The following is a 72089-nucleotide window of genomic DNA, read 5'->3' on the forward strand; positions in this document are numbered from 1 at the left end:
TCAAAGTCCCCAAAATGCGGGATTTACCATCAGTAGCACACTGACTGCCATCGGCTGGGGGTTGTGAGAAGCTTCTCACCGTGCCTGCCCTTCTGGGGAGGTTATTTGGGTTTGTGACTCCAGCTGGAGGCAGTCTGTGGGGAAGGCATGGGGCTGCCCTTGTGCCCACTCACGTGAACGGTGTGGGGCTGGAAGCTGCCTCTTTGTTTCTTCCCTTTTGATTTATTAGATTTGTCCTCACCTTGTCTCTTTCAGTGACTTAAATCCATTCCCTTGCTTAACTTTAGCCAAAATTTACCTTAAAATCAAACGTTACTGGGATGTAGCTCTCGCCATAGGAGGTTCAGGTCTTCAGAATACTAATGGTGGGATTCACCTGGTTTATAAAAGTTGCCTGTGGGTGTGGGTTATCCGGTTCACCTGAAGTGGTGGCCTTTATTGTGGATGGAGCAGTCAGGGTGAAGAACACAAGGTCCTGGGCTCTGTAATCATAGAATCATAGAATGGTTTGGGTTGGAAGGGACCTTAAAGATCATCCAGTTCCAACCCCCTGCCCTGGGCAGAGACACCTCCCACCAGACCAGGTTGCTCCAAGCCCCATCCAGCCTGGCCTTGAACCCCTCCAGGGATGGGGCAGCCACAGCTTCTCCGGGCAACCTGTTACTTCCCTGGGCAACCTGTTAATCTCACCAGGGTTTTCAGTTTGCTCATCTCCCCGATGCAGCAGAAATATAGATGTTGTCTAATAGATAAGGCATGGACTATCAGAAGCTGCATCTTCTCGACTGTCTCCAGTGGAAGCATTTTCTGATGGTGGAAGCTGGTGTTTGTTACCAGATGCTTTTCAAGACCCTACTTCACGCAGGAAAAAAACCACAACAAACAATACAAATAGTTCATTTTTTTCTAATTTTGTCTAGAAAAGAAATAATAATTGAGAAGCCTTGTCCCTTGAGATGGAAAGAACACATCTGGAGGCAAAATAAATGTATATTATTCCGCAGCTTTATGTATCCTTGCTCCAAGTGACGTGCGTTTGGCAATGGAGTATTTATACTCCCAGGGTGTGATTCAGGATGTCTTCTGAGTAAATAATATAACATTTTTTGCTCTGTTTGCCGAGAGCGTGATGCCGGCGTCCCTGAAATTCATTTTGCTCAAGGAAAAAAAAAAAAAAAAAAAAAAAACCAAGGGCTGTGGAAAATATATGCAGACATAAAGATGATGGAGAGAGTCCTACCAGACACAAAATGAAAGGCAGGCAAAGATGCCCAAAGTGTTTTTGTGGTCTGGAAGGCAGCCAAAGAGGCATTGATTTATTAAAGAGCAGTGAAAAAAAAAAAAAAAAAAAGAAGAGGAGGAGGGGGAGGGGAGAATCCTGCCATGTGACCTTCCTACCTGCGCATCCATCTTTCTGCGCCTCCCGCAGGGATGCTGTAGGCGGATTCCCTTTGGGAAGGGCCATCCCTGTGCCGGGGAAGAAGGGGTGTGTGGGGGGGTGTTATCCATCCCCCTCCCCTCCCCTCCTCGGGCATCTCCTCCTTTGAATCCCCAAGGGCAGGGCGGCCGCCGTTGCGCATCCGCGCATCCCTCCAACCCCGCCCGGCGCAGCGCGGCGTAGAGGGGCGGGGAGGGACGCGGGGATGGCGCCGCTGGTGCTGTACCACTGGACCCAGTCCTTCTCCTCCCAGAAGGTGAGGGGGGCGACCTCGGGGAGGGGAGGGAGGAGGCGGATTGCGGGCCCCCCATCCCCTCCTCCCGGGATGCCGAGCGGCGGCGGGGCCGGGAGATGGGTTGGCTCCACGGAGCCGGGGGGAGATGTCGATGGAGAGGTTCTCCTGGGATAACCCCACCGGTACCGTTGCAGGTGCGCTTGGCCATCGCCGAAAAAGCCCTGGAGTGCGAAGAGCACGATGTCAACCTGCCCCTGAGCGAGCACAACGAGCCCTGGTTCATGCGCTTGAATTCCTCCGGGGAGGTGCCCGTCCTCATCCACGGGGAGAACATCATCTGCGAGGCCACGCAGATCATCGACTACCTGGAAGCCACCTTTGTAGATGGTAAACCCCATTGGCGTTTCGGCGTGAAGTCCTTTCCCCGCCTACCCCCCGGCGGGAGGCAGTTTTGGGGCCAGCTCCTCCTCGCTGCGTGTGTTGGTTGGTTTTCAGGAGCAGAAAACATTTATAGTCTCAAAAATAAACGGGGTCTCCTAATAATGGGGTAAAAAAGTGCTCCTTTAAAACAAACCGAAGGCCTTCCAGCATCTTTATACCATCCACCATCCTCCTTCCCCCTTGGGGAGGGATGGAGGAGTCAGCGATGGCTGCGCTCACCCCGGGGAGACTGACACCAAAAACCCTGTGTTGAGCAGGGAAAAGCAGCACAACTTCTGCTGCTGCTGGGCAGCTCCTGCTCCGCGGGGAGAAGAAAGAAAGACACACGTTACTGCTTAATTCCAGAACAATCTCAGGGGCTGGGGGAAGGAAGTGGAATGGGGCAATTATTTTTGGAGCCAAAACGGGAATGAAGAGGTGAAAAAGTAGGAAAAAAAAGCTCGGAAGTGGTCACATGTAGGCTTTTGAAAAGCCTTGTGTCCATATTTTTCAGTGATGCCCAGGGACAGGACAAGAGGGAATGGGCACAAACTGGAACATGGGAAGTTCCATCTCAACATGAGGAGGAACTTCTTTCCTGTGAGGGTGGCAGAGCCCTGGCAGAGGCTGCCCAGAGAGGTGGTGGAGTCTCCTTCTCTGGAGACATTCAAACCCACCTGGACACGTTCCTGTGGGACCTGCTCTGGGTGGACCTGCTGTGGCAGGGAGTTGGACTGGGTGATCTCCAGAGGTCCCTTCCAACTCCTATCATTCTGTGATTCTGTGATTTTGCTGGGCTGTGCTAATACCACAGTGGAGAATCACGAGACTTTCTTAACTGTGCCTGTGTCGTCTGCAGCAGTTGGACACAAGTAACTCAGGAAATACTGCTCTTGGTCATTTACACAGTTCTTCTTTTGTTGACCCTGTTTTTTAACTTTGTGTTGCAGAGGAAGTCCCAAGACTCATGCCAGAAGAAGGGAGCATGTATTACCCGCGGGTGCAGCACTACAGAGAGCTTCTAGACTCCTTGCCTATGGATGCCTACACGCATGGCTGCATCCTGCACCCCGAGTTAACCGTGGACTCCATGATCCCAGCCTACGCCACCAGCAGGATCCGCAGTACGTACTGGGGTAGCCCTGAACCCCTGGCAGGTCATAGGGTGTTGCATTCTGCCCAGAGAAGCTGTGGCTGCCCCATCCCTGGAGGGGTTCAAGGCCAGGCTGGATGGGGCTTGGAGCAACCTGGTCTGGTGGGAGGTGTCCCTGCCCAGGGGGGAACTGGAATGGGGCAATTAATTTTGGAGCCAAAACGGGAGTGAAGAGGTGAAAAAGTAGGAAGAAAAAGCTTGGAAGTGGTCACATGTAGGCTTTTGAAAGGCCTTGTGTCCATATTTTTCAGTGGTGCCCAGGGACAGGACAAGAGGAAATGGGCACAAACCTGAACATAAGAAGTTCCATCTGAACATGAGGAGGAACTTCTTTCCTGTGAGGGTGGCAGAGCCCTGGCAGAGGCTGCCCAGAGAGGTGGTGGAGTCTCCTTCTCTGGAGACATTCAAACCCACCTGGACACGTTCCTGTGGGACCTGCTCTGGGTGGACCTGCTGTGGCAGGGAGTTGGACTGGGTGATCTCCAGAGGTCCCTTCCAACTCCTATCATTCTGTGATTCTGTGATTTTGCTGGGCTGTGCTAATACCACAGTGGAGAATCACGAGACTTTCTTAACTGTGCCTGTGTCGTCTGCAGCAGTTGGACACAAGTAACTCAGGAAATACTGCTCTTGGTCATTTACACAGTTCTTCTTTTGTTGACCCTGTTTTTTAACTTTGTGTTGCAGAGGAAGTCCCAAGACTCATGCCAGAAGAAGGGAGCATGTATTACCCGCGGGTGCAGCACTACAGAGAGCTTCTAGACTCCTTGCCTATGGATGCCTACACGCATGGCTGCATCCTGCACCCCGAGTTAACCGTGGACTCCATGATCCCAGCCTACGCCACCAGCAGGATCCGCAGTACGTACTGGGGTAGCCCTGAACCCCTGGCAGGTCATAGGGTGTTGCATTCTGCCCAGAGAAGCTGTGGCTGCCCCATCCCTGGAGGGGTTCAAGGCCAGGCTGGATGGGGCTTGGAGCAACCTGGTCTGGTGGGAGGTGTCCCTGCCCAGGGCAGGGGGTTGGAGCTCGATGATCTTTAAGGTTCCTTCCAACCCAAACCATTCTATGATTCTATGGTCCTATGATTACATTCGTCTTGTGTCTTCAGTGCCCCTTAAGCAGAATATATTGAGCACAGATTTCCAGTTTTAGGTGCAGCCCTTGACAATTTGCATGTAGACTTTTTATTGGTTTTGTAGTCTGTTAGGATTTGGAAACGGGAGAGAGGAAGTGTTGTTTCGGAGGTGCCTGTGGAATTAATTTTCCTAATGATTGAAAATGTGCATCTTGTGCATAACAGAAAATCGCAGCTGGGACAGCTGTGAATATTAAGTCCATGAGTGAACCCTTTTATGCTTATAAAGCAATTTCTAGGGAACAGCACTGTTACTGCTCACAGCAAACCACTAGACTGAAGACCCATTTTTTTTGCAATTGTAAACTTATTACAAGTTTACCTGTTAAAATAAAGCGGTTGTTTTCCTCTCAAAGTGGTGCAAATGCAAATTAGCCTCAATGAAACAGAGTCTGTTTATCCAATATATCACAAGAGAATCATTCAGCCCTTTTAGCCCAAGCAATGTACCGGAGTTGACTTGGTACCAAGGGCAGGGAAGAAAAAAAATAGAATAAATTGTGCAGATGTAAGTAGTTTGGGTTCATCTGAGCAATGGAAATCCTTAAAGCACAATTTAAACCAAAATCCTGGGTGCAAACAACGCAACACTATAAAATCAGGACAAAGGATTAGAATCAGTGGTAAAAAATACCTTCTGACTTCCTTGGGATGGATATTTTAGCTGATGGACTTGTATATACACTAAGGAATGTACCAGTGTTGACTTGGTACCAAGGGCAGGGAATTAAAAAAATAGAATAAAGTGTGCAGGTGTAACTAGTTTGGGTTCATCTGACCAATGGAAACCCTTAAAGTACAATTTAAACCGAAATCCTGGGTGCAAACAACGCAACAATATAAAATCAGGACAAAGGATTAGAATCAGTGGTAAAAAATACCTTCTGACTTCCTTGGGATGGATATTTTAGCTGATGGACTTGTATATACGTAGTGGTTTCCCGTGAAAAAATTCAGTAAGGGCAGAGGAAGTACCTGTAGGTTATCCCCATGATAACAGAGAACCTCCTGGAATGAATTCCTGTATCAAATTCAGTAGTTTGCAGAAAGACTTAGTTTAAGTGACATTTGGTGATATTCAGAAAAATCCTTGGTAAGTAATCTGTCAGTTCTCATACCTCTCTTTTCACCCCTTGCTGGGTTTCAATGCCAGAACTGGACAGCAGATTCTGTTCACTTTGCTATCAGATTGGGAGACAAATATTTATTTCTTTATTCTTGGTTTTTGGGTGTGTTTTTTTTACTGTGTGTATGTTGGAGGACTCCAGGACTCCTGCATTGCTTTCAGCAAGAAGCGCACGGGGAATCCTTGTTCAGCTGGTCATGGATCACGACCTCAGTCCAGCTTTTCAGATAAACTTCCAGTGCTCTCTCCAAGAAATGTCTTTCGTGGAATATATCTTTTGCTCCATTTTTTATTTTACATCAGACTGTGTTAAAACCTCAACTGGTTCCTTAGGCCCAGTTTATCAACCAGTCCGGGCCACTGGGTGTCAGTGCCATGTTTTTCCTTGAGTTAGGCTTCTAGTCTTTGTACCATGGCAAACTCTAGTAAATGCTTTTATGTTTCATTTTAAGTATTACAGAAGAACTAGATAGTTCTGGGACAAGGATCAAATCCCAAGAACGTGACTGGGTGATGATCCCTTGCTTACAGTTATGTTCTGAGATCTCGGAGTTTTTTGGTCAATGTCACTGCTTTGTATTGTGTTGATTTTTTGGTACATTTTAGGATGCTCCGTAGAACCAAGTCAAGTACTGCAGAGACATGAGATGTATTACAACTATAGAATTACCAAATTCATAATATCATAAAATATGATACTGTCTTAGTTTGAGAAGTTCTGTTTCCAAGAAATGGTGTCATCCTCCTCCTTAAAACTTTTGGCAAGTCAGTTCTCCTCTTAGCCACGCTGGGATGTTGTCAGAGTGAAGGCAGACAGTTAGTTTTCCTTGTAGCTGCACGAGTTACCCTTTGTAAAACGTCAGCACGTGATTCTTTTTCTTTCCATCTGCTGGAAACTACTTGAGCATTGCAAAGTATTTAGAAGTCAGCGTTGCTGGTCCAATGGTCAATGGTTGTTTAAAATAAATTCCTTATAAATAGGATCTGGAGAGATTTAGAATTTCAGTAAGAGTAATTACCTTTTTTTTTTAACTGAAGTAGCATTATCTTATATGCGTGTACAATCTGGGTTTTTTTTTTCACTAAATGTGAGTGATAACTGTTTATTGAATAATTGTACTTTTCTCATAGGCATTATTGATAGTTCTTCTGTTTTCACATGGTAACAGTCAGTGCTGTTATCGTGATTCACTTTACAACGCTGCCTTGTGTTCTGCTGAGTGTATGAGTTCTTCCCCTCTGGCTTATAGTCGGCATTAATTGTTGTCAGTTTACACACACACATTACTACTTGTCTAAATTGGGATGTTTTCTTATCTTTTTATACTCAAAAGTGTAGTCTGCTTTCTTGATTTGAGGTGCTTTTTTGAATAGCTCCGGGATGTTCCTAAACAATTCTTTTGCTTGTTCAAACTTCTCCCCAGGTGGTTTAGCTTTCAACTTTGAAAAGCTGATTTTTTTCAAAGTGCTAGATATCATAAGCCACCATTCAGTTATATATGATGTTTATGCATGCCAAATCCAATCAAGTAATTAATTGTGTATATAAGATTTTAATTGTGTGATTACATCCTTCAATTTCTTCATATACTGTGTTGAAAGATGGCTTTCACAGTCATTACTACTTGTCTAAATTGGGATGTTTTCTTATCTTTTTATATTCAAAAGCGTAGTCTGCTTTCTTGATTTGAGGCGCTTTTTTGAATAGCTCCTGGATGTTCCTAAACAATTCTTTTGCTTGTTCAAACTTCTCCCCAGGTGGTTTAGCTTTCAACTTTGAAAAGCTGATTTTTTTCAAAGTGCTAGATATCATAAGCCACCATTCAGTTATATATGATGTTTATGCATGCCAAATCCAATCAAGTAATTAATTGTGTATATAAGATTTTAATTGTGTGATTACATCCTTCAATTTCTTCATATACTGTGTTGAAAGATGGCTTTCACAGTCATGTCAGGTTGAAACAAAGAATATATAAAGCAGTGAGTTCATTATTCTCTAGCAGGAATTTTTTTATCAGTTTAATTTATAAGACTTAATTGGAACTAAACTTAATTATCAGATACAAGTGAGAGGTGATTCCTGCCCTATAATTATGATTTTGCTCTCAGTTTGTTACTAGAAATATTTATTTTAGAAGATAACTTATTATTCACTATCTTTTGGTATTGTAGGGTTGTACATATTGCCTTTTCAAGCAAAGCCTCATTTTGAAGGAAAGAAAAGGCTACATCTAGTAGAAGTCACTAAAATTATGTTAAGTTTTTCACATCATTGCTTCTTTAAGTCATGTTATGGCTGTTTTTCTAGAACATCCATATAGTCCAAAAAGAACATTTCTGAAAGGGATCACAGGTCTTGGTGTCACATTTTAGCTGACTGACACCACCTGGGTTCCATATTCAGTGGTATTTAGGCTTTTGTTGTGGAATTATGCACGTGACCTACAGAAAATTTCTGAATGGATCTTTTCACAGCTTGAAAAGTGTGGTAGGAACCTGAAAACTGAGGTACAAAAAAATCAGAGACCTAAGAGATTTGTAGTAGAATTTCATGGATTTAGCATCGTTTCTGGCAGCAAAATGGTTTTATCTGAATAAGAGAAAAACATTAACAAGAATTCCTCCTTCTTGACTGGGAGATCACTGCTATTTAAGGTTCATAGCAAGCGGATAGAATGATAGAATCATAGAATTGTCCAGGTGTTTAGGGTTCATTGCAAGTGGATAGAATGATAGAATCATAGAATTGTGCAGGTGGAAGGGGCCTTTTAGATCATCAAGTCCAACCATCAACCCAACTCTGGCAAAAACCATCACTAGACCATGTCTTTAAGTGGCGGAGTCAATTCTGCAGCAGGTTAAGTTTTCTAAAAGATGATATTTTTGAATCCCAGCTTGGCGGTGGTGCTTCACTGAGGTGCCACTTCCCACGTTTTCAGTGTGGCTTTGTACACCAGCTCTTGATCTGTTCCTGTGGGTTGCGTTATGGGTACTTTTGGATATCTAATGTCATTCCTTTGGGCTTTTTTTTCCTCTGTCAGGCCAAATAAGTAACACAGAATCAGAATTGAAAAAACTTGCAGAAGAAAACCCAGACCTTCAAGATGCCTATATAGCAAAGCAAAAGCGCCTTAAGGTAAGAAAACCCTTTGTTTTCCCCCCCTCTTTATTATGGGCTTGTTAGTGTCTGATTTTTTCTGGCACAATGTAAAGATTTGTTTCACCAGTCATTACCAGAAATGTCTTGCAGTCTTACTTTATCTTTTTATCTTTGCTTCTTTTTACTTCCATTATCTGAATTGTCACCAGTATCCAAGTGGTATCCAGCTGACCACATGGAGAAAATAATGCTGTTTTATGAGTAAGCACTGTAGTATCTTAGTCAAAGTTTCTCTGGTAAAATTATAAACTCTGCTCAATGATTAAAACACTAACCTGTGTGTGTATATATATATATATATATATATATATATATTCAGTCTAAGCTGCTGGATCACGATAATATAAAATACCTGAAGAAAATACTGGATGAACTGGAAAAAGTTTTGGATCAGGTGGAGACTGAACTGCAGCGGCGAAATGAGGAAACACCAGGTAAGGAATTATTCTTGCTAAATCCTGTAGGTGCTTATGTTTGGGGAACAAACTTGTTGAAGGCACCGTTATAGGACCCGTTTTAATGTATCCAATTTGACGCTTTTAGTATATACTGATCTGACACCACAGAAGGATCAATGCTGGTTTAAATACTCGTTTAGTTTACTGACACTCTCACTGAGTTCTCACTGTCTCATGAGAGCACTGGATCACATTTTCAGCAGTAAGTATGATTAGCGGCACAATTTTGCAGTGTTTTATCAATAAACTGAAAAAAAACCCCTGCACTACGGAACGTTATTCTTGGTGTCGTAGTTGTAGGCCTCAGTTCACTGTAGTGATTGTGACCTTAGCCTTTAACACAGATTTATTACAATCTTGTTTAAATGCTGTGCTGATATTTGTGATATATGCAGAATTAGCAACCTGGGTTAAGTGCTCTAATCATTAAGCAGCACCCCCCTCCTCCACCCTCTTGGAAAGTTGTGGGGTTTACCTGCCCTCCACCCAAACGAAAGTTGAATTTTGTTTAAATGGGGCTAATCTTCTGCTTATTCAGAGCAGCTCCCAGTGGTGCTAATGAGAATCTGTGATTCTGTGACTCTGTGAATCCTTCCTCTGATGTTACCAGGAGCTGCACGAAGCATCAGATCAGTCAACATCAACAGCATCCGCTCAGATCAATAACCGTTACCAGGAGCTGCACGAAGCATCAGTTAACATCAACAGCATCCGCTCAGATCAATAACTTTGTGTTTGGCTCTATAAATACCTATAGGAATAATTATCAGTCGCTATCAAGACAGTAGATTTGAACCAGCAAACTGAAAATCTAGATTTAATTTCCTACTGACTCAGCAGTGAAAGAGTCACAGGAAATGTTCTAAAGCACAAGGAATGGTAGGATTTTGTTGAGCAAACTGAGTCTGTCGCCGTTTCTAGCAGCCCCTTTGCTTTCTCTGCTAAACAGCCTTTCCAAGGAGTCAGCTTAGTGATGAGCTTAGCAAAACTGCCAGGATCACAGGATTTCGTAAAACTTAGGGCTCTTACATGCCTCTTGGAATTTTGTCTGAGGCATTCACATTTTTGAAGTTTGTGACCAAATGCTTCTCCAGGTCTTGCTCAACCTCTGAGCTTCTGTCTTGCTGCTGCTCAGATCCCTCATTCACTTCCCTCTGGTGCTGCTGCAGGCATCTTCCTTTCACACGGGTTAGTTCCTTTGGTCTTTCTCTCCATCATCTTACTCGATGCACGGGGTGAACCCCCAGGTGTCCTTCCAGCAACACAGGGTGCACTCGTTCTCTGCAGGGTCCTTTCTTCCAGCCCTTTGTAGATGGTTGAAATGGACGGGTACCAGCCATGTGCCAAACTATGGCTCTCCTCTGGTGGTGAACGAGTTGAAAAGGACATTGCAGAGATTTTCTCTTTCCAAAGACCACAAAGATGATGAGGGGCCTGGAGCATCTCACTTATGAGGAAAAGCTGAGGGACATGGGTCTTTTTAGCCTGGAGAAGACTGAGGGGGGACCTAAACCATTCTATGATCCTGTGATCCGTGCTCCTGACTAATGGTGGGCAGGGTGAATATCCATCACTTCCCAAATTTCTCAGCATGAAACCCCCATGCTTTGGGGTCTAGCAGGCACAAAGGAAAGATGGGCAGACAACCTGTCTTCTCACTGAGCTCGTGTGCTTGATGCAGTTTGGTCATCTCAGCTGTTTATTTTTGACTTGAAAGTCTCCAGCAAATGGGCCATTCTTGAGTGAATGCCACAGACCTGAGTGACACGGGAAGGATGTTAAATTCTTCATCAAACTGGTAGCTTTTCAGTACAAGCTAAGCTGCCTCCTTTCCACTTAAACCATTCTATGATCCTGTGATCCGTGCTCCTGACTAATGGTGGGCAGGGTGAATATCCATCACTTCCCAAATTTCTCAGCATGAAACCCCCATGCTTTGGGGTCTAGCAGGCACAAAGGAAAGATGGGCAGACAACCTGTCTTCTCACTGAGCTCGTGTGCTTGATGCAGTTTGGTCATCTCAGCTGTTTATTTTTGACTTGAAAGTCTCCAGCAAATGGGCCATTCTTGAGTGAATGCCACAGACCTGAGTGACACGGGAAGGATGTTAAATTCTTCATCAAACTGGTAGCTTTTCAGTACAAGCTAAGCTGCCTCCTTTCCACTTCTGTTTAATTTAATCCAGATTTTAGGAAAGCAGTTGATGAAAATAAGTGTTGACTCTGCATTCTAATTTATGGACCTGAAACGTGGCTCTTTTTTTCATTAACAAATGTAGGCCAGGCTGCTGAGCCCAAGACTTTACGATACCATATGAAAAAAGGACAGGGTAAAAAATTCATTGATTAAAGTTCATACTTTAGCTGAAGTGTTGGTGGTGTTTATTAGGCAGCATTTTAAATAGCACTAGATTAAACATGAGCCCATGGAGGCTTCTGTGCACGCTTCTATTCCATTAGCTCCTAATTCGTTATTTTTTATCTCTCTTCAGAAGATGGAAATCAGCCTTGGCTCTGTGGTGATTTCTTCAGCCTGGCAGACGTGTCACTTGCCGTCACGTTACATCGCCTGAAGTTTCTGGGATTAGCAAGAAGAAACTGGGGAAACGGAAAGCGGCCCAACTTGGAAGCCTATTACGAGCGTGTCCTGAAGAGAAAAGCGTTTTACAAAGTTTTGGGACACGTCAACAATATATTAATCTCGGCCGTTCTGCCGACGGCGTTCCGGGTGGCCAAGAAGAGGGCACCCAGGGTCCTTGGCACCACCCTGCTGGTCAGCCTGCTGGCAGGAGTGGGTTATCTTGCTTTCATGTGTCTTCGGAAGAGGTTTGCCAATGTGATTTTATCAATTAGAACCAGGCAAAATTATTTTTAGACTCATCTATCCCTGGTGGTGAGCGGAGGGCATTTCTACTCCTCTCCCTCCTCCCTCCCCCTCCCTAGGAAAATATCCCCAGTAAAATATAAAAGTAGAAGAAAGGTTATGCCTGTGAATTAGAGCATTGACACACAGCAATTGTCTCCTGCTGGTGTATAATTGGATTGGCGATGCTGAGATATTTGTGGAAAATAATATGTTAGAGGGGACAACAAAGGAAAGAAGAGACTTTCTTTTCAGATGAGGAGCCATAAGGGCAGTGACAATGCTTTGCTAAAGTGCTTATTGCCTCCTTTATCCAGTAGCTGGCCTAATTATATTGCTTTTATTTAATAGACATGCAGCAGTGTGATAGCTCTTCACCATGGGTGAAATCCATTACTGTGCAGAAACCTGTTGAAATACTGAAAATAGCACTTTAAATGCTCAGAGTAGGACTTAAGAGGAACGTACAGGCTCTGTGCCTGTGGTGTACGGGAGTGAGTGTCTCTGTTGTGATTAATATCTATCGATTTGCAGGTCAGCCTTTAGGAATGTGTTAAAAAGTAGCCTTGTGGAACCACTTCTGTCATTAAATGTTCATGCAGTAGTACAGGAAGAGACCTGAAAGATGTATGAACATCAATGATTTGTGTGCTGTGTGGGTGAAGTTCTCCAGAGGCGTCAATGGTCAACAGATGCTGGACTTCTGCTGAAATGTGAATGGGAGTGAAAAACCCCACGCTGTCTTCTGGAAGCCTTTTTGGTTGTCTTTGGCCCAGGCAGGTGCCCAGCCTGAGTCAAACCAAACCATTTTGGTGCACGTTTCCTGCTTTCATTGGGGTGGCTTGACGGAGTTGTCCCCGTATCAGTGTCCCAGGTACACTTTCTCGTTTCCACTCTGAGCACTGGCTATGTTTTGCACACTCCTTGGCGACGTTAGCAACTGCACGTGCCTCTATTAAATGTTTGCCCACCATGTGCCACAGCCAATGAGACAATGTACGCACAGCAATGCGTTTTGTAAAAGCGATTTGAAATACTTCTCTGTCCTTCAGTCTGGTTGGGTAGCCCAGATTGAAGGCAAAAGAGCAATTTAGTAACCTGTTTACTTGTGGAGAGGAGGCATAGAATTGTTCAAGGCCAGGCTGGATGGGATTTGGAGCAACCTGGTCGGGTGGGAGGTGTTCCCCAGGGCAGGGGTTGGAACTCGATGATCTTCAAGATCCCTTCCAACTCAAACCATCCTATGATTCTGTGATATTGGTGGTTGGTGAAAAATACAGGTCAGTTTGGAGACAGGTGATTTGTATTGCTGATATTTTTTTGTTTTGCAAAGCTGCACTCTTGTAGCTTGTAGGAAAGGTATAGAACCCACTTTGATTGCTTCCCACTGCTTGGCAAATGCCAGGAGTTTTATTAGGTTTGAACGGAGCTCCCGTTTCCAAGAGAAATGCACATTTACCTGAAGGTAGACTTCAAATGTTTTTGCAGCAAGGAAGCAGCCAGGAAGGGCTGAAACTCTCATGAAAGTTTGTTAAGATTTTTATATTCTCGATGAATGTCAGAAAGCCTTGGAATTTTGTTTACAAGCTGTAGATAACAAGCAAAACATAGCTTTAAATGTTTGCCTATCAACAACTAGTGCGGTCAGGCCTAAGTATGTTTTAGATCTGGTGCTGGTGGCTGTGGTCTCTGCACAGTTGCTTGGAGCACCACAAAGATCTGCTCTCAAGTCTGGTGGAAAGAGCTGAGATTTTGTCAAAATGGATAAAACTGTTGAATCCTCCTGTGTATAACTTCATGTTGTGCGAGTTGTCCAGAGAAAGAAGACCTAAACCTTGTTGCTCCTTTTCAGTAATAAGAAACATCTTACCCAGCAAACAATGCTTTTTTTATTTGTCCAAAAGACAGACAGTTTTATATAATTCTATTTCGTGACCCAGTTGTTCTCAAGAACTTGTTGAATTAAATGTGCTCTATTTAGAAGAGCTCTATTATCTCTAGAGTAAGTTTAATCCAACAATACTATTAATGTGCTGGCAGCTTTAACTGAGTTTGTTGTTTGTGTATGGCAGTTCATCTGCATTTGCTTGTGGCCAACGAATTCCACTGAGTTAATAAACACAGAGTAAGGCCTGTAACTTAATGCTTCCCTGGCGTGTAGTTCTGACAGGCCATCTGTAAAATATAACCTGATCAAGTCACGGTAAATTTCAATATACATGACTTAGATTTCTTTAGAGTTAATTTATATTTTACTTTTTCCTTCCTCTTTTTTTTTAAAATATATTTTAAATCTGTTAGCTCTAGATAAGAACACTGACGTTCCCACAGGCGTGCGGGTTTAGGTCACACCAGCAGTCCTGTGGGCTGCCACACAGCCTAATTATTGAGGAAGCAGTTTCTCTTCCTCCCAAGCCCCAGCCATCTCCATGCAGCACGCGTCACTTGCCAGGAGCTGCAGGTACCACTGGGAAGGACCAAAATGACCACCAGATGTCAGTGGTCCTCCAGGGCTACGCGTTGGCTGCCTCGAGATGTGCAGGAAAACACTAGTTTTATCAAACGAAGTGTTTGTGATCTCGGTGTAAGATGGACATGAGCATCCTCATCAGACCAGCAGGCTCTCTCTCAAGAGCTCTGGAAACAATCGCTTTAGTCAACCACAGGCTGGTTCTCTGGTACCTCTCATTTGTCCTTGGGTGTAGCTTCTACACCGGATAAAAAAGAGGGGAAAGTTGGAATAGTGTTTGACGTTGAAATGGATGTCACTGAGCCCCGATTAAACTTGTCATCTGCAGGAATGAACATGGATAAAACTTTTACCCCGGAAAAGTTTGGATCCCTGGTTTAATTCATGCCTGTTAGTTCCACCTATTTGATAGCCTTCTTGTTTTCACTGCCCCGAAGTTCTCTGTGCGGCATCACTTTCTGTGCAGGTGGCAGCAAAAGGCTTATCCATGATTAAATTCCTCAAAATAGGATGAGATTTAGAAGCACATATGCTGTATGTGGCTCTTTGTGCAGGATAGATTTTTGTGTGGTGCTTGTAAAGTTTCTTTTCAGCCTGGCTTATTTTCTTATTTCTTTGGTACCTCTGGACACTGTTTAGATTGGAAACACGAGCAATCTTCTGGTTTTCATTTACTGTTTGCTCTCACATCACGTACCAGATATATTTCATATCATATCTTTGTATGTGGGACCTGCACAATAAACATTGATTCTAAGACCACTTTCTCGACTGGTTTATGTCTCCTGTGTCAGTAAAACCAGCCACATTTGAAGATCACACAGTATTGCCGTGAGGAGTCTGATGCTGTCCAAGGGGAGAAGCCTCTGGTATTTCAGTTCAGAAGGTGATCAACAGATTGTCTTGCACCTCTCACATGGATAGTTTTCTTTGGGCATCTGTCTGAGCTGTGTTATGTGTGAGGCTCGACAGAAGCCATTTAATAACGTAAAAAAACCTATTTAAAGAAGGAGGCCAAGCAGGTTTTGTGTTTTCAATCAATCCATGCCAAAGAAAAGAAAGCTTCCCTTCTGAGCGTGCCCCTGTTTTCTTGGTTTATATTGTTGATCCGCAGAAGCTGGGACTCCTTTCTGTAAGGTGGCAAGCACATAGGCTGTGCCCACACTCATATTGTCATTAATGAGACCGAGTGTGCCCCTGTTTCTTGGTTTATATTGTTGATCTGCGGAATCTGGGACTCCTTTCTGTGAGGTGGCAAGCACATAGGCCGTGCCCACACTCATATTGTCATTAATGAGACCAAAACCTGTGTGCCCTGACCAGTGTTGGGCTGTAAGCTTTTTTTTGTGTGTATGTCTTGCACTGTAATACTCTACATTGAAGCTTCTTTTCAGCAGAGGAGGAGACCTGTTTAGAAAGGCCTGCAGTGACAGGACGAGGGGCAATGGCTTCAAGCTGGAGGGGAGCAGATTTAGACTGGAGATGAGGAGAGGGTTCTTCACTGTGAGGGTGGTGGAGCACTGGAACAGGTTGCCCAGGGAGGTGGTTGAGGCCCCTTCCCTGGAGATATTCAAGGAGAGGCTCGACGAGGCCCTGGGCAACCTGGTCTAGTTGGGGGTGTCCCTGCTGACTGCGGGGGGGTCGGACTAGATGGACTTTGGAGGTCCCTTCCAGCCTGGACAACTCTATGACTCTATGAGACAACACTCCTGGGGCTTGCACGTGCTTCCTCTCGGTGTTTCCAAGGTCGGCAGAGCTGGTGGGATCTTGCACTGTAATACTCTACACTGAAGCTTCTTTTCAGCAGAGGAGGAAACAATATTCCTGGGGCTTGCACGTGCTTCCTCTCAGTGTTTCCAAGGTCGGCAGAGCTGGTGGGATGGACCAGTGTTGGGTTGTAAGCTTTTTTTTGTGTGTGTATAGGTAGGCCCCCTACCATAAAAAAGACATAGAGGTGCTGGAGCGGGTCCAGAGAAGGGCAATGGAGCTGGTGAGGGGTCTGGAGCACAAGTCTTGTGAGGAGCAGCTGAGGGAGCTGGGGGTGTTCAGCCTGGAGAAGAGGAGGCTGAGGGGAGACCTTATTGCTCTCTCCAACTCCCTGAAAGGAGGGTGAAGAGGAAATGGCCTCAAGTTACACCAGGGGAGGGTCAGGCTGGATATTAGGAAAAATTTTTTCACTGAAAGGGTTCTCAGCCATTGGAATGGGCTGCCCAGGGAGGTGGTTGAGGCCCCATCCCTGGAGGTGTTCAAAAGATGGGTTGATGTAGTGCTGGGAGGTATGGTTTAGTGATGGTGATACTTCTTGTTTGTTGTGTGGGTGTCTATTTTTGTCAGTTAGGGTGACGGTTGGACAAGATGATCTTTAAGGTCCCTTCCAACCTAGAAGATTCTGTGATTCTGTGATTCTATATCTTGCACTGTAATACTCTACACTGAAGCTTCTTTTCAGCAGAGGAGGAAACAATATTCCTGGGGCTTGCACGTGCTTCCTCTCAGTGTTTCCAAGGTCGGCAGAGCTGGTGGGATCAGATGGACAGCTGGTAGGGCTTGAGATTGGGGAGATTATCACACCTATGGTCTGTGGACCAGCTTTGAGGTGGCCTTGATGCTGGTGTTAATCAGAGAGACCTTGCTGTGAAAAGCTTACGTCTAAAGAGACCAGAGGAACACGGGTGAGCGGGAAGGGCCCGACGAGTAGAAATGCCTTGTCTGGATTCACGTAACCTTATGTCCACTGTTGTTAGAGGCACTTATTTTAACTAAGTCTTAATTTTATAAGAGCAAGGTTAAGGGAGCAGATCAGCATGCCCTAATCTGTGAGGATTAGAGATGGCAGGAGGCAAAAAATAGGTAAAAATTAGTGGATCTGGAGCTCACCAGAGCACACTGTGCTCTGCAATAAGGCACGTGACATTATTCTGTACGGGGGCCTCCTTATTAAATTGATCTCTCTGTTTACCTGATGTTAGTCAGAGAGGTGCAAGGTAGTGTTGAGGCAACTTAAAAGGTTTGGAAGTCAAAAGCACGTAGAAAAACACATTTATTTCTCCCCTCCTTTCTTTAAAAAGAAATTTTTAGTTTTGGGGCAGTACCAAGACAAAAAATCAGGCACTCAAAACTCAGGAAATTCCAGAAGCTAGAGTTCTTGCAATGCTGTTAACCCACTCATACAGTACTTCAGTAGTGTTTTTATTTCTGTTTCTCTTTCTGAGTTGTTATCATGGTGCTTTATTTAATGTGAAGTTAAAAATGTGGCACCATAAAATAGCTAAGCTGTGGATAAGCTTAGAGTTGTGGGAAATAGCTGTTGGAATTTGCAGAGTTGAAGTCCTGGCTATTTCCAGCTCAGCCTTATATCAGCATTTATTTTCACTAGAGTTTAAAATACTCATAAATATTTGTATAAAAGTGTATTGCGTAAAATAATATATAATAGAATAAATCAATATTAATACTTCTAACTAATATATTGATCTCCTATTGATATCCTATATAATGTCCCTATTTATCCCTTCCATATTTCTTCTGCTAAAAATGGCTAATTAACAATTATGTATATTGCTATATTATCTATATTTATAAAATCAGTCTCTGAAGCTCAAATTATGACAATCTGATTGATTAATTTCAAATTAACACAACGATCATCATCCTTTATGATTCATACTCAGAAGTTTAGACGGAACTTCCTGTGATCGAGTTTGCTAGAAAATGCTGACCTCTTGGAAAGAATATATTTAGGTGCACAACACAGGTTTGGTGAAGGGGAGGGAATTCCAATTTCAGGAGACAAAGTGAACCAGAAAAGTGCCCACAGAAGCTCCGTCACCATTTCTTCTAGTCCAGCTCTGGGTGGCTTTTCCACGGGTGGAGAGAGGCTTTTGGATTGTCACTTCACAGGACACATTTCTTCTCTCTCACTTCAACTATTTAACTGAAATCAGTGGAGGGAAACCCCTCTGCTCTGCCCTGGTGAGGCTGCTTCTGGAGTCCTGGGTCCAGTTCTGGGCCCCTCAATTCAAGAAGGACAGGGAACTGCTGGAGAGAGTCCAGAGGAAGCTACAAAGATGATGAGGGGACTAGAACATCTCTCTGATGAGGAAAGGCTGAGAGATCTGGGGCCGTTCAGCCTGGAGAAGAGAAGACTGAGAGGGGGACCTCATCAATGCTGAACAATATCTAAAGGATGGGCAGCAGAAGGTCAGGCTCTTCTCAGTGGTGCCCAGGGACAGGACAAGAGGGAACAGACACAAACTGGAACACGGGAAATTCCATCTGAACATGAGGAGGAACTTCTTTCTTGCGAGGGTGGCAGAGCCCTGGCAGAGGCTGCCCAGAGAGGTGGTGGAGTCTCCTTCTCTGGAGACATTCAAACCCACTAGACACGTTCCTGTGGGACCTGCTCTGGGTGACCCTGCTCTGGCAGGGGGTTGGACTGGGTGATCTCCAGAGGTCCTTTCCAACCCCATATCATTATGTGATTTTGTGATTCTGTGATGTGCTATGAAGGAATATGTGTCTTTGTTGAATGGATGGTGCATCCATCTTCCTAATCCAGATGTTTTAAGTTGGGCTGCTGTTCAGAAAGGTGCTGTGAAAGCATATGCTTTGACCTGCGTGCCTCTCCCCAGACACCTAGACATTGAAGTAGAGGTCTGGATGGCAAGGTAGAGTCAGAGGCAGTAAAAGTAGAAGGACCTATGGCTTAGATTTTCAAATTTTGTAATAGAAATAGCTCCAGAGAGAAAGATCTCATGGGAAGTCTGTACCCGATGAGGCCAGATGCTCTTTGTCCAAATCTGATGCCTTCAGAAGTTGTGCTCCCTTCCATTGTGGTGAATTTTAGACAGCACTAAAACACAGAGGCAGAAGCCACTGAAAGTTACAGAGGAAACAAAATTGGCTGATGTTGCAGTAATGGAGGTATCGAGATTCCAGTTTCTAACAAAGAGCCAGATTCAGATTTGGTGTGAGTCATTGCTACAAAAAATTTAGTGCTGCATCTACTTACGTTGGATCTGAATTTGATTTTAAAGTCATTATGTAATGAATCATATATTAAGATTTTGCCTTGAAAAGTTTTGTTTTAATCAACTTATTTGTTACAGAGACAGTGAAAGCTGTACAATACTTTCCTGAAACAAAGGATATATGCAGAGCTTAAGCTTTTAAAAGCTGTTTAAGCTTTTAATATGGGCAGCACGTACTGAATCAAAAATTTTGGAATATAGAGTTATTTTTGGAATAGAGAATTCTTTTAAAACGAGGCCAAGAATGTATGTTTAGGACTGATTCCAGAACAGCATCATAAATTTTTTATTCTTTGGATTTGAAAGAGAACCAAAAAGCTATAGCTGACTTCATTTTTCTGTTGTTAACAGCAAATTGTGACCGCGATACAAGGAAGTTCCAGCAACTAAAAAGATAACAGATTTCTCTGTTTCATATATATATATATTAAAAAAGAAAGGTAAAAATAACTGTGCTTAGTCAATTTTCTTTGGAATATCGTACTGGATAAGGGTTCTGCCCTTTCTTGCATGTTATAAGAAATTCTCAAGATCCTTTTGTTTGAAGGGAAAGATGCAAATATTCCCCAAATGACTGGCAGAACAGCAACACCAGCAACGGTGTCCGAGTCTGTGGTTCCACATGCTCAGCAGCACAGAGAGGTGGAAGTCCAGCAGCAACTGGAAGAAGCTCATTGCCATCCACCAGCCTTGTATGACAAATGGGAGGAGAAGCAAATGGAGCTTCGAACCCAACACGAGAAGTAGCAGTACTTAAAGTCAGAAATCCCTCCAGCTGGTTGCACAGGTAGATGCCCAATCAGTCCCTAAAGGGGACCTACAAGAGAGATGGGGAGGGACTCTTGATCAAGGAGGGGAGCCATAGGACGAGGGGAAAGAGTTTTAAACTGAAAGAGGGGAGATTGAGATGAGATCTCAGGAAGAAATTCTTTGCTGTGAGGGTGGTGAGACCCTGGCCCAGGTTGCCCAGAGAAGCTGTGGCTGCCCCATTCCTGGAGGCGTTCAAGGTGAGCAACCTGGTCTGGTGGGAGGTGTCCCTGCCCAGGGCAGGGGGTTGTAACTGGGTGACCTTTAAGGTCCCTTCCAACCCAAACCGTTCTATGATCCTATGATACCTGGGTGTTTACACATTCCGTATTGCCAATGGCTTTATCAGTTGTCAGTCCAGAGAAGCCTTGGTGAACGCTTACATATTGAGACCCGGAATCAGGAAAAATTTTCTATTTTGTGCTTTTTTTTTGTCTAGACAATGGCTCAAAGATATATTTATGAAGAAAAGCATATTCATATCTTGCTTTTAAAGAGTCTAGACAGTGGCTCGAATATGTATTTATGACGAAAAGCATATTCATATCTTGCTTTTAAAGACATGGGAAGAAAAAAAGGATGGTAATGATTTTAAAACCAGTCTTGTAAGTTTGTGTTTGAGATTCCCAAGGTAGCCCAAAGACAACATCTGCAGAGCTGGGGCAACAGAAACAAGATGCCCATCAGATCAGCCATGGAGTTTCCTTCATGCATCTTTAAGTACAGAGCGAGGTGTTGCTTGAAGGCTGGAGAGACCTCCTCACACTAGCTGTCTTGAAAATGGCAGGTGGGTTGGAACTTGATGATCTTTAAGGTCCTTTCCAACTCAAACTAATCTACGATTCTACGATTCTATGAAAAAAGACTGGAAACCTTTCCTTGGTCCTCCAAAGTCAGGTTCTTACAGAAGATTATGTTGCATAAAAGAAACACCAAGAGAGCTTTCTCTGGAGGACGGGTGGATAAAAGTGAGGTAAAACTTTTGGTAAGAATCAGTTCTGAAGTGCAGGCTTTGGCTTAACCCTTCACACTGACACGCTGAGGCACCATTATGTTCTAGGAGAGAAAAGGGATGGGCAAGATGGCAATGGAGACTCGGAAAGAGGACTTGAAATAACAAGTTACATTAGCAGGTGATAACCTAAAGATTATGCTTTGTTTGGTGGGGTTCTTTTTGGTTTTGTGTTTTTTATTTAAGTAAATCCACACTTGATACGGTGCTAGACTGCAATGTGCACTGGTGAGAGAGAGGAGCAACGTCTGCTGATGAAGGGTAGAGACTTACTGCGCGAGGGCTTGTCTGAACACCTCTTTGTTGGGGCTTTGGTGGGTAAGGAAAAAAACACATTATTATTACCTGGTTCCTTGGCTCATTCAATAATTATTCTGTTTAATGAGATGTTTCAGCCACAGTTTAAAATGCTAATTCAAGATAGCAGTAATTTCCCTGCTTACCCCCATTAGTGATTTATTAGGTATTAACAAGTTCTATGTTTTTGCATGTATTATAATTAATGTCACCACAGGGCCTTGCCTCAAAAGTAGTTTTGTTCTGCTACACTGCGGTCCTTCATCCTGTGTTTGTTTGTACAGGAAGGGGTTTTAATCCGGGCTGTTTGCCCTCTAACCTGCCCTTGCCCAGGCTCCTGCTGGCCACGGGCGCTTTGGGCAACGTCGCATCTCATCGAGGTTCAGCCCCAGAGTTGGATTTTGGAGCAGGAGGCTGAGATTGTCTACCCTTACTGTGTCACGGTTATACGTTGTACGTCCATAGCACTGGGTGTTTGGCCGTCTGAAGGTGATTAACAAAATTAAATGATGTATATTCACTAACACGGGAATACTGTAGTATTACAACAGTGTTAGCCAGTGTCACAAATTGGGAAAAACACACCCAGAATGCAACTATATTAAGAATTTCACCAGAGCTTGTGGAGTCTCAGCCTTGTCTATTGGGATGGGGAAACTGGGAGGGGGGTGGTGTCCCTATACGAAAAGGGTAAGGGGCCAAACGTTAGGCACACTTCTATTTTTTCACAAATAATTGTATTTTTCGTATTCATTATATGAATACTGAAGAATTTTTCACCTATTTTAATGTTGCCTGTTATCTTAGTGTTGCCACAGATTGTATTTGCAGTGCTTTGTGTGGGGACGTTTGGAGCCGCAGATGCCGACTCTGCCTGCCAAAATGGTTTAATTTAAAGGAATTGCTCGCTGAGCTTAAGAAAGCAAGGAATTTATCAAGCTTTATATGCTCTGAAGCATGGTTCGGGGTAATAATAGCAGCTTGGCATTAACTGTAATTGATATGACAGATACTTTTGGTATTTCCTAAGCTTTCCATGAGGAAAATACATGCATACTTCTAACTTTACCTATCTTCAACACTACGTGCTCCAATTTCCATTACTTATAACTGAGAGTTTCGTGCAGTAATCTGCAGAAGAGAATGCCAATTCTCCAGACCTTAAATGACAGAGGTACCTTTAATATAATGAATACTTCATCTGTAACACAATGGTCTTTTTGTGAGTCCCTGTGGGAATAAATCAGTCTAATTCTCAAGGCCACTGAGAACTTACATCTCCCACCCAACTCAGTAAGGCAGTTAGGACCTCAGGATCAGGCCCACAGCTGATGTCCATATTATTCATACAATGTGGTGCATGTGGGAGAAATGTATGCAGGAAAGGTTGAAAAACAGGTCATTTTCACACATAAAATTCCTGAAACTGATTGCATTTAATGTGCCTATCTGGGAGAGCAGGGAGTGACAGTGATCGGTCTGGCCGACGGGCCATTTAGCCTAAAGCAGAAGTTTCGCTGCACAGAAATTTGTGGAAACTTTTCTTTCTTTTAGAGTTGCACTAACTTTTTCTGGTTTATCTTTTGAAACTTATATTCGGACAATCTAAAAATGAGATTGAACCTCTGCCAGGGTACCAATTGTAAATCATAGAATCATAGAATCACAGAATTACCTGGGTTGGAAGGGACCTTTCAGACCATTGAGTCCAACCTTCAACTCAACACTGACAAAACCCATCACTAACCCATGTCTCTAAGCACTATGGCTGCCCGGCTTTGAAATCCCTCCAGGGATGGTGACTCCACCACTGCCCTGGGCAGCCCATTCCAATGTGCAATAACCCTGTCCATGTAAAAATTGTTCCTAATCTCCAATCTGAACCTCCCCTGGTGCAACTTGAGGCCGTTTCCTCTTGTCCCATGGCCTGTTCCTTGGGAGCAGAGACCGACCCCCCCTGGCTACCCCCTCCTTTCAGGGAGTTGGAGAGAGTGAGAAGGTCTCCCCTCAGCCTCCTTTTCTCCAGCTCCCTCAGCCACTCCTCACAAGACTTAATCTCTTAAATCTCTTATTCACTGAGTTTACTCATGGAAGCGATCTGATTAGGTTCAACGAGACATCTGAAGAAGTGTTTTAAGATCACCAAATCACAGAATGATATGGACATCTTCTAGTCCAACCTCCCTGCCAAAGCAGGTCTACCCAGAGCAGGTTGGACAGGAACATGTCCAGGTGGGTTTTGAATGTCTCCAGAGACATTAGTACCATCAGTACCATTAGTACCATCACTTTCCATCAGGCTGCCATCTTCGAGAACATCATCAGATGGAAAGCTTAACAGAGGTGCAAAGGCTTATTTCTGTAGTTTGTACACTAGGACTTTTTAGTTCTGTGCTTGTAAAGAAATAATAAACACATTATAGATTAAAATAAATAAATAAATAAAATACATAGTTAGTTGTTTGGGAACATGAACTGACTAATTCCACAAGCTGCAGAAAAGGCCAGAAAGTACCTACATGTATGATTTTAGCCACTGTTTTATTCTTTTTTGTGTTACATGGGAGACAGCTAAATTTCAGCTGAGTACAAATGGTGGAATTTTCCTTTCTAGCCCAGCCCTGCCACATGTTTACGGGGTTTACACGCCTGCACTGGGATTTTTGCTGATGAAGTGCAGTCACTGTGCTCCGCCAAAAGGAGCTCAGTACAAGTGCATGGTTTATGGTCAGCAGTGTTTGGGTAAGACATTTGCATAATTTTCTCAAGTGGCAATGACTCCACACTGTCTGCTCAAGGAGCTTTAAGAAAACACTGGACAGTTTTCCTGGATGGCCATGTTTAAAACAGGGTGGTTTTATATGTGATAATTTTTTTTTTTTTCCTTTAGTCTCCAGAGTCTGGCTGATACTGTGTATGTCAGGAGGAGGAAGAAGGATGATTTCTGAAAAACTCTTCCCCAGACCTATAGCAGAAGCAGCACAACAGAGAGTGATGAACAGGGAGTCTCTGCTTCATATTTCAGCTGACACTGTTGTCTGATAACCTTTGACATAACTAACAAGAGCAAGAGACATTTTATTCTGTGTATTGGGCCTATATCCTTAAGCTATTATCTAATGATGGTAGTAATTTGGCATTATTCGGATGCTTCCTTGTATTTTGAGGGTTTTGAGAGCATTTAATCTGCCTAGAGACATCTTGACATATTTTATTTCTTCTTCTACATTGCAATAGTTGATATCTTTAACATAGACTATTTAAGAAATTGTCAGCTTTTTGAACTCCTCTTTTTCCTCTGTTAATTTCCAGGGAAAATATACCATACACTGTGAAGTTACTGAAATGTGCTTCCTCAAATTCCCATGTTTGTGTTTTTCTTTCCTCTTTTCCTAAGAAACATGAACCTTTGTTGTTATTTAGTCTTACTGTAATTGCTAATTCATGCTCTCCATTAAACGGTTGGTTATAACCAAGGACAGAGGAGCATCCTATTAGGTGCTTACTTCACTTTATGGAATAAAAAATTACGTCCTAAGATGTAAATCTGAATTTCTACTGCTTTGAGAGGTATCTGAGAAGCCTCCTCTCAGCTTTGTGCCACAGCTGGTTGGCAAAAAGCCTGGTCTTCTTGGTCTTCTGGATCTGGAGATTTATAGAGAGACCCCCAGTTTCAGAGCAGGTTCCCCCACTTATCATTACTACAAGAATTTCATCAAGACCCTTTCCCTTCCTCACCTAAGACAAAGTGGAAGGTGGACACAATTAACAGCAGGTTTATCAGGAGAAGGTACCATTTTATCAAGCACTTTTTCCTCCTTTTCCAGGTTTTTAACTTGCATTTCATGTATGCCCCAAAACTTCGCTATTTCCCCCTCCTTTTCACAAGTCTTTGAACCAGTGCTTTTAAAGTGTCCATTTTTAGATCATCCCCAAGTCCTCATTTGGGTGTGGAGATCAAAGACCAAAGGGCTTGAAGGCAAAGCCTCCCAGTTCATACCCAGAACAGCCCCTGACCTTTTTACAGCATGTGGTGCTTTAAATTGTAAACCATCATCATGGAAAAAACCCCATTTCTCTCATCAGGTAAAATGATGCCTCCTCCTCCTCTGAGACATCTCTTTTGTTTGTCAAATTTCTCTGTCAGTTTGTGTCTTATTAAGTTTGGGGTTTTGCCCTCGCTACCCCCAGCTATTGCAAAGCTCAAGCAGAACTTCAGGTCTCTGATGGTTAAAATGTCTAACCCCAGCTAATTTCCAGCTTTCTTAGCTCAGTCGTGCCCGGTTGTCCTGGAGCTGGTCGTGTCGTTACAGGTTAAGCAGGTTTTCTTTCTTCCTGGTCTGTATCCCTGTGTGCAATAAATTGGGCTATAAAAATAGCAGAACAGAACAGCCGAGCAGAGCTATTCAACTGGTGCCTTTTCCAGAAGGAGAAAAAAAAAAAAAATTCCACAGGATGCCCTACCCCATAAATATTTCCCCAAAAGGTAAGATTATGACCGAGTATCAGTACTTGGAAGCCTCCCTTTCCAAGTGTATTTGCTAACTAAAAGTCTGTTACACGGAAGGACACAGCAAGTGAGAGCACTATTCAGTGAGAAGGCAGCATTTTCAGCAACACGGTAATAAAGTTAAAATGCTTGCAAAAAAAAAACAACCAACAAACCCAAACCAACAGAAAACAAAATAAAACAAACCCACAAACCCCTTAAAAACCCTTTTGGAAAATCAGCTCAGTCCAAATGAATTCTGTTAGTACAGACAAATAAATAGGGATTTCATGACACTGTTTATTTACTGTCATTGAGATTTTATCTTGGAGCAAAATATGTAAACAAACACACAACTCCAACAGTTTTGGAATTAAATACAGGACTGGTATTAAAATTATAATTCCCGTTGATACAGAGTACAATCCAGCCAGAAACCTAAATGAAGGTTGAATCACAAGCCATCTGTACTGCTATAAACACGCTTGCTGTATGCAGAAACCCACTCACAAAAGAATATTCCTTGTTCAGTGCCGATTTTTGTTAGAAAAACACATTTATTCATCCCACTTACTTTATATTGTTTCAATTATCTCAACAGTGTCATCATTCAAAAAAAAAAAAAAAGGCATTCTGGGCCGTGAAGAAAACTGTGATGAATTATTAAAATAAAAATTGTAATTTCAGACCCTACTCCAAAATGCTTCCCTCTTGCCAAGAAGTTGACATCACTGGTGACGCTGGCAGCTTTGGAGTATTGTACATCAGCCATGACAAAGTAGTTTCTGTCCTAGTTTAAGAATAAATACTACTAATAATATGTAATTAATTTCTAGGTTTCAGAATTTTCAAAAAATATTAAGAAGTCCTTGTAGCAACCTCTTTGGCCACAGGCCATCAGCTGGGACCTCTGGATGAGGTCCCAGGGGACTTGGAACACGGGCTGTGGAGGGTCCCTCCAGAAACACAGAAGGATCTGGGTGGCTGTGGGAGAACTGGGAATGCCAGCTCCTGAGTTTGCCCTTGCTTGTGTCCCTTTGCTTGAGAAAAGTGTGATTTTTTACATTTTGCTCTTTAATTGGGCCATTTGTACTGCAGCTGGGTGAGGGCAGGAGGAAGCTGTGGGGGTGACAGGTGCAGGAGGAGGCCATGGATCCCTTGTGCTGGCCATGGACCCTCCTGCCGCTTCTCTATGGCTCTGGAGCCAGCAGAAGCACCTTGGTGTGCACCAGAACTTTGGGCAGTTGGAGGAGCCTATGGGGCACCTCAGCAGATGTATTTAGGAGACAGGGTTGGTGCTGCTGAGGGTACCTCTGAGAGATTGTGGCTATGGGTGACCCACCTGGGGTGGGTGACAGACCCACCCTGGAGGGACTGTGGCTGCAGGTGACTCGTGCCAGGGCAGGGACACCCTGAGAGATAGCCGTCAGCACAACAGGGCTCTGCAGGAGGTGTCCATGGCAGAAGTTCCATCTGGTGGAAGGCTTTCTGTGTCCACAGCCCTGCGAACGCTGTGCCTGGTAACTCTGGTGTGTGTGTGTCCCCGCAGCTGGTGGCAATGCAGCTCTGGTGACAACCCCAGTTGAAGATCACCTCATCCCAGTCTCCACTGGCCTGGTGTTGCGTGTGTTGAGAGGGGAAACTGCCATGGCACAAAACGTGGAATTGCTAAATTTGAGGGAGAATTCTGTTTAGGCCAACAGGACAGAAACACTGCCTTGCCAGCAAATAGATCATAGAATCATAGAAAGGTTTGGGTTGGAAGGGACCTTAAAGATCATCCAGTTCCAGCCCCCCTGCCCTGGGCAGGGACACCTCCCACCAGACCAGGTTGCTCCAAGCCCCATCCAGCCTGGCCTTGAACCCCTCCAGGGATGGGGCAGCCACAGCTTCTCTGGGCAATCTCTTCCAGTGTCTCACCACCCTCACAGCAAAGAAGTTCTTCCTGAGATCTCATCTCAGTCTCCCCTCTTTCAGTTTAAAACCCTTCCCCCTCATCCTATGGCTCCTCTCCCTGACCAAGAGTCCCTCCCCATCTCTCCTGGAGCCCCTTGAGGGACTGGGAGGACCTCTAAGGTCTGCCCAGAGCCTTCTCTTCTCCAGGCTGAACCCCCCCAACTCTCTCAGCCTGTCCTCACAGCAGAGGTTCTCCAGCCCTCGCAGCATCTCTGTGGCCTCCTCTGGCCCTGCTCCAACAGGTCCCTGTCCTTCCTGTGCTGAGGACTCCAGAGCTGGACACAGAGCTCCAGGTGGGGTCTCCCCAGAGCGGAGCAGAGAGGCAGAATCATTTCTCTGTAAATACTCTCTAAATCCATGGTGCAATTGCAGGGAATTTTTGGCACACCATTCATCAGTCTTGCAGTACACTTTGCACCACCAGTATGGTTTCAAACTTATTTTGGAAGGCCCAAAGCAAAACATTTCTCTCAAGCAAAGGGAGATTTGGGTGTTGTCATGAAAGTTTTCACAGCTTGTGAAAATCAGCAGCAACACACCTCTGCATGAAATGCAGAGAAAATGGCACGGCACACGATACTAAACGGTGCATAACGGAAATAAATGTATAAATTGGGGTTTAATAGCAGGTTATGAGATTTAATTATATGTCACTAAAATTAAATAGTGTTTTTCCTTTTGAAGAGAAGGATTACGTGTGTGGTTATGGTTCTAGAAACCAAAAAGGAAATAAAATTTAGACAAATTTTAGACAAAGCCTATTTTCTTACAGTCTACGGTTAAATATATCATATAATTTTCTAAAACAATGAAAATACAAATATTTTCTACAGTTGTAGATACCCCATCCCTGGAGGGGTTTAAGGCCAGGCTGGATGGGACTTTGAGCAACCTGGTCTCATGGGAGGTGTCCCTGCCCAGGGCAGGGGGGCTGGAACTCGATGATGTTTAAGGTCCTTTCCAACCCAAATTCTATGATTTTATGATTCTATATGGAACTGTGCCCCTGTGGCCTGCCAACCCCCGCAGTGTTACTTCTAGTTCTGATACACCCGGAGCACTACCTTTGCCCAGGGAGGACGATCTGCCTCCTCGTGTGAAAATTTAAGAGCAAGTATTGAAGAGCGTTGCAGCTGCAAAATGACTTACAGTAAAAATAAGAAAATGTGGCTTTTCATCCTGTTTCAAAATTGCATTTGACATCAGCAATTACAGACAACTCCACAATGCAAGGAAAATATAAACATTTGGAAACCTCCTGTCATTACACCAGGAATTATCTCCAGCCTTGCAGTTATTTTATTAAACTTGACAGGTAACGAAGGGGAATTTTGTTGTAAAAAATACATCTATAATAAGATGTATTGTTTCTGAGATCAAGTGCGGCTACAGCTGGTGCTTGAAAATGCATAAACACTGAAGTGTTTGAATTAAGATCTGCAGGGCAAGTAAATGTCAAATCCCTGGAAAATATTTTAAAACATCATTATGGTAGCTGAAAAAGAAAAATCTTTGGAGTCATGTATAAAAGGTAGACCAGACTTTATAAATGATTAATCTATTATCAGATCGGTTATTTAACAGGAGATGAAAAGAACTGTGAAAGGAGATAAGTAACAGCAAAATGGAAATCTAGAGAAAGACAATCATATCTTCTCTCTTATTTCACATTCAGCTTTCCAATGTATGTAATCTGATGACAGATTTCACCTGGAGGGGTTCAAGGCCAGACTGGATGGGGCTTTGAGCAACCTGGTCTGGTGTGAGGTGTCCCTGCCCAGGGCAGGGGGTGGGAACTGGATGGTCCTTAAGGTCCCTTCCAACCCAAACCATTCTATGATTCTATAATTTAACAAGTTTTATGAATGATCCGAGTCACTGTGCTTAAGGTGGAATCCCTAGTGGGATGATGAATGCTCCACTAGAACATCTTTGAAATGAGAGTGACTTTCATAGGCTGGAAGGATCACTCTAACGTCACCTGCATTATGACACAAACCTTTGACTTTCTTACCGTCTTCATCCCTTTCCTCCAAGTCACACTTGGATCTCATTGAATAACATGTTGGAGTAAATCCTACCTGTCTACCTTGGCATAAAGTTTCCAGGAAACAGACAATCCCTTACTTCCTTTGTTAGCCTGTTTTGGTAGTTAATCACACTTCTTGTTGAAAATGAATCTATGTGTTTGAAGTGTGTTTTAGATTATATGCTTCCACATTTAAATAGGCCCAGCTGTGCTCATCCCCACTTCAGGCTAACTCAGCTGGATGAACATTAAACCAAACAGATGCTTGTCCTTAAAGACAACGACTCCCGTGTCCAGGTCGAGACCTGGTCTCCACAGTGATGGATGAGGAGCTGCTAAAATAGTTAATGAGTACGTTATGTTGACATGACCGTTGGGATGACTGTTGGGCTATTTGTTTAGTTAAACAGTGGGCTGTAAGAAAAGCAAACAAGGAGAGAAGAATAGCCAGAGATAAGCCACATCTTGGTAAACATTTATAGCCAGTTACACAACCGAGGCAGAACCGGGGCTTGACCTCCCACTTCGCTCCTTCTAAGGAAAGAAAAGCCTGGAAACTGCAAAGCGGTTGGGCTTAGAGGGTATCTCGGATGATCTACAGAACTGATAAGTCTTGGGGAAGGGGGGAGAAACAGGCCGTGACATAAGCATCTGTTCCAGTATTTGTTGTTTTAAAGCCCATTTTATTCTCTTTGCATAGGGAAAGAAACCACTGAGCAGCACAGAAGAGAGGCTGTACTGGGTCACTCTCTGTCGTGAAGGATGACCTGGAGCAAATGCCGGGGGGAGAAGACAAGGTTAGAGGAGTCACACAATGACAACTGCTCTGTGAGAAGTCCCCACTAGCAACGGTTTGTGGCACAGGGACTTCTTGAGGTAGAAATGATTTCTGTGTGTTTAATACCCACCGCCTCATGTAATTCTTCTCAACGTACTTCTCAGTGTCTCCTTAAACCTCTATACACTTTTAGCCGCCACTCTTCCGTGTCACAGAGTTTCATGACTTACACATTATGTGTCAAAACTGTCCGGATTTGTTTGTTTTGACTCTCCCGCTTGCTGGCTTTATTTGAATGTCCTTCACACTCGCACGGGGGAAAAAGCAATGAAAAAAATGCTTCAGCGCCTGTGGGCTGCCACTTCGAACACTGAAGGCAGCCTCAAGCAAATGCTTCTGTCCTGAGGGCCTCCAGGCACTATGCAGGGACACAGCCAAAAGGCAGAGCTGGGGGTTTTGTATCAAGTGAGACCTACCGATTAAACTTAATTGATATATAAAAATAACGCAATTCTGGGCTGCTCATCACAGAACTGGAAATTACTGTGCCAGGAGAAGTAAAGACCAGAGACCTGGTAGATAAAGAAACACCTGCTGAGAGATCCTCAAGAGACAGAGGCTTTGAGGACCGTTTTGAGAACCAATCTTTAAGAAGCATTTGGATTAGAGAAAGCTGAAAATGAGTTCTTTAGTGAACCCCCATCACGATATCATCGTCTGCAGATAAACGCCAAATCCATCATTAACATTGGCAAAGGAGAGAGAATTCTCACTATTTGCTATTTTTTCCTATTACTAATGTGCAATTTTAATCTACTCTTTGTTATCAGAAGCCCATGGTTTACGGTGCCAGTGACTATTAAAAATAATAGATGTCTTTCCTTCTTACAGCGTGCCCCCTAATTCACAGGTAGGCAGCCAGTGGCTCTTGGTTACACATGTTTAACTTTACAAAACTCCATGAAGTCAGCCCAGATTTCCCCTCGTGAAGCCGGATTGGGATGGCCAGCTGACTCTGCTCACAGGAGCCACCACCTTATCTTAATCTTTCATCAGAGACAGGATTTTCCAAGCGCTCTTTCCCAGCCGTGGAATCATTTAGCAGCCTGATTCACCAGGTGTTCAGACAGCAGCTGCAGCTTCTGTTTGCACTGAAGATCTGACATCCCTTAATTGTGGTTTTAGTCTAATAAAAGTCCACACTGAAGATTCACAACTCAGTTCCTAAACTCCCCGATGCCACCTGCAGCTGCCAGCTGGAGCCATCGAGTCCCGTGTGGATTACAAAGGAATGGTTCCTTCTTTATTTTTTGGGTGATACCTTTAGGCCTCATAAGCAAATCCCTATGTGTCCTGTTTTCCCATGACAGCTTGAATGATCTAAGGTAATTTCACTGAACTGTACTTCTCCATGCCAGGCTGTTAACATTATAACTAAAAAATAATGCAAAAGCCAAAATATACGTTATTAAGTGCAATTTCCTCCATCCTTTGGAAGCTGTACTAGTGTGGCATGATACTGTTTTATGAGCACATGTTGCCTTTATCCCATTTCCTACCATCGCCTATGAATTGAATGATGGATTTTTAGCCAAAATTGAAGAAAATATGCCCTACTCTAAATCACTGAGACTTTTGTCCCCACTGTATTCTGGAACTAGAAAAATAAAATCACAGTGCTTTATGAATCATTTCTGCCATGGCAAGTGAGAATGACACCAGCTCATACTTCATGCTCTTCCCCCTTTCTCAAGTGGATGATATGGGTATTTTGTTTTCTTTTTCTCATTGACGTCTATTTTATTTAAAAGGAAAGATCCAATTTTTGTTCTTTTGCCTTTCTGGGATGAGTACATCAGCACTTGATTCCCTTCAGTCAATTTGATAACAAGTGTCACCAGCAACTGGCAATAAACTGAGTACACTTCTATTTCCAGGTGAGGATAAGGCTCATTAATGCTCAGCTCATGCTGCTGAGTTAAAAAAATGACTTCACCTGTCCTTTATATCCCTTTTTGTGGGGTTATGTAAATTTATAAGCGTATTGAGAGTCTAAGGTGATGTGGATGACTGCAAATGGTTCTGTTTCTTCCTTTTCAGTCTGAAGAAGACCTCTGATCAGCCAAAGAATGAGGCAAACAAGTGAGAGTGATACATTTATTTTAATAATTCTTCTTAAGAAACATTGACTGTTTCTATTTCTTTTATTATATATATTATTTTAATAATTCTTCTTAAGAATTCCTTTCCTTAAGAAACATTGACTGTTTCTGAGCTAAAACCAGTATGTTTGATCAAAAGAAAGGATCATCTTGGGAACAAAACAGTCTTGCTAAATACTGCAAATTCAGGAATACGTGTTTAAAAAAAGAGATTTTTTTCAGAATTGTCAGTCTGACTGAGTTTCCCTTCAAGCTGTGGGTATCCCATGGATGGCAAATGTTTTCTCTTTTTGCTTCTTCAACTTTAAGATGTTGTTTCCCTCACAGAAGGGGAAGGTTAAGTAAGCTTAAATGTTCTCGGGTCTGAGACCCTGACCTCAGAGATGCTGTGAGAAGGTATAGAGTATTTATCTTTGCAGTGCCAGCTTTGTTAGCTTAGATCGTGGTTTTGAATTGAAATTATCCTTGATGAAACAAAGTTTAGAAAAACACAGCATTTCAGAGCAGAGAGCAAAAACATGTGGTGTTCGAAAGCAGTCAGCTCTCTGATACTTATCAACAGCTACAGTTTCTTGGAGAGAGAGATGATAAATGAAAATTCTGTGTTGTCTTCCAGGAAGGGTTCGTCTCCTCCAAAGAGGAACACAAGTTCAGGAGGAATCACTGATGAGCCAAGGGAAACAGCTGTGGTTAGTTAACATAGTAAGGATTAAGCAGAACAATTGCAAGATGATGATGGTGCAGCTAAATGATTTCAAACCAGCATTTTAATGAAATTCATTACAGCAGAAGACTTACAACTTTATAATCTTGCAACATGTAAGCAAACAATGTTGAAAAAGAAAAAAAAAAAACCAATAGATGGAGGATTTTCTCAGTTAATTTCTTAGTTCATGGTTGAAGCATTTACAGTTTGTGCCCTCATGTATAGTCACTGAAGGACAATGTACTGGAGATGCCAGTTCCCTAAAAACTCCTCCTAGAAGGACCAGAGTGTACCTCAGCATTTTATACACCCAAGCCTCTATAATTCTGTCTAAGGGTTCATTTGTTTCACTTAAAACATGCATCTAAGGCACAAAAGGCTTATTTTTCCCCAGGGCAATGTATTTTTCTTTTTGCTCTCTATTTTGCTGTTTGTCCATCTCAGTTTCCATTCTTGGCAGGTGAGAAATTTCAGTGTTCTGGTGTTTGTAATGCAGAAACTCTGGACTAATTGCGATATACTTTTGAAGACAATGCCAGGAAGCATAAATGCCATATTTATAATACCCATTATGGTAGGAATGTGTCAAAGAATATTCCACAGAACTGTTGTAGTTAGGGCTGTTGAGTTGTAGGAACATCTCTGTAGCCAGTGGTTTTAATAGTCAGATGTTCTAAAAGAGCTTTTTGGACATGGAGACATTTTAATTGATAAAGCAGCAACATCTGAAGTAGACCTTGTTGAAAATTTGCACTTAATGGTCACAAATCCTGCAGGGAAATTTAACAGCTTAGTAAAATCTTAGCAAAAACAAAGACATCAAACTTGCATGGATTTAAACAGCCATGACCTTGAGTTGAGGGCAGAGCTAAAAATCAGGAGAGTTTAGGTTAATGTGATGGAAGACATGAAGAGTATAGCAGGCTACTTTACCCCGTGTGTTCTGGTTAGTTGTAAATATTAGCCTTTCTCTTCTTAATTCTGCATTTAAATTCCAGCTATTTGCAAACAGCTTGCTCTATTTCCTTCCCAAGTCATAATTTTTTTCCATGCAGTGAAATAACCTGAGGTGTGAACAGTATTCTTCCATGCTCAAAATGCTCGTCTACATTTTTTTTTATTATTATTTAAATAAAACACTACAAGACTAGGTTAAAAGGCATCTGTGCTGAAGGGAACAAAGAGACCTGAGCTTCATTTGCCTCATGATTTGGTTTGGAAGCTGAGTAGCCTCACTGTGTATCAGTAAAAGTATGTCCCCATAAAGATATGTCCTCTATTTTATGCTTCAGCAGAAGGGAGGAGGATAAGCAACAGAGATGTAGACAGAAACAGAGCAGTTAAAAGGGAAGGCAAAAAAATAAACTTGTGATTATCACTTTAAACTTGTAATAATCATTTAAACTCTCTAGGGATGGAGGGACCATCCTGATGCTGTGGGAGTGGCATCACTTCTGCATCATTCTGCCCTTTCTGCTCCCATAGTGATCCCTTGTGATGCCCAGGATGCTTTCTGAATCCCTCCTCAACTTTGAAAGAAAAAAAAAAACCCACCCAAAATCAGTGAAATAGCAACTGGTCTTTGTTTTGTTACTCATTTCAGGCAGTTTGGGCTTTTGATGTACTCAGAGAGTAGCTCTTCTGCTGCAGCCAAAGTGCTGAACTGGACATGAAGGGTGGCAATGTTTGCTGCTGGAGATGGTGGAATGATTGAAAGCAGAATTGAAAACATTTATATCAAGAAGATTCGTGTTCTGATAAATATTTTGAGAATTTTCAAAAAGCGCTGTCTTCCTTTAGGCTAGCTTTTTAGTACTTGCTTTCAAAGGAAATTGAACATCTGTATTTAGCAGTGTTTCTGCCTTAAAAACGAGTCAAATTTTGTTGAATTGCAAGCTCTAGGTCAAAATGACTGGTGTCTTATACAGAATGAAAGAAGTTATGCAGCCCAAAGCACCCAAGTGCCTGAGAGGTCAGCTAATAAACAAAGATTAATTTAATAATCTTTCTGTGGTGGTTTTTCTTTTTGTGTTGGTTGGTGGGTTGTTTTTTTAAGCGCACTCTCCCCCCTACTCATTCAGTGTAAAATCTCTTTGTCTTTCACAAGATTCAGGACTGAAAACTTGTCCTGATGGCTTCGCTGGGACCTGACCTTGGCCCTCCTTTGCCCTCTCCCCCAGTTAAATCATCCCAAATTCCAGCTTGTACCGTGCAACTGACGGGATGATTTGGGGTTCATCCAGCTGCAAGTAGGCTGACTCACACCGCTTACAGACAAGCAATTTGTATTATTTCTCAATTTTCCCCCAGCGTGAGCAAAGATTGCGCAGCAGGTCACTGGTGGGACTGGGAGGGAGCACGAGAAGACTCGGTTCTTTGCACTCTCATCTCTAACTCTGTTTTCTCTCAGAAGGAAGCACCTTTCTGTACTTAAAAGAATTGCCAGGTAGAAGTGGGAATCTCCTTAGGGTGTTGCTGAACAAGAACCAAGTGATCTGAAGACATTTTTTTTCTGCTTGTCCTAAGCTTGTTTTAGATACACATCGAGCTTTCCTCTGCTTTTGCTTGCCATTTGTAATCTTCTTTTCCTATATCCTTCAAGTTCAGTAATTATAGTTTCCTAGGGTTTTTTTGCAAGCAGTTGACTGATGGTCCATGTCCTAGAGCTTCCAGGGCCTGAGATGGATGGATTTATAGTTGCTTGCACAATGCAACAGCTGAACAGAGATAAGCATTTTGGGGAGGGCTCCTAGCCCGAAGTGAAAAATGCTCTCAAACTGTGATGAAAGATGTTCAAGTGCACATATTTTAGCTGTTACAAGACAGATTTTGAAAGGTGTTCCTGGCCTGTTCCTGCAGCTCAGCTCCATATTCCATTGAATGGTGGTCACCAAACCTGGTCTTATGGAAAAGCAAGTGAGAGTCCAATGGAGTAAGGACAGTCCAGCTCTTTCTCCAGCAGATTTTCTAACTTGTCAAACCAGAGGGGTGAGCTGAGGACATTTCTGTCTAGTGCTTTTGTCAACTCACACAGTATTTGCATCAGAATCCCCATTTGTTCATCCTTCTCAGAAACCCCTTGAAACTTCTGTTATTTTCTTATTGTTTAGTGTAAGGCTCTGCAGTACTGCATGTCCCTTTGTGTCCTTCCCTCTGATTAAACTCTCGTGCTGGCAATGGCAGATTTTCTCAACAGATCATCAGTAAGAGATAAAGGTCTCCCAGGAGGCAATGCAATTTGGACGTAGCATCACAGCAATTACGACATCAGTCTTTTCCTGGTTCATGCATTTGGATGGTACTAAAGAACATGGTTTTAGAGGACAGATGTAAACATTCCACGTCCCTTGCTACCTGGCTGCATTTTGGTATTGAGATTCAAGTTGCTGCCTGTTCTCAGATACAGCCCTATAATTTTGGACCTTGAGATACTACACCAAAGGGTGTGTGAACTTGGATATGATGAATATAATGCACAGTTGTGTTACCTGAAAAATTAGTGAAGTGATGGTATGGAGCTGGAGAGGGCAGATCTGTCATTTGATGAAGGGCAGGAAACATGAATCCAACCCCTCTTTTTTCCATCCAGTGTTATGTGAAAGCATGAGAATCCCAGGACAAGTCAACGTTGCAATGGTTGTAAATCCCACGCTTTTTGTCAGTCCTGTACACATCTTTTAACCATCCCTGCATCCTCAGCTGTGGCCCTGAGCGTGCAGTTCAAGGTTAGCGTGGTACTGGTGACAGGCAAAAGTCTGAAAGTTGGCACTTAGCTGTTTTATTGTGAGAGGGATTGGTTTTCTTAGTGTGTTTAAGAAAGTTAAAAAAAAAAAAAGTGTAAATTTTACCACTGCCCCCCAAATCCGCCTACTGTAAATTTATTTTTCTACTGTCCATGGGCTTAAAGTCAAATTTTCACAGAAGAAGATTTTCTGGACAGAACTGCTTTTTTTGGTTTTTGAAAAGACCTATTTGTTCTCTCTGTTATGGCACAAAACACTCAAGTAAAGCCATGAAATCAGCGCTCACGTGCTTTGTCAACCTCATAGCAATCGCTATTTTTGTGATTATGGCAGATAAAATACATCTGTGGCCTAATATGGTAAAGATGTCAGTAACCGTCTTGCATTAGTGTACTTGCTTCAGCTAAGAAACTTTTAATTGTAAACACGTATTTATATCACACCCTTCATGTGGGTGTGATGTGATAAACACCAGCATCCCTGCTCGTAGTGAGGAAATCAGTGCAGAACAGCTCAGAGTGGAAACCTAGGTCTCTCACGTGTTAACCCTTGGAGAATACTTCCTGAGCTTTCTCTCCTACGTGTATGCAAAGACAGATGCCACAGCCACCCAGTAGGAAAGTCAAAACATTTCTTTGTGTGCCTTTTTGTGGCCCCTACCACAAGGCAACAAAAACCAAACTTTTAAGACCATTTATGTGGTCATCACCATGGTGAGACACTAGTTTGATTAGACGGTCTGTAGCTGAATCTACGTACCAAATTGATATTTTGCTTATAAAATAATGTACTGAATATGTATACAGATTTCTAGTTTGGTGTGATGGTTGTTTTTTTTATTTTAATTATTATTTTATTTTATTTTATTTTATTTATTATTTTTTCCCCCAGTGGATACTATAGTGCTACATAGGGCTGGTTGGGAAACAAGAAAACTTTTTCTTGGAAAAATAGTACAATTTGAAAGAAAAATAAAGTAGTTTAGGTATGGTATTAAACAGATCTTTGTAATTTACCCTTGAAAAGAATGGAGATCTTTTTTTCTGCTCAGGACCAAGCAGGAGCTCAGGTGCACTCCTGATAGTGCTCTTCTAAACACTTTTCTGAACCTAGTCAGACTCAGAGTCCTTCAGCTGAAGCCTGCAATTAGCTCACAGTTGGAATACATTGGAGGGAATCTCTCACATGAGAAGTTCCATCCTGGACATTCAAGGTCTTCCTGATTCTTTCTGTCTTTATTTATTTAAACAGAAAATTTGAAACCACTGTGTCTCAACCATGCCTTGTTTTATGCAAATGTGTGTTTTATGACTCTCCTTCACCAAGAAAACTCCAAAAAAGAAACGAAAAAAAAAAAAGGTAGTGTTTCCTACGCTGCCTAGGATTTCAGCTCACAGGACTGCTTCAATTCTTCCACAATAGTGTGCTGACTTCCCAGGCAATGCTGGTGCAGTAATTCTTCTTCTTCTTGGGTGGTTCAAGTTCACTGACTTTAAGTTTTATAATACCACCTGAGGCGTGCAGTAATCATACCAGCATGCACTGTCTGGAGTGTATTATTCCTTGATTGCTGTATTTTTTGCTGTTCGTCTGGAAAATCAACAGATCAGAATCTGTTCCAAAGAATTCTAACTCATCCTGAAATGTGCTTTTTTATTATTTTTAATTTTGGAGGCAATGAAATCCTGGGTCTTGCTATTGAGAACACTTCTGTTATGAAAAACTCTTTATTTTTAATTTTTAGTCCCTGAAAGGAGTGATAATATTCAAATATCATATGGTAACAGCAATAGTCATTTGGGAGTGCAAACCCCAACATGGCACTTGGAACAAAATCTACAAATTAAATGCAGAATAAAGGACTGATTTTTTCAGTGTTTGTTGTGTCTGAAGGGACACAATGATGCTTTTAAACTTCATTTAGGCTCTGAGATAGAAAATCTGAGAATAGAGAAATTATAAATACTTTTTTTGTTATGCTAGGATTCTAGTGGTTGTTGAAATCAGTGCTTTCATGTGTTTAATGTGGCTTTAATGAAGAAGAGGGTACTGGAATTCACATTATGTTTTCGTAGCATGAGGTATTCGTAGACAGCCCTGCAGATCAGTGGACATTTCCAGTGAGACCCGGCTGGAGCTGGGCTGGGAAGTTCACTCTGTGCTTCCTACAGTGAATGACAAACCAATGAAGCCACGGAGGAGAATTCTGTGGTATTCCTGCAGAAAGGCAGAGAGTAGGAAAAACAGTAACACCACCTGGGAGAGATTATAAGGGAGGGGAAAAGAGCTCGTTTAGCTGGGAGGTCTGTCCGGTTGTGAATATAACTCTATTTTAAAGATACAACTTCAAGTGGAAACTTTGAATTTGGAGAAGGCAGTTGATTTTGTGGTAAGGGCTTGGTTGAAAATGTTTTTTTTTTTTTTGGTAAAACTGGCAAAGTGTCATCCAATGGGTGGCTGTTCGAGAGTGACAAACTTTTAGACTGGAGGTTAGATGAGGAGGAACTTCTCAAGCTGAACATGCAGCAAAAAGATCAGAGGGAAATTTGAAAAGCAGGTTTCTTCTCTGAGGAAGGGTCTAAAAATCTCCAAAAAAATAAGAGAGGCAGGCATTATTAAAATATTGTTCCGATCTTTGTCACTGAAGGCTGCAGGAGTAAATCTGTAACAGTTAATTTAGGGGCGAGAACCATTAGAAGGCAGAAGGGTGAACTGTGAATTCTTTCTGTGTTTTCCTTGTTGAATTTGAATTGCTTTTTTCCCCATAAGTTTTGAACAGAATTGAAAAGTGATTGGTTGAAAAATAGAAATAATGAGAAACAACACCCCCCCCCCCAATATTAGTAAAATTCTGTTGATATAAAAGATCTGAAAAGAATACAGAATCGGTTAACTCCTGTGTTTTCCTTGTTGGATTTGAATTGCTTTTTCCCCCATAAGTTTTGAACAGAATTGAAAAATGATTTGTTGAAAAATTGAAATAATGAGAAACAACCCCCACCCCCCTCAATATTGTTAGTAAAATTCTGTTGATATAAAAGATCTGAAAAGAATACAGAATCGGTTAATGCCAGCTTCTGTGCTAAAACTCTATACGCTAAATGCTATAGATCCTCATGGTTTGGAGAAGCAATTGCTAACTTGGGGAAAAACAGTCTCTAGAGGAAGTTTATGTCATGAATTCTCTATTTAGGAGGCTTTAAACCGCAGTGTGGAGCACTGACCGCTGACAGAGATAAGCTGGAGTAAAGCAGTGCCTTCTGTGAGCTGTGTCAGTCTCATCCCAAGGCTTTCAAGGCTACTTATGATAATTCTTTTTGCCTTAGAAATTTGTTAGCTGCTTCTTTCCTGCAAAATCATATAATTTGATCCAGTAGTCTCTAAGGATCAGCTTGTGCAGATATTACATCTGCAGATGAACTATTTCTTTCATTTTGCTGTAGAACATCTCCCCACAGGCCGTAACTGCTATAACATTTTTATTTGTGGTACAAATGAGAAAAACTCTTTGCACAAAGAACCTCATAAAGCTCAACAAAGAAAGTAATAATCTTGATTCTGTATCCTGAAAGCTCCTAGGAGGAACCTCCAAAGAGACTGAATTCCAAAGAAGAGGCTTTCAGGTGATAATTTCCAGACCTGTTGACCTGCTTACTTTCTCCAGGTGATATGTTACTGAAACACGCTGGTTGTTTCTAATGTTTTGTGATATCTCTTCTGGGCTTCCTATATCTGCTTTGGCCTATACAATGCCTGCTCATTTTCTAAAATGAATTAAGCTTAACAGACTCTTTTGGGTACAATAAAGTATTGCATCCGAAAAGTTACACCATTAACTTAGTATTGCAGAGCCAAGCCTTTTGAAGTTTAAAAAAGTCAAACCCATGAATTAAGACAGCTTTTTTCAGCCTTAATTTGCCTCATGCATACGTGCAAAAGAATCTTTAATCATTTAATCATGTAAGCTCCCAACCAGGAAGCCCCATCCTGACTCCAAAGCAGCTTTCAGCTCTCTTCGGCCAACGTGTCAGAGGGGCCACACACCGCAGTTGTGTTATCACCAGAAAGTCTGGTGGCTACTGCAAAACAGGGTATTATCAGCTACAGGTGAATAAAACGGTGACAATCATGAGAGACAGCACTGAGGGAAAACACAGCCCTCCCAGTTACACCGGTTTGTGCACACAGTTAGGCCCAAACTAAGCCTCTGTTTTTTGGGTAGATCAGGCTTTGAGTCTGTCTTGGAGCTCCCTCTCGTGTTGTGCCGGCCTACTGCAACTAACGTTTAAAGTAACCGAAGGCAAGAGGAAAGGGCTATTTTGGAGTTAGCTTTAATAAGTAGATGTAACTACAACAAAAAAGTCTTTGCGTCCTTGGATTTCAATTATTTTACGTGAAATCTTTGTGGTGACTTCCTATGTTAAAAAAAATAAATAGAAAATTTTTGTTTTGCTTGACAACCATCAGGAAGAACAAGGAAACATTTTAATCTCAAACTGTAGTGTTGTAACTGAAACTGTAATAATACAGTTACAACTTGAACATAATTTCAGTTATAGTACTAAAGACATGTCTTCCTCTGTTCATTTGTGTCCACTTCTGGGCCTCTTACCCCAAAAATACCTTGAGGGGCTGGAGCGGGTCCAGAGAAGGGCAATGGAGCTGGTGAGGGGGCTGGAGCACAAGTCTTGTGAGGAGCAGCTGAGGGAGCTGGGGGTGTTCAGCCTGGAGAAAAGGAGGCTGAGGGGAGACCTTCTCGCTCTCTCCAACTCCCTGAAAAGAGGGTGTAGCCAGGGGGGGTCGGTCTCTTCTCCCAAGGAACAGGCCATGGGACAAGAGGAAACACAACAGTTGCGCCAGGGGAGGTTCAGATTGGAGATTAGGAACAATTTTTACATGGAAAGGGTTATTGCACATTGGACTGGGCTGCCAAGGGCAGCGGTGGCGCCACCATCCCTCGTGGTAACTAAAAAACAGGTAGCCGTGGCACTTAGGGACATGGTTTAGCGGTGGTTTTTGTCAGTGTCAGCTTAATGGTTGGACTTGATGAGCTTTTTCCAACCTAAATGTTTCTATGATTCTATGATTAAAAGAAGAAATATTTAAAATAAGTTATTGGGATTGTTTTGCTCTACTTTTGTGGTTTCTTCTCTTTGTACTCTTTTTTGATTTCTTTGTTGATTCCACAAAATTACTGAATCCTAAAGGGTTCTCGTTTGACGTTGACAACTCTGGGGTAAGTGCAACGTCATCGTTTGTAAGGAGCCACGTCGTAGAAAGTCTGAGGAGAATAACCAAGACATTTCAAACTGCACTAACCAGAGATCAATTGGCCTTCAGTTGGCCATTACGATGTCTTTTGATTTCTCTTTGTGTGCCACAACCTTCATTCACTCAGTGTTGCAAATCATTTGGCTTCGTGGACAGACAAGGACAGGCTTCTACAAAAGCTGCAGCAGCTTGCATTTTATTTTTTTTTTTGTCTGCTGGAAACTGTCCAGTTTTTTCCAGTTTGATGTAAAAAAAAAAAAGAGAAATAATTTGCAACTGTTGCAGCCAAATAAACTGCCATTTGATGGATGAAAAGTGACTTTTGCTGCATGATATGGGACTAAGCACTTTATGCAAGTATCTGTGGACTCCAATCAACGGGACCACATATTGGGAACTGATGTTTGGAGCAAAACTTGTTTGTACTTATTTGTTTATTTTCTTTGGGAACAAGTATCTGATGGTTCAGACTGTGGCTGCACGTGTTAGTGATAGTTGGAAAGTCGAAAACGTCTTGCCAAGGTAAACACTTTTCACCAAAGTGAATTGTTATCCAGGAAACTCAACCAGCAAATTCTTTCTGCTAGCGTTTCAGCATTCTTGGGGAACGACACTGAAACCTGCACGCAGGAGGAAAACAAAACAAAACAAAACTAATAAGGAGCATGATGCTCTTGGCAGTTCGGTTTGTAATTTATTATTCTCTTGTCAGCTTGAACCCGCAGATATTCTTGTCCGCGTGCCGGTATGGGGCACCTCATTCAGTCTGTCAAGTCTCCTGCATTTCAACAACAGCTTTCAGAGTGCCAACCTTATGTTTGGAGCCCACCTGCAAAGCTTCAGTTGAATAAGCAACAGTCTCTTGGGAGATAATTGTCTGCAACACGAGTTATTGCAAATACTAAGCCAAATCCAGTGTAACTCCGTTCTACTTGCAACGCAATCTCATGCTATAACACTGAGTATGCAGGGGAAATGATAAGGTGTGCTGTAACTCACGTTATTATTGAGGAAATCACAGGAAATAATACATTTTGAGGAAATAATAATAATAAAACTGAGGAAATAAGACATTTTGGAGAATCCTGAATTTTAACAATGAAATACCCATATAAAATCTTTCCTTCTATATATTACCATGGGCCAAAAAAATGTAATTAATTTGTTATAAGAGACAGGGTGACTTCTGTGTCCTCTCTCCCAAGCTCATTCTAATCCATCAGAATGGCTGTGAAAAGGAAAATACCCTCTTTTTCTTCACAATCATTTTATCTGATCTTCATCACTGAGGCATATCTCTGCTTACCCCCCTCTCCACCGGACAGGTTGTAGCTCACCAGGCAGACAATCTATAGCCTTTTATTCAGACCCACAACAGGCACCTCTACTTGTGGACGTCACTTGCTGGTTGGAAGTAAACTTCTGTTTATTCTGACTTTCCAGCTGAACAGGGAAGTCTCAGCGTAGCACAGGTGTTAAAAAATGTAAAATAAAACTAATCTGCAGCAATTCCTACTGGAAAGAAAGTCACATGCCATGAAAAGAAGGTTGGCAGAAACCTTGAACCCTGCTGCTCAAGCTGGAGGGGGTACAGGTCCGCTCTAGGAGGGAAGTTGTGGTTGAGGCCGAAGTCGGATGTTTCTGAGGAGCCCTTGGTTGGAACCGAAAGGTAAATGTTTTGCTGCTGGCAGGACAACAGTCCTGTCCTGTAGGGTGCAGAATGAAGTATTCAGCATTTGGGAATGATTAGATTGCAAGGCTGTTCATGGACTGGCCACTCATTTCCTTTAAATGCAGCATTTTTAGTTTGTGATTTCCTTAGCAGGTTTCTGCTTCACAGATGGGTGAGTGGAAGCACACAATTTGCTAATTAAGGCAAGTCTGATTTGTAGTGACTTTTCAAGATGACATTTTCAATTATATTCAGTAAAGTTACAGTATTGAAATCTTTTTCTTGTGTCTTGGCTTCCATGTTGACCACAGACTAGCAAGAATTGTCATGTCCTGAACTGCTCTTTCAGATTTTGTGTATTTGTAAAACAAAAGCTGAATCATGGTAAAGTTCCTTACGGAGAACTTCAAGAAAATGATTGAATAATATTTCCATTTCATGCCTGCTGCATTCTTTCTTGGCTGTTAAATATTTCTGATTCCAGTTCTTATGAAAAGAAAGACATCTGTCTTTATCAGATGCTGCTGAAAGAAGTAAAGAGTTAGAATTATAATTGCAATTGTAATAGCTTCATTGGACACAGTGGCAAGAAAATAGTTGTATCTTAAAGGCTTAGTGGCATCATCTGTTGCATGAGATGCTATCCTGCCTGGTAACACTCCAACCTTGTTCTGCTAAAGCTTCTTCTTCCTATTACCTGTAAGATTTCCCATTTCCTTTTCACATAATGGAAACAAGTGGGAACTTTTAGTTTATGACTCCTCTGACCTATTTCAGATCTTTATTTAGGGTGAGATGAGGATGCTGTTGCTTCTGATTGCTTAGAGCCCACTCACTTTGCTGAAAGATACATTAAATAACATAGATCTGTGTGTACAGTAGATATTAGTAATGCAAACATGTTCCCAAGCACATTGGGTCCACTGAATTCAAGTTTGACTGGGACTTTTATCTGGGAAAAGTACTTTATCTTAGGCTTAATGACCATGGAGTAATCACTCATGGCAATTATGGTAATTCCCATGATAGGTATGTGTACAGAATTCCTTGAGATGATACCCCAGGCTCCAGTGCTCAGCTAGCAAGGAGGACTGGAGAAAGGTTGCTAAAAGCAATCCTTAATCTTTAAGGTCTTAAAGGGAAATAGTGGCACAAGGCATATTTGAATCCCTCATTGCCAGCAATGTGCCCCTGCAGCAAAGGAGGCAAACAACCCTTCCAGCCTCAATGGTGCTGTGATTCTTTCAGATCACGCATAACAGGTATATTTTTACGTACACCGCTTACCTCTAAGCACAGATACAAACAATGGCAAAGGTATAAGACTATATGTATGTGAATGAAGAAATAATCACACAGACAGATACAAGCTGGTCAGATTTACTTCAGGAAATTATTCTGGAATAGGAAAAAAAGCTTCTAAATCACAAAACATCCCCAAAACCTCAACAACACCAAAAAAGAAAATATCAATTGACTCTTTCTACAGTGACTCAGATCTCAGATTTAAAAACAAATTATCTGAGGTGAAAACTTATAAATGGAATAAAGGCTAAGGAAGAATTTTAACTGGGGGTAAAAGAGCCAGTCAGCTGGGGGTGGTTCAGTCTCTCAGAATAACAGACCATCAGCCATTCTTTTGTGTATGCAAGATGCAAGGAGAGAGAGTTTTGAAGCCCCAGTCTACTTATTGACCAGGCTGTTTATTATTACACATCCTAAAATTTTTCTTCTGAGATTTTCTTATCCTCTGTCAGCAAAAATAATCTAGCATTAAACATTTGTGCCTCGTTTTCTCAGAGAATGCCTCAGGAAAGCGATCATGTATCTGTAATCGCGGCAAGGGCGGATGGGGCTGCGTGTACACACACCAAGCAGTCTCTGCAGCTGTGTGTTTCTTTCCCTGCGGCTGGCACTGCGATAGGTTTTTAATCCCATAATAGATTAATGTGTGGTTAAATGCCAACTAATCATTAAGCACAGTATGTGCTTCCTCCTCGGTTGCCAAGTAGTGCGTTTCCTTTGAAACACACCCTCATGATGCACAGATTATTCAATGCACAGCGGTGCAGGAGGGGACAAGTCAAAAGCTGGGAGTAAGAAGGACTCTTTTTTAACATTAGTCTTCGCAGATTTGAGCAACAACTCCAAGGTTTTCCCTGGCTGTTGTAACCATCCCACTCTTGGTGGGCTAGGAAGTATGGAAGTTGGGAGTCACAGTAACTCAGATGGACAAGGGATCTTGTGAAACAGTGTGTTCTGTCACTTGTTACCACAGAGAATAACGTCAGGTAAATCCTTTCATGATGGCAAGTAAGACAGAGAAATTACTATAGAACTGGGAAAAGAAAGAGCTTTGTCAACCCTGTGGGCTTTAATCTGCAAAAATATTTTTGCTGCTTTCCACTTGCTCTGGTTTTACTGTGACATTTTGTGGACAAAGGTGTATACAATCTATAGGAAGCTTTTCTCCAAAGCAAATTAAAGCACTTTAAACCAGTTATCCCATGGCTTAAATGCCAAGGAACTAGAATTTCTGGAATGCAACGCTTGAATAAATAAATTCAGAAAACTGGAAATAATTTAGAGTGAGATATTTGAAATGTAACAATAGCTTCTGAGCAAAAGGTCAGCAAGGTGGTGAGAATTCTTCCCAAGTGCATGAAACTGCCTGATCTTATCCATAAAGCTGATCCTGCTTGCTTAGCATATTAAATATCTTCAAACAAACCAGCCCTGTCAACCCAGATTGACCATGACCAACATGGATTGAACTAAGTTTTCAAATTTAAGAAAAATTGCTAATGCGTGTGATGGCATATCCCCTCAGAGCACTTCTCTGCAGCCCACAGCGTCGGCTCCATCACTCATGACAAGGCAGCTCGGCCAAGGGACCTGCCTGGGAACCCTGCTTGGGGGAATGCTTATAACAGATGGTTGAACAGTGTCAGCAAACAGAGGGCCAAGCACTTTCTCCTCTTTAACAAAGCACAGGAAGGACATGGACCTGTTGGAATGGGTCCAGAGGAGGATCACAAAGATGCTCCGAGGGCTGGAGCCCCTCTGCTGTGAGGACAGGCTGAGAGAGTTGGGGGTATCCAGCCTGGAGAAGAGAAGGCTCTGAGGAGCCTTCTTCTTAGGAAGAAATTCTTTCCTGTAGGGGTGGTGAGACCCTGGCCCAGGTTGCCCAGAGAAGCTGTGGCTGCCCCATCCCTGGAGGGGTTCAAGGCCAGGCTGGATGGGGCTTGGAGCAACCTGGTCTGGTGGGAGGTGTCCCTGCCCATGGCAGGGGGTTGGAACTTGATGATCTTTAAGCTCCCTTCCAACCCAAACCATTCTATGATTCTATAATGCTGCAAGAAAGCTATCAATCAATATTTATGCAGCAGTAACTTCAGACTTTCCATTTATCTGTTCCTGATCTACGGGCCAGAGATCTGTAGACCTGCTTTACATGAATAATGAAACCTCAAGGGATTCCTAAATGTTGCCCCCTTGATCTTGACCACAATTTGACAGCTTTCTAATAATCCCTAATGAACAGTCTGTTAATTACTGAATTCTGTTAAATATCAGCTGTGTCTGGTCAAAACATTAGATAGACCCACATAATGAATATGGAAGATTTTGCAATCTGCAGAATGTGGATTTGGAAAGAGGGACAAAATACAAGGTTTGAGACCATCCCTCTGAAATATATGTAAAGTCCACTTAAATACCAGATTCATTTTTAGGAGGCCTAGTGCTTGCCAGTTTCTTTCCCCCTTGTCTTTCATAGTTTAAAATTCTTATGAAAGAAAAATACCTGCCTCCGTATTAAAATGCTTCCTGTGTTAGAAGGGAGCTAAAGAGACTTTAACAGATCTCAGAAATACCTGAAAATAAGACAAGAGCTCTTGAACTGTGTTGGAGCGGGTCCATCTGCAGTTGGACGCAATATGGTGTTTTATGGATGCCAAAAAAAGGCAAACATTCCCAACATAATGCAGAGGTGAGTGCCAGTATTCCAAAATGAAGCAAGCTGCATGAAACATTTAAAGTGCATTTTTTTTAAGACACAGTGTCAAAGGGAGATCTCATTTCAAACAAATGAGGATAGGCAAACAAAAGACGCTCAGTTTCGTTCTGCAAAAGCAAAATATTTGCAAGCAAATGCTCTGCCCTTGTGAAATGTGGAGCCCATAATGATTTCAATATCTTTCTGCTTTATAGTTTCCCTTAAGAAATTCTAGAGTGAAAAACTGAATGTTTATGGGAAAATATCTGATTCACCAAAGGCTTATATCACATAAAATTCATCCTGTGCGGTAGGCCAATTGCTGGAACAGACAATGGGTGTAGTCAGGAAGACTGGAGAAGGCATCAAGCCTGGGAAAATCACAGGAAAACAAATGGATCAATGACCTGTCTGTCTAACATTTACAGGGTGGACCCTTTTGCCCTTAAGACGGTAGGAGATCTGGCCCGTTACCAGTGGATACAGATATCAATGGGCCTTCATTGTAATCATTGCACTCTTTGCTAATTTTCTCAATACAGACAGAATCTCTGAGTGCTACTGAGCATTAATTTACACATCTCCTGGTGTTAGGTAGCTTGGAAAAAGGAAGGAAATACCTTTGCGGCGACACTTGTTGGGTCACTGATTATTTGGTTGGATTTTGAAGCAGCAGAGACAGGATTTTGGATCAGTCCTAAACCTCAGTGCACATTCTTGGGATCATAATCATCTCCTGAGGTGTAGCAGAGCTGAAGTGCTGTGAGGGTGATATTTACCTACATACCTTGGACTTTGAACTGAATAGATTTGGCTGGACCTGAGAAATGAGATGAGGGTTGGAGACCCAAGCAGGTGCTGAATGATGGAGGGCTGTTTGAGTAAGGATTAACACCTTGACCTTTCTCCATGATCTTAAAAGCCAAATAGCAAACAGGCAATTCTTAACACAGAGAAGGAAAACCTTACAACAAAGAACATCTAAAGCAGGTTGAAGCTGTCCAAGCCCCATGTTGGCAATGTGTGGTAGAACATGTGCAAAAGTGTTTTGGTAATTCCAGGAGAAACAGACAGCAAAGGGGCAAAGTAAATTTGCCAAAGAATAAAAAAGCAATCAATACTTCAGACAACAAGATGAGTTACAATATGTACAGGCAATTTTTTTATCCTGAAAGGAAAGGAGGGGACAAAGTTCTGAAGTGTAAAGTGAGGTAAGACTAGGTTTGATCACTGCTTGGAAGTGAAGAACCAGGGCTGAGAGAAAGGAAGAATGGCATGGAAAATTGAGGAGTAATAGCATTGGCTGCTGTACCACAGAGAAGTTCCACCAATGATCATCAGTGGATAGGCTTTGGGAAGAGAAATTGTCCATAGTCAATATTCGAGAATACAGTGTAGGTTGGTATCGATGCCAGAAAGGATTGGGGAACAGAAAAATGTGAGAACAGAATATTTTATAAATACTCTATCTGGTCTTATGAACTTCTAATTTTATTCAGTAAGAAGGCTTAATAAGGCAAAGGTAAATTTTCAAGATCAAGCTCTACAAAACCATATTCTACGCCCAGTGCACAAAAAATCTTGGGCTGAGTTTGGTTGTCCAAGAAGTATCATTTAGTGCTATTGGCATATGCTGTCTGGCACCCAGCTGTTGGATGGGTCTCCTGTGTCTTCTGTGTTCCAGTTGTCCCTTTTGTGAAGAAACGGCCTCAAGTTGCACCAGGGGAGGGTCAGATTGGTGATTAGGAACAATTTTTACACAGAAAGGGTTATTGCACATTGGAAAGGGCTGCCCAGGCAAGCGGTGGAGTCACCATCCCTGGAGGGATTTCAAAGCCGGGCAGCCATAGTGCTTAGAGACATGGGTTAGTGATGGGTTTGGTCAGTGTTGGGTTGATGGTTGGACTCGATGGTCTGAAAGGTCCCTTCCAACCCAGGCAATTCTGTGATTCTATGATTCTTTGATACCACTTTGTTCAGAGAATGGATGTACACTGGGAGGACTTAGATACATCCATATTGACATGGTGTCCTAATACCTTGCCAGTAACTGGTGCAGACTCTCAAATTTTAATCATAAAAGCAACACATAATGATTACAGCCCTGTTATATGGGCGCACTCTGAGTTTCTAGGGAAAGAATGGAGAGCCTACAGAAATGAGCCACGCGTGCACATCATCCCTGTCAGGTCTGAATCTTTTGCTTATATTTGGCATATGATTACAGTTTGCATTTTGTAGATAGGTTGCTATAATTTCTGCGTAGTACTGAATCTGAGGATTACTGTAATTGCCCTGAACTGGACAAGATTCATGCAGGATATGGTAAGAGCTATATCTGCCTTGGAATTATTCAGTATTTGAAAGTGCATTTAAGATGGGGAGTGATGTTTGCCAAATAGTCTTTAAATAGACACACTTTGACTACCAAACGGGAAGAGGTGGTCAATTTGAGTAGCAGACAACACCTTCCTATATCCTTACTAACCTCTCCCTGCTAATAAAATGATCTTATGGAAAGAAAAAAAAAAAACAACCACTCTATATTTTTAATATCTTATCCAAGGGGCAGCACTTGCGGCAGTGTTGTGCACCTAACAAATTGGAATATAGTGGGCATTTTATCTAAATAGGAAACTACCACTTCTAGAACCATCCAAATGACCTCTTACAAGTTTAGACTTTTCCAAAGCATTTTACTTCCCATCATTTGCCAAGCTAATAAAATGACAGCTTGAGGAGAAAGTTAACGTGCCATACATATTCCTAGTCTATTTCCTGCATATTTATTTTATTTCTACATTTCAGAGTGCAAAAATAGGCCAATAAATCATTCTAATGTACACAGATGTGGCTAAGATTGCATCCCCTTCTTTACTATTTCTTGGCATGCTCTGATCTGGATTTATCTTGACTGGAATTTTTACATATTGCAAGCGATTTAGGGGAAAGTCCCTGCCCTCATGTGTGTCTGTGTGGTTCCCAGAACAACAGAACTTTAGATGTGAGTTGAGCCTTAGGGCACTTTTGCTGACTAAATATGGATTTCTGCTGCCAAGCTAATGTACTTTGAAAAAGTGGGTGAGGAACTACATTATAACTTATTGAAAAAGGTGTTAACATTTGGGGTGCTAATTCCAATAAGCTAAACAACAAATAATCCCCACCCTCCCCTCAAAAAAAGTCAGGGTGAAGAAGATACCAAAAGGAGGATTTTTCTCTGTGTAAGCAAATCCCTTGGAAGCAGTTCTGCCTGGATTGTTTTGTGGAGAAATTAGGTCACATTTGGCTAACATCACTTTATTGTCAGGGTAACCTGCTCCTTCGGTCCCTCCTGCTTGGATGTGTGTGCTTGTGCCTGTGTGTGTTTTCTCACAAAGGCTCACCAACAGCCTGCGCTGAGAATCCTGCACAGGGTCTGAGTTTTATTTTTTTTTACTTCCCATATCACTGCAGGTGCTTTAGCAAGATGCGGGCCAAAAGGTTGCTGAATGTTTAGGCTTGTTTGATCTTGGCGTTCGTTTCGGTTTCTTTTTCAAGAAAATCTATTTCCAGTATAAAAGGTTGAGAGCTGCTGGGCTGGTTTGCAGGCTCTGAAGTCTGTGTTGTAGAAAACAGCCTTCCAATAATAATAACTGTACAAAGTCATTTCAAAGCAACCTCCTATTATCTAGTCAATAAGGAACAAAGAACAAGAACATTTGTTTTGGTTTTCGTTTCTTAATCTGAAAGAAATCCAGAGTTTTAGAGCTATTTGGCCTCTTCAAGAACAACAAGCTCCCATGTGATTTATTCATATGGCTGCCATAAAGTTGTGGTACTGTGCTTTCTTAAGAGCTCTCTTATCAGTCTGATATTTAGGATATCGAAATTACTGCCACAGTGCTATGTATTATTCCAAGACCTACACCATGCTTCAGAGGATATCAAATTTTCCTGTATACTTATGTTTTTATAAATACAGATGATTCTAAATTATTTGTGATTTTAAAACAGTGAGAAATATAATTTTCTTAACCAACCCGACACTGGAGGTGTACGGTGTTCTGAATAAAAAGTCCCAGTATAGAATCATAGAATCACAGAATGGTTTGGGTTGGAAGGGAGCTTAAAGACCATCCAGTTCCAGCCCCCTGAAATGTGCAGGGACGCCTCCCACCAGACCAGGTTGCTCCAAGCCCCATCCACCCTGGCCTTGGACTTGTTTATATGTAAGACACGTATAAACAACAAATCCGATGTAGTGAGAGTATCAACCCTCACAGAGCAAAATCACTTGGAACTGGAAGCATTAAGAGTTTGTGGTTGCACGGTCCTGGGGCCAGCAGGGACTGGACCAGACTCCACCACGGTTTGTGAAACAAGGAGTCTCTGCTTTTAATAAAGGCAGTGATGTAGAACACGGGTCTGAAGGCAGCACGGCTAAGCCTGAAAGGGCACAAGTAGAAAATTAAGGCACTTGAGATGGAAGGAAAACTCATTGAGCTTAAATTCTAGCCTAAACAGGAAAAGAACTGGCATTTCAAAACCAATTAACAAGGATATTTAATAAATTAAGGTAATTGGTAGTACTATGCAAGTGGAGAACAGAAAAGAGGGGGAAAAGTTCTGGGTGATGTCAAACATATCAGCATAGCCTGAACCGTATTAAAAGGCTGAGGACTCATTTTAAAGGAAAAATAATTAAGCACATGGAAGTAAAAGGAAAATAGGATAAAATGCAATATAAGGTTACCAGAGAGTGATCTTGAAGTTTAGCCCAATATTTGTCTTTAATAAAAATGGATTTTTAGACTAGAGAAATACAGTAGATCTATCTGGATTTCAGTAAAGTGTTTGATATGCTGCCACATAGGAAATTATTAGTTATACTGAAATAAGTGGGAATTAGACGAAAAATTGCAAGGTGAGTAAGGAGCTGGCTAAAAAGAAAACTTCATGGGTTTTGCTTACAAGGGAACTCTGAGGTTAGTGGGAAGTTACTAGAGGGATTCATAAATAATCTATGTTGTGCCAGTCTTAATATTTTCAGTAGAAGTCATTGACTGAGAAAGATAACAATGGTTTAAGAGCACCTGTTGATGACCCGGAATTGGGATTGGCCATGATTGAGGGCCACACACTATCTTTCAGGGAAATCAGTCTAGCTGGCAGCCAGGTCTTCCTAGACTACCTTTCCCAGGGAAAACCTTACATGTGACTTGGATGTGCTGGCTCCTCCCTTGCCCATCACTGGGTACATGCTTAGCAGGTCCAAACCTCCCGGCAAGGCATCATCTAGGGTATTCTCCTTAAATTTCACTCCATTAACATTTGTCAGAGCAGAGTTGTGTCCAAGACAACGTGCCCAGCCTCTCTACAGGGCACAGTGACTCTGTCACAGTGCTCTGTGAGGGCTTTTTTGTAGCTCCTGGGTCAGACCTGGCTTGTGGCTGCCCAGCTTGGCCATAGGACTCAGACATAGACAAAGTCTAAGAGATCTTGACATGTTTAGCCTCCCAAAATGAAGGCAAAGGAGAAAATGGATTATATGGTAACTGCTGGAATGGAGTTACAGTAAATTGTTTCCTTAAGTAAAAGGGAAGTGGATTTGATGCTCCTTCCAGTCTTCTGTCCCAAGCTTTTAAGTCATGCCATGTGGTTCTTTTGGCAACAAGTCATGCCAGGATGGTCCACAACCAAAGGTTCTACGCCTAATTAATTTTTAAAGATAGCTGGAGGTGGAGCTTTCTATCATCTTTGTGCAACTTTGTGCTGTTGGAGGAGCCTCCAGGAAGAAAATTAAACTGTTTACGATCCTGATGGAACAGGCAGTAAGAAACTGCATTGCCAAAAGTCAAGCTCAAGTCACTGAGAGCAGCACAAGAGACAGCAAGGGAGTGGAATCTCTGCCTGAAAGAGGGTGCAGACTTTTTGAAGGAGCCAGGAAATTGGCACTTTGATGGAGAGGCCAAGTACCTCTACTGGAGAAATAAAGAGGCAACAGAAAGAAGTGGTCAGGCCTGTCTTTTGGGGAAATTCAAGGTTTTTAATATGAAAAGCTGCAGTCTGCCTTTATCACCGTACTATGTGAGTCTGCCCAGGAAACTTCCATCTTATCCTTATACGTGATAATGGAGCTGGCATATGTTATCTCCTCTGTCTTCACAGAAGCTGGATTTAGTTGAAACGACCAGTCACTTAGATTTTTAAGTTCAGCCTAAAAGTCTGTCCTTTCCACAGAGTGAGAAAAAGAAAAGAAAGGCTGGAACTGACTGACCCACAGATACCAAAAGGGTGATAAAGAACCCATAAGCATTGGGGTTTTTTTTTTTTTTGTTTTGTGAGGTGTTACAGACAGCAGTGAGGCTGTCACCTTGGCAAGGGATAAAGAGTCTAATAGTATAGAGGTCAGATGGCTCTGCACTTAGGATGGAGTAACACCAGGCATAAGTATAAATTGGGAGAGGAGTGGCTGGAGAGCAGCCCTGCAGAAAGGGATCTGGGGGGGCTGGTAGGAAGCAGGCTCAACAAGAGTCAGCAGCACTCTGGTAGCCAAGGGGGCAAGTCACATACTGGGGGGCATCCAACCCAGTACAACCAGTTGGTGAAAAGAGGTGATTACCCTGTTGTGTTCAGTGCTGGTGATGCCTCACCTGGAGTACTGTGTGCTGTTCTGCACCCTACCATTTAAGAAGGATGCGAAGGTCCTTGAATGTGTCCATAGAAGGGCAACAAAGCTGGAAGGAATGTCCTACGAGGAGCAGAGAAGGCCTTTGGGTTTGTTTAGTTTGGAGAAAATGAGGCTGAGGGGTGACGTCATGGCTCTCTACAGCTTCCTGAGGAGGGGATGTGGAGAAGGAGGTGCTGATCTCTTCTCCCTGGTGTTCAGTGATAGGACATATGGAATGGTTCAAAGCTGCATCAGGGGATGTTTAGGCTGGACATTAGAAAACATTTCTTTACCAAAAGGGAAACAAACACTGGAACAGGGTTTTTGGAGAGTTGGCCGATGTCCCAAGCCTGTCAATGTTTAGGAGGCATTTGGACTATGCCCTTAACAACATGCTTTGGCTTTTGGTCAACCCTGAAGTGCCCAGGCAGGTGGACTAGATGATCACTGTAGGTCTTCTCCAACTGAAATAGTCTGTTCCATTCTGTTCTGTTCTATGTACCACATTTCTGGTTTCATGTTGTAGACCTCAAAGTGCTTCTGTCATGTAATATTTCATTTCCATGGAGCAGTGTTGCACAAAGGAGTGCTCTAAATAAGCATCCTTTCCAAAGAAGCTGGAACAGGTTGCCAGAGAAAATGAACTGGGTACAGCTGTGGTGTGGTGCTTCCCACATTCCTACGGGAGGGAGGGTGGCAAAAAGTGTGGGGAAGTGGCTGCCCAGACCTTTCCTACACCCTGGTGAATGGCAGATGGTATCTGAACATTATATGCTGGGCAGGCTTCATTTGCAGACCTTCTAGTTGTCCTAGAATGGTTAGAGTTGGAAGGGACCTTTCAGATCATCAAGTCCAACTGTCAACCCAACACTGACAAAAACCATCACTAAACCATGTTTCCTGTCACCTAGTGAGCATCTAAAGGATGGATTGAGGAATGGAGAGCCCCAGGCTTTCCAGGGAGCTGGAGAAACTGTCCATCCTGAGAACCAGGATCTCTGTGTCTGGGGATGGTAACTTCATGCTCAGTTTCCAAGTACCATGTCTCTGAACCAGTTCTACTGCATGAATGACCTCAGGTTGAAGGTCTCAAGCCCTCTGAGTCGCACAGCTCTGTACCTTTATTGTTTAAGCTTCTCTGGGGCTGGGTGTCTGAGGAATCCTGGCCGTTGCAGACTGTGATTGGCACAGTGATAGCACGCTGGTTATGCAGAAGCCCACCACAAACCTATTTTAGGCCAGTATTCAGTAATGCACAGCTGTTACTGTTACTGTTAACAATAATTGTGTTTGATCCAGTTGGTGACTGCCAGGGATCTTAGGAAACACATTTCATTTTGGAAACACCTTGTGTTTAAGAGTTTCTGAAACTAAATATGGCTGGACTTCAGTTCTGTGAAAATTTTCAAGTGTTTGGCTTTTCCTTTCAAAGCGGGCTGAAAAATATTCTGGTAATTTGGAAATTATCACAGAATGGAAATTCATTTCTCTGGCCAGGTCTATTTAGGAACACATTAATTCAAGTACTCATCTACCAGAGAAAAGCTTCCTAGCCCTTAATTAAATTGGAAGTCTGGGCCTTTGTGTTGTGCCTCTGCTTTTCTTTCCACAACCTATTTGAGATTCTTCCTACCTTCCCTCAATGTTGGGTATGATGGCACTTGGAATCCATTTAGAAACTGTAAGAATGCCAAGAAGTTTGTTTTCTTGTGAGATTATATATGGCATTTGAAGAATAACACTTCAGCTAACAATCCCTTCTCTCCTCTAGTGAGACCGCTTACTTTTGACTGAATTTTATATATATATATATGTAAAAAGAGTAAATTGTAAAATTGAATGCTTTTTCTTTAGATCTTCCTCATGAGTGTGGTATCACTCTCAGAATGTCTGATATAGTGATGCAGACCAGGACCACCCTTCTTTCAGTGCTTAATTTCAGGCCTCCAGATTTGAAAACCTTGGCCTACAGTCCCGGGTAGTCGCTGTCCGTGCACCTTTCAGAAGACAAGTCCGATTGTCTTACTTTGTTTTTGAGTCATTATTCTCTGTGCTTTGTTTTTGCCAAATGTCAAAATATAGCTGTTTCTCTGCTTCAGGGATATATTACACTAAGTGCACTGGAAAAAAAATAACTGGCAAATGATATAATGCTCTGGAAAAGAGAAAGAGATTTGGATGGTGCTGGGGAAAAAAAAAGAATAAAAAAAAAAGAATAAAAAAAAGAAAAAGAGTGACCTTGCATCATACAGCTGGCAAATTTTGCCAAGCCAACAGCCAGCCAGAGTTAATATGGCTTTACTCTCAACAAACCTGCAGCAATTCAGTGCAGTTTCACTACACTGTTTATGAAAAGCTGAGCTAGTCTGGAAAGCATTACATGAAAGACAATTCTAGGAAAAAGGGAAAAAACCCTGTAATCATTGACAGTGCTGAAACCTGTTTTTTGAATGTACATTAGAACCCATAAAAGTAAATACTGAAGAATGGAGAGAATGTGTTACTTCCTGATTTTAAAACAATAATACACTTTCTACTATAGCAACTACTAAATTTAGTGACTATCTCATCCGTGTATCTATCTATACAGAAGGAGAGAGCAAGGATGCTCGGGTTACACGTGCCTCTGCACATGTTCCATTTCAAAAGCTGCTCAGGCCTGGCATGAAATGTCTGAAGTAATCGGTTACTCCCTGTGCCAGAATAAGATTATCAAGGCAGCCTGGGTCAGTCCTGCAGCCATACTGTGGCCATACCCAAAAAAAAGCATCTCTGTCTCCATCAGGTGTAGAGTTTAGGTGGAGAAGAAGCAAGGACCAAGGTGGGATCATCCCATATATTTACATACATGTACACACACACAGACTACCATAGAATCATAGACTGTTTTGGGTTGGAAGTGATCTTAAAGATTATCAGGTTCCAACCCCCTGCCCTGGGCAGGGACACCTCCCACCAGACCAGGTTGCTCCAAGCCCCATCCAGCCTGGCCTTGAACCCCTGCAGGGATGGGGCAGCCACAGCTTCTCTGGGCAACCTGGGCCAGGTTCTCACCACCCTCACAGCAAAGAATTTCTTCCCCAGATCTCATCTCAATCTCCCCTCTTTCAGTGTAAAACCATTACCCTCATCTTAGGGCTCCCCTCCCTGATCCAGAGTCCCTCCCCATCTTTCCTGGAGCCCCTTGAGGGACTGGAAGGGGCTCTAAGGTCTCCCCATAGCCTTCTCTTCTCCAGGCTGAACACCCCCAACTCTCTCAGCCTGTCCTCACAGCAGAGGGGCTCCAGCCCTCGGAGAATCTTTGTGGCCTCCTCTGGCCCCGCTCCAACAGGTCCCTGTCCTTCCTGTGCTGAGGACTCCAGAGCTGGACACAGAGCTCCAGGTGGGGTCTCCCCAGAGCGGAGCAGAGGGGCAGAATCCCCCCCTGGCCCTGCTGGCCACGCTGCTGGGGATGCAGCCCAGGACGGGGGTGGCTTTCTGGGCTGCCAGTGCACGTTGCTGGCTCATGTTGAGCTTTTTATCCACCAACACCCCCAAGTCCTTCTCCTCAGGGCTGCACACCCACACTCTGAGGATATACTCACTTTCTCATGCCTGGGGCTTGCATGTGTGGATGAGAGTGCTTCAGATACACTTTTTCCCCCACTTTCTGCATATTCTGTCCTCTCCTGGTGTGGTCCTGCCTCCTGGAGGGCAATGGGTCTTGCTTTCTGCATATTCTGTCCTCTCCTGGTGTGGTCCTGCCTCCTGGAGGGCAATGGGTCTTTGGGTACACCTAGACTTTTGTTGAGGAGAACATCTCAGGATGTCGCTGGACATCACAGCATGGTCGCTGAGCCTGCTGTGAGCTGGAAACAGGGTTGGTACCTCTGTAGGTGCTGAGTACACCTTGTCACTGTACTGCTGCAGGCACAGGGGACCCTCTTTACAGATCTCAGGTGCCTCTGCACTGTGTGCAACTGCACTGTGTACATCTGTCTCAGAATAAATAGGGAGTTTTGAGTCTCAGTGCTGTTCTTCAGAGGTCACCACTCTAAATACCTAGATGTCATCAAGCCCTCGAGCACCCTCATGCAACTACATGTAATAAAAAGGTGTCATTTCTAAGCATCCTCCTACTGAAGTGGAAGTGAAGGGGTCAGCATAGAAAATTATTTCCAAAATAGAGAGCTGCCACCCGGAAGAGTTTGACACTTGGAAAGAGAAAAATGCCACTTGGAGTGTCTGCAGTTGTATTTCTGCCATTGTCTCTCATGAGCAAACTCATAGGCTTCTGAGGTCTTTAAATTTAGGGTGAAGTAAAACCATACCTTTTTTTTGGTTGTCTGAGAACTGCAACTTCCCATTTACCTATGACATTTAAATGTAAAGTTTCTAAAATGAAATAAGCCAGAACACATCCTTCTGGGGTTTTCACCATTTCTCGAGCTCACTACTTGTGATTAAACTTCACAGAAGACTAAGATTTTTATAATCTTTAATGTGTCTAGACTGTAAAATTTCCCAATTTTACAAAAGCTCAAAGTTCACTGTTTTTCAGTTAAATATGGATGCCTAAAGTGGGGGCTTAGGCTCTTAAATGACACAACTGCTTTCTAGACTAGATCTCTAGCCCTGGGTTTGCTGCAGACCCGTGAGAAACACACACCAGGTCACTGCTGGTTGTCCCAGCTTGAGCCCTGGGAAACTCTGGGCTTGCAGGAACACAAAGGGACTTTAATCATCTTTTGAAAGGCTTGAGTGTGAGGTCTTTTTTTGGCTTATTAGATGATGGGAGGAGTCCATTAGGTTTTCCTTGTACTGGCTGAGCTGAACTACCACATCCTAGTGCTGATGTGGAATTATCATGTAAACATGTGGTGAACCAAAGCTGGGGTTGCTTAAAGACACATGAGAACATCTGGGTGGTTTTTTTTTCAAGCCCTGCCTCATCGTTCTAGTTTTAACAATTGCTTGTTAAGTGTTGTCACGGGTCCAGCTTAAAGCATCATAGATGCTTCTGGGATCTTGCTGGTCTTTTGCTGGGACAGGAGGACAAACCACCAAAACCCAGGTCTGTCCCAGTTGTATTTGTGTGGCAGCCATCAAGGACTCCAGAGGCAAAGCAATTCAAACACATGGGCGAGTGTCTTCAGGACTGAAAAAAAAATGTTGGTGGGCATTTAGACCATTAGTGCCTTTGAAAATCTACTCTTTTTAGCTGCAAGATTTGTGAACAGTTCTGTCCAGCTGTTGGTTCTGAGTGTTCACGCTGTAAGAAAAGGAGACCCCCGTGCCATCTTGTAGGGTGTGTCCGGCTGGGACCATGCCTTGGGGCAAAACCAGAGTGTAAGGCATGAAGGCAGGGAGGAAATCCTCGACTCTTTCATGGGAATATTTGCATCACACAGCTCCGAGTGTTTGGAAGAGAAGCAGCTGTAAGGGTTACACTTTTGTCCTAAAGCACAGGCTGCCTTTACGACATCTGGTTTGGCCACTGGAGGTCAGTGTTTTGGAGCAGAATGGACATAATTTTGCCTGTCTGTCCGTTAATCCTCCGTTACGGCCATGAAGGCAGGAAGCACTGTACGAGACCTTTCCATGCGTCATTGCGGTGTTCGGTGTGTGTCATCCTGGCTTGACATGGGAACATGAGTGCCCTCGGCAGCAGTCAAGGGGTTATATTTTTTAATAGTGTGAGAACAGCTGTGGAGAGCACAGCTGTGACTCACAGAGTAGGTAATGAGATTGCATGTTGCAGAGTGCAGTCGTGGTTTAGTGTGCTAGATACACTTCACTGACGTCACTGGCTAATGTGAAACTTGGGCAAAATGTTAACAAAGCTGGTAGGAATAATTGCCTAACAGTACATCATGCTTCATCTTAGAGCTCTGAGACCAGCTCTGGTAGCTTTGGTTCCTCTGCTTGTGTGGTTCTCACCAGCCTCCCCCTGCCCCACACCCCCCTTCCCTCCTGCTGGTGCTGAGAAGATGGGGTTAGGTGGGAAAGGAGGTGCATGTATATACTCTTTCCATTTGACTTTATTTTCTTCTGTGTTGCTGGGATTGGGACGGTCTTCAAATAAAAGTAAGTAACTAGCAGTGTACCCCACCAGTGGCCGGTAACTAGTGGTATATCCAAGGGGTCAGCTCTGGGTCCAAGCCTGTTAAACATCTCCACTAATGACCTAGATGACGGAGCAGAGTGTATTTCAGCAAGTTTGCAAATGTGGGACCAGTGGCTGATGTGCCAGAGGGTCATAATGCCATTGAGAGGGACCTCAACAGGCTGGAGATATGGGGTGAAAGGATCCTTATGAAGTGCAACAAGGGAAAGTGCAAAGCCTTGCACCTGGAGAACAACCCCTTGTACCAGCACATGATGGGGCGCACCCAACTGGGAAGCAGCTTGGCAGAAAAGCACCAGGGGATTCTGATGGACACCATGTTGAATATGAGCCAGCAACATGGCTTTGTGGCAAAGAAGGCCAATGGTATCCTGGGCTGCATTAGGACGACTTTGCCAGCAGGTTGGGGGATGTGGTCTTTCCCATCTCCTCAGCACTGGTGAGGCCACAGGAGGTTGCTCTGAACATCAGGATACAATTTTTCCCTGTGAGGGTGACCGAGCACTGATACAAGATGCCCAGGGAGGTTGTGGAATCTCCCTGCCTTCTTTAGGTATTGAAAACCCATCTGGACACGGTGCTGGGCAACATGCTCTAGGTGGCTCTCCCTGAGCAGGTGACTTGACAAGATGACCTTGAGAAGTCCTTTCCAACATCAGCCACCCTGTGACTGTGTGATTCTGTGAAAAGACCTCACTTTTCTCCTCCTGTCCTCCTCTCTTCATTTCTTCTGCCTCCTGAGCAGACTTATGCTCTCCATGTTGGTGGGCAGAGGTGTAAAGTCTGGGTGTACTGCAAGGGGCTGAGTAGACAGGAGTGTTTCAACCCTCCCATGCTTACCAGAGCAAAACTGACTGCACTCAGATATTTGGTCCAGAGCCCTACCTGTCCTCCTGCTCCTTATGGAGGTAGATTCTTATGGCCACAAGTATTTTTGCCTCTTCACCCACCCAAGGGGGGCCAGACTGATTGGAAGCAGGGGGGGCTGGAGAAGCAAATGGAGCAGAGAGAGAGTGCCTCAACCTCTAGTTCCTTATAGGCATCTCCCAGCCCCTCTATGTCACCAGTACCCTCTGCCTTGCTCTGACTGTCACTTTACTAATCTTTCCCAGCCTATCCTTCTGCTGCACTCAAGAACATATTTTGTCATTCCCACAAAGTGCTATCACTGCCAGTTAGGAGGGAAAATAGATCATTTTGTCCCTGACTGTCAGGGCAAAGAAATTCATGTCTAGAAAGTCTTCATCTGGCTTTTTTCATCATTACCATGTTACCAATGTAGTCATAAATAAAGCCACACCTGAAACATGCAGCCAAATTCTGCTCAGATTTTCACTGGTTCAAGTCTGGAATATATAATAAATTGAATGCACTAATTCCTAATTTACTGTGTCTTAGGAGAAAAAAAGAACTTGGCTTATTTGTAGTGTTTATCATTCAAATACATTTTTTATCAAATACAGAGACTGGTACAGGGAATGGAAAAGCATGCTTGTGGGAAAGAGCCAGCCTATTCCTTTCTGTGTTTTTACTTAGAGAAATAGGTACATCAACCTCCATTTCTTCTTTTCTGTCTTTCAGATGGAATAGTTATGGTTAGAAGTATGTGTGGTTTGTCTCACCATTTTCAACTCTTAAATAAAAAGTTTTGCCTTCAAAAACTTTTTTTCTGGTAGCTGAAAAGCACAGATAAAGTTTTTGCTTTAAAAGAGTGACAAAAGCCAAAATATTCTGGGAAAAGTAAGAGTAACAACTCTCTCAGCCTGTCCTCATAGGGGAGGTGCTCCAGCCCTCTGAGCATCCTTGTGGCCTCCTCTGGACTCCAACAGGTCCATGCCCTTCTCAAGTTGGGGGCCCTAGATCTGGATGCAGTACTACATGGCCACCTTGATCCTGGAATATAATTTAAGTTAAACAATAGAAGGCAGATTCTTACAGTGCATTTTCATACATGCTTTCCTGAAAACATCCTGCCCAAGAAGTGCTCACTCTTTTTCTTTTCCTTTTTTTTGCTTTTTTTTCCCCAGGGCCAAATTTTTAGTAATTCTCTTGCTGTTTGCTTGACCTCTTTATTGGTCTCCCTCACAATTGCTTCAATCTGTTTCAGTATTTCATGCACTTCATTAAATAACACCCACAGAAACATCCTATGATTCATTAGCTTATTGTGTCATGGGTCTTGCAAGTGGGCTGTGTTTAGGTGGTGGCTCCCACAGTTTGGTGTTCTGGACTTCAGTAGAAACTTCATATTATTCCTCATTGAAAGATGACTGCCAGCATCAATGAAGATTCCTCCAAAACACACCATAACAAATGATAATGGAGGCTGTTGAAGGCCCATGTATTTTTAGTATAGTTCTGGAGCTTCCTTGATCCTTGCCCTCAGAACGTAACAAACATTTCTAGTGGCAGATAATGACTAGAATGGGCTAATTGGATGGGAAAACTGGTGGTACCGATGGTGGCAGGATAAGAGGAAAGATCTAATTCACTCAATTGGGTATTCACGGTGAAAAGCTGCCAGCGACACCATATGATATCTCATACTAGAACTTCTGCAGTGTCTTGCTGGGGCTGACATGAATACAACGCAGCTTTTCAAGAAAAATAATGTGAAGAAAAGTATGGAATAGTATATAAAAAGCAAGCTACCAGTGTGACAGCAGTTAAGGCTGTGTCAGGTGGGCGTACATAAAGAAATCAAAATCATTCCAGGTTCAGAGAAAGTAATTCATATACACTCAGTTGGAAGACCATTTGAGATGCAACTGTAGGAAACTCATGCTGAGAGAGGGGATTGAATATTTTATAAGCTTTCTCTGACTAAATAGAGTGAGCCACAGCATTAGGTTGGAGATGAATTGAGCCTGTCTTCTGGCAGGACCTCAGGTCTGTGGTATAGTCCAAATGCATCTGAGTGCCATGGCCTTTCCTTTCTTCGTTGGTCCTGGCACAGGGCAGCAGGTCCCAGGGTGAGCCAGCAAGTTAGCTCTGCCGCAGGAGTTCCCACGGAGGCTGTACAGATCGGCTTGGGATGTAAGAAGATCCTTTGGAGCATGAAGGGAAAGTGGAGAAGGAGGAGACAAAGGAACGAATCTCCTGTAGAAGCCATGAGCTGCGATGGAACTGCAGTTGTGGCCACCAGCTGAAAGCAAATGTTGTGCAAGGAAGCGACAGTCACCGCATTTTGGTTGTTATAAGCCTCTAACTTGTGACTAAATGCCAGATTCTTCAGCTAAATTTTTTATTGAAGCTTTAATTGCTTGTGCTCTTGACTATTTCAGCTTCTGTTTTCCTCTCCCCATTTAAATGCCTGTTCTCTAAAGTGCAGGACGTCCAGAATGGTGTAGCCAGACTGTGTTTCTCTTCAGGAATTATATCACCTCTTTCCTGTTTCACCTTCACTGGTGTCCTTTCCACCATCAAATTCAGATCTAAATTACACTCCTGAAGGCTGATTCTTTCTTCATCTCATTAGTTTTAGACTTTTAACTTACAGGCATTATTAGTATTAACTATTATTTAAAAAAAGGAGAATCAGACTCCCTGTTTTTTAGAGCTACTTGCCCCCAGATTTGGCCCATCCTGTCTATCACCTTGTACTCATGGTAGCACTAACACACCGAGTCTGTGTGTGCTTCCAGAGTCTGGGTCTCTTTTCTGGCTACTTTCCATAACTGGGTATTCTTTGTTTAGTTTCTTATCCTATTGATCAATCTTTTCCATTTGAGTCATTGCTTTGTCTTCAATGTACCATTGTAAACCCTTCCTTCTGATTGAACCTCTGCACAAGCTTTGCAGATGAAAATGGCAAAAAAGAAGAGCGTATCCAAGAAAGGGGAGGTTTGACTTGATTCTTCAAACCCTACGTTAGTAGGAGCTGAAGGCCTTCAGTCCTAGGGGACGGGATTGTTTCTAATGCTGGGCTATACAGAAACAAATTGCTTGTGTTATAGCAAGCTATCTGGCTAAATTACTAATTATAAGATTAAATAGTATTAGACATGGGACTTTCCAGGCAATTGAACCAAATGAATTGACAGAGAAATAAATGCATTCTCTTCCATAGATACTTGCATAGAAATGGTGCTGTGGGGGCGTGCAATAGCTGTTTCCAGCTTTGGAAGACGTACTGTTTCCATGGCCAGCTTCTGGCACAGTCAGTGCCAACAAGCAGAAGCTCTGTGTGGAAGCTGACAGCATTTCTACCTCGGGGTATGACTTTGTGCGAAGCTACATCTGCTGAGAAAGACCATGGAGAAGGCAGACAGCTAGCAAGAGACTTGCGAAAGAAATGGATATTGCTGATGTGAAACAGTATTTACACTCTTCTACTTGACCAAATGCCTCTGGATAGAGCTCTCGGAGCTAAATCCTCCGAAGATCAGGAGTTTGATTCTTCTAACCCCCATAGTAGGTGCCCAAGCACAAAGTCCTGATCCAAAAATTCCTCCATTCCCAGCCTGCAGGTATCTGAGGTCTGTAGGCATCACAGTCTTCAACACTCACGTTCCTTACACCTTTATGTTCCTTTCATGGACTGTACTTAGCAAGGTCTTAGCTTCAGGTGCCATCAGCAATGGGGTGCCTGTGTCACGGTCAAGCATTTTTGAGGATCCACAGAATAGATGTTCATCTGCCTGTGTTGCCCAAGAAAATCAAAGTGCTGGGTGCAGTGTCAACATGCCAAATGCCACTGGGTTCTTTATCAATTAGGCAGTGGTGGTAGTGTCTCAGTGAGTATCGCCTCCTTTTTTTGTGGGTTTTGTTTTGGTTTTTTAGCACAGTGCTCAGTGTCTAACACACTCTTCTAGCCTGTAGGATATTGGTTTACTTCCTTTCTCTCTCTGATTTAAATACCATGCTGGCATTTCTTGTTGGCTGCATGAGATAATTTCTTTCATGCGCTGCCTGTTCACTACTATCTGGAAGTACCTAACTCATTATGTGAGAAGCTTGGACTTTCAACCACACCAACTTGTGGTTGATGGTCCTCCCCACCAGCAGGGATGTGTAGTGTAGTGCTTAAGTAGTGCTTAAGTTACTTTGTCAATCCAGCTCTTGAACATCCATCCAAGGGCTTCGGTCCCTTGGCCATAAAAATGGGACTGAATGGGTGGGAAAAGATTTAAGAGATTTTTGTCCAAAAGAGTCCAATTTACCTGAAGAAAAAAAAAAAATATTGGATTTTGACTCACTTGAAGATATTTTAATGACAAACTGTAAGGGGACTATTAGAACAGTTGCAGATGGTTTGTGTGAAATGGCTCAGTTACAGTAAGAACCACATGAACTTTTACCCTGAACTCAAACCAAGATCTTTCTCTCTCCTTTTTTTTTTTTTTTTTCTGATGTACTAACTTGTTTAGTTAAACTTTTGGTTTGTTTCTTTTCCTGTTCATATGCCTCTTTAGCCCTTATTTCAGCTGGGACTAGTACTCAGCTACCACCAGGAAGGCTGATTTGTGAGACTCACAGCCAGCTCTGTTCTGTGTTGGCCAAATTTGTCCCTGTTGCAGCAATAATAGAGTTACGCCAGCCTTCCTAATCTTTTCCATTTGCAGACCAATACTGGATTTCCATACCTGAAAAGGGAGGTGAACATCTTTCTCTTGTTATCAGCGGAGGTGTTAAAGTTCCTGTTTGAAAGGAAGATTCTCCCCCAAAAGGGCTCTTCAAAGATATTGCATCAAGTTTTTCAAATATACTGCATCAATCCTGAAGACCACTTTGGCATCTCCACATCTTTCCCCTTGCTGTGTTACCTTTCTGTGCTGATGATCAGCATGACTGAATCATTCTAAAGCCCACTGAGTCTGCTAGATAGCTAATTGCAGAATCTTTTCAGTCTGCTCCTCTCTTTATTCCTTGCTACTGCCTCTCTCATCTCCTCATGCCTTTCTGGTCTCCTTTTTAAAACCATGTCCTGCTCACCTTCTTTGCTCTTCATCCTTTGTTTCCTAACTCCTTCCTCTGAAGTCTCTCAAGTTTTCTAAGCACCAAAACCTCCTTGACCAACTCACACAGAATTTCCTGCTGGTAAATCAGAATAAAGCAGGTGGAGGTGAGGTGTGAGCACTGCTGCAGGCAGGGACTCTTGTTAACATCCTTGATGTGTGCACAGCCTACTTAAATCATGGAGGAGCAGGGACGAGGAATTTGAAGCAGCAGCAAGATACCCCAATGACAGGGTAGAGATGAACAAAGAACCATCAACCAGTGGTCCATGTTCAATATACAACAGCCTTTCCCACATACATCATCCTTGTATTGTGCTGTAAAGGCATTACTCACTAAAAAGCACCTCACATTTGCATTAGTCATCAGCACTGTGTGAAATAGCCTGTTAGAGAAGGAACACAAACATCAGGATTGTGGTAATTAGTAGAGGTTCTTTCTTTCTTCTGGTATTGAGGAACTGGAGAAGAGCTACATCAATATAGAGACTCTTTTATTGTTTGAAGTCAGAAAGCAGTTGTGGACAAGGAGGGATGGGCAGGAAAGGACAGAGAAAGCAACCACTGTACTTTCAGCTGTCCAATATAATTTTTTTTCCAGCAATGAACAAAGCTATTTCAACTCTGTGGCTGGAACTTGGCAGCTCTTCTCTGAGTTTCTTGAAAGGAAACAAAATTGTTCTACCATCTGGGAGACCCACTTGTCCTTTCCCTTTCCTCACACATATGCTTACTACGTTACGTTGCCAGTTGAGTATCGCAACATATGCATGTGAAGATTTCCAGCTGAGACGCGCAGAGATGCTTGCACAATTACCAGAATGGAGTCAGCTGTGCAGAAGAACTACTCTGCCCCATTCACTTAACCCATTACTAGTTCAGAGAAAGGGAAATAAGGAATGGGAATAGAATTTTACATAGATAGAACATGGTGGCCGTGACTTAGCCTGGAACATGGCCAGCGCATGGTGATTTGAGACCCCGCTCCTGAAAAGTGCTTAATTATGCAATTTATTGAAAGCAGGCATATAGTCTCACTGACTGCTCATATTCTGAAAATTAGTCCAGGACTCAAATGTTTTATTGGGCTGGGACCTTACATCCCCATTCTATAAATACACAGTAAGAGCATGGATAACTGTATATGTGTCTTTATATGTTGGGGGCAGATGTAATTTTATTCTACCTGCTCTCCAAAGTGGTGGGACACTCACTAGCTCTGATCCAGAGAAGGTGACTCCCATTAATGTAATGCTGAATACACCACACTTCCCAGTGAGGCTTAGAGCCATGCTATGGATCCACTGCTGCTATCAGGTGGTTGATGATCTGCTCCACACGAGGACAAAACTTACGGCTGCCTGCCCAAAACACAACCTTCTGACATATCTGCGGTGGCTTTACATTCATTCAGCAGGAGGAACTTCTTCCAGTCTATTGGATTTCTAGTGTGGAGCTAGAGAATGAATTTGGAAAGCTCAGTGGCACAGTGGCACCACTGATGTTTTCGTAACTCCCTATCGAAACTCATAGGAATTTTGGCTTTTCCTTTTGGGATCAGCTTTCTACACTTGTGAAGGGATTCACTAGGATATAGAATAAAGCAGGCTTTGCTTACAATTCCTTAAGATGTACTACATTGGTGTACAGGCTGGCATAAACTGCTTTTGAGGGGGGATAAATTTCACACAGAGTGAATATCATCCTTTTTTTTTTCTTTTTTTCACATATTAGAGAGCCAAAGAAAGACCAAGAAAAATTGGTTTCATTCTCTTCTAACATAAAGAGGGCCAGATCCTCAGCTGGTCTGTATTAGTACAGTTTCTTGAACTCTTTGGAGTGATGATGATTAGAACCATCTGAAGACCCTGTCTGCGAAGTCTTGCTATTTTTACAAAATTGTATAAAGTGGATCTACTCAACTCTCAGTAGCTATGAAAAGCAGCTATACTACAGGGTGCATTTTAGCAGCTAGAAGCAGGACAGAAAGAATGTGTATGGGGCAACATCTTTTTGACATGGAAGGTAGCAAGCATGTGGAAAAAATTACCAAACAAATGACATATTTAAAAACTTTAGGTCTATGGTTTGGAAGCACTAATGAATTTAGGTCTGGCATCAACAGCATTCATTTTTTTTTTTTAAGAGGGTGTTTTGATTCAGCATTATTAATGAACCATTTGCTCAGCCTTTTTCTTTTTACCAGATAAATGTAGATCATAAAAATCTCTGCTAGATGGCTCTTTTTAATGAGCTATGATAAAAAAAAGAAAGTCTTGGCAAGGCAAAACCACTTATTGAGCACCTCTCACAGGAACATTGCAAGTAGCTACAATAAAATGCTCCCGGACAAATCAAGGAAAAGTTTTGAGCTCGTCGCCTATTAAAATAAGAATTTTTTATTTACTTGTTAAGATTTTGAGGCCCACTGTACCTAACAGGGGTAAAAAGAGTTTTCCACTGCTTAAGCATGAAACAGAATTCCCACTGCTCTGGCAAAACCAGTGGAAAAACCTCATGTTTCCAGTGGATCGGCAGAAAGTAAAACAGCAGGGCCCAATTTTGAGGTCCAGGTTGAATTTCTATTCAGTTTGTACACAGGCAAAACTGTCAGTAAAGATGATGTCTCAGCAAGCCCTGAGTAAAAATGCCAAGCACCTGAAGGTCTCACGATGTACTTGCCTATTAAATCCCTTAGGTTTGTAAAAGGTTGGGGTTTTTTTGTTGGTTTGTTAGCAAATACATCTATTTCTGCTGGCAGAAATTGACAAAAATAATATAATAAAGGTAACTTTTACCAGTACCAGACCTAGTGTACAATACCAAGTTTCTGAAGTTTTATGAAGTTCATGGAGCTTCCTGGGGTGGCAGCTCTTGCACTGATCACAGTGTAGATTCTCAGTTTTGAGGAGGGAAGCCTCAAAGTTTATAAAAGCTACTTTTGAGACTTTTTACCTTCACTATACCAGTAGTCTCCAGACTGAAACATCCCTGAATCTTATGCAGTCCCTTATCCCTTCCAATATAAGCCCTTAAAAGTGTACTTATATGACTTTTAAATTCATGTTTAGGTCAATTTCTCATATGTCTCTTTGTTTTAAATTCTGATTTCTCACACTGTGATTTTTTTGTATCCAAACGGTTCTCCTTGGACACAAATAAAGACATTGAGTGTGACAAGAGGTTGCTCTTGTACATTACAGAGAGGTAGTAAATGAGTATAACCATAATGTGCCATAGCAATTGTCTGCAGTGACAATTTTTCTCTTTCTGTTTCAAAAATCCATTTGATTGCATCACACCCAGAAAAATCATGACTGGTTTTACTTCTGCGATTTCCATGTTCATGTTCATTGCATTGAAAATAGGAGTGTAATAAATACAATTTAACTACTATATTATCCAAGGTAATTAACATTTCAGTGTATTTGGGAAAACACAGTGTAAAGTTACTTTGCACCCAGAGCTTCGCAGAAATAAGGAGTTTATCTGTTCTTTACAGGAATGACAATTGGCTTCATGTCTTTATTTGTCATATTGCCGCACGATAGCAATAGATTTGGATACCCTGGCATCCCCACGATTCTTCTGCTGTGTGCCAACACCAATGGCAGTGGCATTAGAAGAGGAATGAAGAGCAAATAAAACGTTTCAGGATACATGATGCTGACGGGGACCTGACATGGGAGGTATGGTTGAGTCAGGTAAAGGGGCTGCTACCTTGACTAACACTTTCTGAATGCAGGCAATAAAAAATCATAGGAGCCCCTCCTCTTCAGACAGGCTTTTGCAGTAGTTCTGGAGAGCACAGCACAAAATAAGACATAGAAAAGACAATTTTTCATGCTACTACATGCCTACGCTTACCTGAGTGAAATATTGGTATCTTTAGATAAGAATACTGAGGGTAATTACAGTCTTAATTATAGCCACAAGGGAAGGAACACCTTTCTTTCTGCTCCCTAAGAATTGTCTTCAAATAAAGGCTCATTATGTCTGTGTAATTTAGCTGTGGAACTGCCAACAAGTTAGAATAACAGCTGAAACGGAAATAATCAAATAGGTAAAGATCTGGGCACAGGTGGTGACCATCTAGGGTTGCCTGAGGGAGTTGGCTGTTGTAATAATGAAATTCACCTGTCATCTTTGAAATATCATGGAATTGTGGGAGTTTCCTGACAACTGGAAAAAGGCAAGGTCAAGCCCACCTTTGAGAAGACCAAGAAGGGTTTTGTCAGCCCAGTCTCAGTCTGGGTTGACAGGAAGATTATGGGCTATGTCCTCCTGGATGCCAGTTCCAATCCCAGGAAGCACAAGAGGTATTTGGGAACTACCAGAATGGATATTCCAGGAGCAAATCATGCACAACCATAAGGAGATAGCCTTCTGAAAGGAGATGACTGGCTTGCAGAATGAAAGAACAGTTGAAGATATTTTTCTTCTTGACTTTACTAAAGCCTTCAGCATGGACATGATAGATGGACAATGGAGTAAGAGGATCACCAGGCCTAAAGTGCAGTTGGCAGGAGTTTGGAATGCAACTGAGGACTGGTTGTGAGTGTGATTCTTTAGGGTTCAATACTGGTGTCACTACAGTTCAATGTCTTCATTAATGCCTGACTGGTGGAATAAATTGCAACCTCATCAGCTTTACTGACCACACCAACATGTGCTAACCAATACACTGTGGAACATGGCTTCCATTCAGAAGGATCTTGAGAGGCTCAATAAATGTGCTAATGGAAACCTTATGAAGTTTGACAAAGGAAACCACAGGGTCCTGCACCTGAAATATGATAAACACATGCAAAAAGGGCTGGGTGTTGACCGGAGAGAAAGCAGATTTCAGAAAATGTCCAGGGGGGTGTAGGTGGACAAGTTGAACGTGAGTCAAAACGTGCTCTTGCATCGATGAAGGACAGGAGCATACTGGACTGCATTAGCAAAAGGGTAGCCAGCAGG

General features: G+C 42.7%; 1 protein-coding gene across 1 annotated transcript; it reads left to right on the plus strand.

The window, feature by feature from the left end:
• The first annotated feature begins 1412 nt into the window (after positions 1–1412).
• On the plus strand, positions 1413–13138 carry GDAP1 (ganglioside induced differentiation associated protein 1). Its single transcript, XM_014951893.1, has 6 exons — positions 1413–1694; positions 1868–2060; positions 3044–3217; positions 8555–8649; positions 8993–9107; positions 11623–13138. Exons 1-6 carry the CDS (start codon positions 1644–1646, stop codon positions 12003–12005), a joined length of 1011 nt encoding a protein of 336 aa, XP_014807379.1. The 5' UTR covers positions 1413–1643; the 3' UTR covers positions 12006–13138.
• The last annotated feature ends 58951 nt before the right edge of the window (positions 13139–72089 follow it).

Source organism: Calidris pugnax, unplaced genomic scaffold, assembly GCF_001431845.1.
Source record: "Calidris pugnax isolate Ruff unplaced genomic scaffold, ASM143184v1 scaffold61, whole genome shotgun sequence".
NCBI lineage: Eukaryota > Metazoa > Chordata > Aves > Charadriiformes > Scolopacidae > Calidris > Calidris pugnax.

What these genes read in the sequence shown, in the direction of transcription:
- GDAP1 (XM_014951893.1), top strand. Translation starts at nt 1,644, where the DNA reads ATGGCGCCGCTGGTGCTGTACCACTGGACCCAGTCCTTCTCCTCCCAG. An exon ending in AGTCCTTCTCCTCCCAGAAG is followed by an intron (nt 1,695 to 1,867) that starts GTGAGGGGGGCG and finishes GTACCGTTGCAG; the next exon opens with GTGCGCTTGGCCATCGCCGA. An exon ending in CAAAGCAAAAGCGCCTTAAG is followed by an intron (nt 8,650 to 8,992) that starts GTAAGAAAACCC and finishes ATATATATTCAG; the next exon opens with TCTAAGCTGCTGGATCACGA.